At 56.5% G+C, this 60948-nt stretch overlaps 5 protein-coding genes across 7 annotated transcripts in view; 2 read left to right on the forward strand and 3 right to left on the reverse strand.

Annotated features, from left to right (window-relative positions):
- Window positions 1–4598, forward strand: part of RUNDC3A (RUN domain containing 3A) — a gene marked incomplete at its 5' end in the record, with an annotated part of 9239 nt that extends 4641 nt beyond the window's left edge. For both annotated transcript variants that reach the window (XM_080827114.1, XM_080827115.1), the window contains 8 exons: window positions 1–70; window positions 1039–1128; window positions 1228–1308; window positions 1393–1558; window positions 1671–1828; window positions 2602–2739; window positions 2865–2971; window positions 3995–4598. The exon at window positions 1–70 is cut by the window's left edge and continues 16 nt beyond it. In XM_080827114.1, the coding sequence (XP_080683240.1) occupies window positions 1–70; window positions 1039–1128; window positions 1228–1308; window positions 1393–1558; window positions 1671–1828; window positions 2602–2739; window positions 2865–2971; window positions 3995–4137 (953 nt within the window). In that variant the 3' untranslated portion in view covers window positions 4138–4598. The remainder of the gene's footprint in view (window positions 71–1038; window positions 1129–1227; window positions 1309–1392; window positions 1559–1670; window positions 1829–2601; window positions 2740–2864; window positions 2972–3994) is intronic.
- Window positions 4599–5230: 632 nt separating this feature from the next.
- On the reverse strand, window positions 5231–9849 carry SLC25A39 (solute carrier family 25 member 39). Of its 2 annotated transcripts, none has more exons than XM_080826769.1 (12): window positions 9688–9849; window positions 8515–8614; window positions 8321–8380; window positions 8155–8199; window positions 7793–7902; window positions 7364–7431; window positions 7097–7221; window positions 6740–6913; window positions 6313–6422; window positions 6017–6098; window positions 5855–5935; window positions 5231–5761 (listed from the first exon to the last, which is right to left on the reverse strand). In XM_080826769.1, exons 2-12 carry the CDS (start codon window positions 8597–8599, stop codon window positions 5646–5648), a joined length of 1056 nt encoding a protein of 351 aa, XP_080682895.1. In that variant the 5' UTR covers window positions 8600–8614; window positions 9688–9849; the 3' UTR covers window positions 5231–5645. The 2 variants fall into 2 exon arrangements, with proteins under 2 accessions (XP_080682895.1, XP_080682894.1); XM_080826768.1 differs by having other exon boundaries at window positions 7793–7926; window positions 9688–9825.
- A 16711-nt stretch (window positions 9850–26560) lies between these two features.
- GRN (granulin precursor) lies at window positions 26561–33260 on the forward strand. Its single transcript, XM_080827312.1, has 13 exons — window positions 26561–26640; window positions 29189–29333; window positions 29451–29576; window positions 29685–29769; window positions 30246–30358; window positions 30454–30589; window positions 30699–30793; window positions 31020–31143; window positions 31454–31551; window positions 31642–31887; window positions 32150–32383; window positions 32488–32718; window positions 32813–33260. Exons 2-13 carry the CDS (start codon window positions 29196–29198, stop codon window positions 32948–32950), a joined length of 1764 nt encoding a protein of 587 aa, XP_080683438.1. The 5' UTR covers window positions 26561–26640; window positions 29189–29195; the 3' UTR covers window positions 32951–33260.
- Window positions 33261–33891: 631 nt separating this feature from the next.
- FAM171A2 (family with sequence similarity 171 member A2) lies at window positions 33892–43553 on the reverse strand (the record flags this gene model as incomplete). Its single annotated transcript, XM_080827493.1, has 8 exons — window positions 33892–35374; window positions 35897–36023; window positions 36140–36256; window positions 36361–36540; window positions 36630–36788; window positions 39612–39704; window positions 39944–40171; window positions 43436–43553. The coding sequence occupies 8 exons, from the start codon at window positions 43551–43553 to the stop codon at window positions 33892–33894; spliced, it is 2505 nt and encodes an 834-aa protein (XP_080683619.1).
- A 3089-nt stretch (window positions 43554–46642) lies between these two features.
- On the reverse strand, window positions 46643–60742 carry ITGA2B (integrin subunit alpha 2b; the record flags this gene model as incomplete). The annotated part of the gene is given in 31 exon segments (XM_080826662.1): window positions 46643–46894; window positions 47810–47923; window positions 48124–48225; window positions 48465–48578; window positions 49041–49166; window positions 49287–49439; window positions 49543–49639; window positions 49759–49839; window positions 50159–50238; window positions 50478–50570; window positions 50898–51045; window positions 51164–51231; window positions 51640–51765; window positions 51911–52062; window positions 52156–52211; window positions 52298–52402; window positions 52505–52550; window positions 52782–52964; window positions 56049–56260; window positions 56463–56515; window positions 56652–56705; window positions 56856–56899; window positions 57059–57106; window positions 57419–57547; window positions 57641–57686; window positions 57763–57809; window positions 57980–58145; window positions 58255–58392; window positions 58394–58562; window positions 60242–60627; window positions 60737–60742. Coding segments are annotated over 31 exon segments (3399 nt in total). The 3' UTR covers window positions 46643–46837.
- Between the last annotated feature and the right edge of the window lie 206 nt (window positions 60743–60948).

The following is a 60948-nucleotide window of genomic DNA, read 5'->3' on the forward strand; positions in this document are numbered from 1 at the left end:
GAGTGGCACTGATGGAGAAACGAATGTCAGAATATATCACCACAGCTCTGCGGGACACCCGGACCACCAGGTCAGACCCTCTCCAACAGCTCAGACCACAGGTCCCAGTGTGCATGCTCGCAGCCTAAACATACTTGATCCTTAAGTTTCTGGAGCAAACTTCAGTCCCTGAACTACAACTCCCAGCATGCCCCGCTAGCTTCCCTCTCCCAGACTATCCTCTGGCTGAGGAGCTTGTAGTCCCAGACAGTCTTTAGCATCACCACCATTTCTTCCAAGTCACATTCATTCTTCTCTATCACTCCACAGTACTGATCTCATGCACAGCTCTAACCTCGACATGCCTCTAAACAAGCCTCAACTACGCATCATTTTATCTGTTGGCCTCGTTCCATGACCTGTGACACAGAGCCCTACCTACTTCCCAAACAGTGGCAGCAGTCTGTACTTGCCACCCGTGGACTAAAGTCCTGGTGTGCAGAGCCCGAGTCCCTGCACTGTGGGTTTGCAGAGAGATTGGGTCTCAGGGGCAGGGGTCACAGGCAGGATGGGTGTTTGCAACTGAGTACAGTCGGCAGTATGTGTCTCCCCACCCCGCCCCGCAACCCAGTGGTCACATACAACCTGATGGTTTTACTCCGTTCTATCTCTAGTCTGACCTCACATTTCAGAGTTCACATCAACATGTTTTTGAGCATCTTCTGTATGTCCAGCACTAACGATGAGAACTTGTTTCCTGACTGTATGAATCTTAATGATCCCATAATTGGTGGGAAAGGGGTAGTTCAGAGGATGGAGGAGAGTATTCTCGGGGAACACACCTTCTAGTACACAGGAGACACAGTGGGCGCCACTCTGAGGGAGAGCCAAGATCCACATTGAAGGGTGAGCAGGACAGACATACCTCCTTCCTCTAGGAAAGGTTTGTAGTGAGCCAACAGAAGTCCTGAGGGCTGGGGCCTGCCTGGGCGGATGAGGCTGCGGCACCGTCAGTCCCTCGATATCCAACACCCCCCCCCCAACCCTCTACCCCCGCAGACGTTTCTATGACTCAGGAGCCATCATGCTGCGGGAGGAAGCCACCGTCCTCACCGGGATGCTGATCGGACTGAGCGCCATAGACTTCAGGTGGGGTCTCGGGGGCGGGGGCGGAGGGAGTTGAGCCCAGGATGTCCACACTCCCATCCCGTCATGCCCGCCCCCACCCTGTGGTTCTCCTGCCCCCAGCTTCTGTCTCAAAGGCGAAGTGCTGGACGGGAAGACCCCCGTGGTGATCGATTACACACCCTACCTAAAGTTCACCCAGAGGTGAGCCGCGCGTGGGTGCGGGGCTGACGGAGGGCGGGCAGGGGCAGGCAGGGCGGGCCGTGCCCACTGCGCCTTCCCCCCAAGCTACGACTACCTGACGGACGAGGAGGAGCGGCACAGCGCCGAGAGCAGTACGAGCGAGGACAACTCGCCCGAGCACCCGTACCTGCCGCTCGTCACCGACGAGGACAGCTGGTACAGCAAATGGCACAAGATGGAACAGAAGTTCCGCATCGTCTACGCGCAGAAGGTGCGTGCCGCGCGCCGGGGGAGCCGGGGGAGGGGGCCGGCGGGCGGGCGGGCGGGCGGCGTTGGCGGGGACACCCGCGTCCCGCCGCCGGCGCTGAACCCGCGTCCTGCAGGGTTACCTGGAGGAGCTGGTGCGCCTGCGCGAGTCGCAACTGAAGGACCTGGAGGCGGAGAACCGGCGGCTGCAGCTGCAGCTGGAGGAGGCGGCGGCGCAGAACCAGCGCGAGAAGCGGGAGCTGGAAGGCGTGATCCTGGAGCTGCAGGAGCAGCTGTGAGCGCCGCAGCCGCCCAACCCCTGTCCTCCCCGCCCGCCCCCCACCCTCGCCGCGTCCCGGCCACCCCGACCACATCGCACCCGCTTTCTTGATAACAGCAGCCAGCGCCACCCACCGCCAGCATCAAACCACTGATCCCCTCACCTCCACCCCAAGACCCCCTCCCCGGTGAACTAAATTGCCCTCAACATAAGATCCAGCGACCCGACCCCCCCCAAAACCGGCTCCCCACTTCCTCCATCAGCTAGCATGGCTACAGAACGTTACTCAGAAAGACCTCATTTGTTACTCAGAAACTGTGGACATGATCGCATTCCCTCTGTTCAGCACCCCTCTGATCTGCAACCACTAACATCCCCACAGTGTCCCCCACCCCCACCCCGGGCTTCACTGTTACTCATCCTTCTGATAGCTTCTGCCTGAAACTGTTCATCACCGTGTGACCTCCCAGCATGATCCCCAGAGATGCTCCATTACCTTTCAGGATTCCCTATTTTCAACCCACTCCATCACCCTAACTTGAGTCCCACAGCACCCCATCATTCCCTCCAGGTCCCATCATGAGCATGAGCGCACTAGATCCCCATCTCCTTCCTGACCTCAGTACCCTCCACTGACTCCCAGGAACTGCCCTACTGGTCCGCAACATTCTGTCCCCATTTCCACTGCCCAGATTTCATTCATAATTATCCCCCCCCCCAGTTGAGCCCCCCTTTCCCCACTTCTGCACCCTCTCCTAGTCAGGCCTGACCCCTCCTCCCCATCCCAGGACAGGTCTGATCCCCGGTGACCACGTTCCCCTGGCCCAGGGTTCCAAAGACCTCACCACGCCCCTGGTTAACCAATGGCCATCCCTGGGAACGCTCAGTGGGGCAGAGGGCACCAACAACCCCAAGCTGTACCGGAGGTAAGCCTCAGCGGGGCTCAGCTTGGGCCTCAGTGCTGGTCCTTACTGGGGAAGTGGGGCTGGTAGGGGGGCTGGGGGCGGGCTGCAGGCCTCTGCCTGCACATCAGCCCTCTGCTCTGCTCCAGACACAGTTTCATGAGCACGGAGCCACTGTCAGCTGAAGCCAGCCTGAGCTCGGACTCCCAGCGCCTGGGAGAGGGCAAACGGGACGAGGAGCCCTGGGGCCCCATCGGTGAGCCCCCCAATCCAGCACCCAACATTCTTCCAAAAAGGGCTGAGGCCAGGCCTTGGGGCCTGTGGTGACCCTGGCCAAGTCCCTCCTTCACTGAGCCCTTCCAGGGAGCTTAGCATCGCATTTAAGAGCTTGCTTTGGGGTGTCGGGCAGACCCTGCTGCAAACTCCAGGCAGCGCCTCTTCCAGTCGTTCGAGCTTGGTCCCTGGTCCGGCACTCCATCTTGCGGAGCCCTGCTCAGCAGTAACACGGGGGTGCTGGTTAATCCCCAGTGTAGCATTGGTGGGGGCTCCATGGCTCACAGGTTCTCGGGGAATTCTTCGCCTAACTGATTTGCTCTTATCTCACGTGCTCTGTGAACCGCTTGCCTGACCCTTGTTTCCCCCTTTTCTTTGGCTGCCAGGAAGCTCAGAGCCAAATTAGTGGCTCCCTTCAAGCGAATGTCCGGGACTTCAACGCATGCATTTTGTGTTGCCCTCCCCTGGCTTCACCTTGGTTCCCTACCCTAGTTTTCCGGGGGCCTGGACTCCTGCCTTTTCTTTCCCAACACCACACTGTTCTGGATGACTTTAGATCTTCTCTGAGACAAGGCAGGCTGTGGACGTGGAACCCCGCCACACTGTGTTTGTGATTGTCTGTGTGTCTGTCTCCCCCACCAGACTGTGAGCTCCGTGAGGGCAGGGACCGTGTCTCGTCCGTTCTCTGTATCCCCAGTGCTTGGAACGGAACAAGTGCTCACCGCGTGTTTAATAAACAGACAGAGAGGATGAACCTCAGGGGGAGACAGAGACATAAACTGACGATTACAATACAGTGTCCCAGCACCGGGCATGGCATGGCCAGCTGCTTACCCCGGTTTACTCGAAAATGCCAAATGCTCCAGAAATGAGGAAAATCTCCAGGGGGAGTTGGGGGGGTGCTGACCTGAGGGCTACCCTTCCCTCACCTTCGCCTGCACCCCCCTTCCCCAGCTCACACACAGGCAGACCGGTTGGCTCGGCCTCACCCGCCCTCTCTCCTCAGGGAAGGACCCCACGCCCTCCATGCTGGGCCTCTGCGGCTCCCTGGCCTCCATCCCCAGCTGCAAGTCCCTGGCGAGCTTCAAATCCAACGAGTGCCTGGTGAGCGACAGTCCAGAGGGCAGCCCGGCACTGAGCCCCAGCTGAGGAGCGGCGTGGGCAGTGCCGGCCCCACTTGCCAGGGGCACAGGCAGAGTCCCCCAATCCAGGCCACTTTTCCAGAGAACTCTGGCCACCCAGCCATGGGTCTCTTGCCAAAGGCACCCTTTGCTTCTTGCCCGTTTTAACTTTCTGCCCAAGGGAGCAGGAGCTGCAAAGGGAAGCTGCCCGGGCCAGGACGCAGGGGCGCCACAGGCCACAGGGTGCCCTGGGGAAAGCTTGTACCATTCTTCTGGTGACCCTGGCACCTGGCTGGCTTCCTACCGGACTCTTCTTCGCTCATCCCCACTGCCCTCCTCAGGAGCTGATGGCCCAGCCTCAGCAGCACCCCCACCCCCCACCCCCTGCCTCTCCAGTCCGACCCTGTGTATGCCCGAGTCACTCCGTCCTCGGCCCCAGGGCAGGGGCTCCGAGGGGATCCGGCAAATAAAAACCAGAAGACTGAGGGCAACTTTGTCTGTGGGGGGCTGGGACTGGGAGCTGTCCTAAGGTGGCACAATTCAGTAGCGCCCGTGCTGGGTCCATAACCGGGGTGACGCTAGACCAGACACCACGGGTGTGTGCCCCACGGGAGCAAACCGGTCAGAACAATTGAGGAAGTGGAGTGCTTTTGTCCTGTCTGTCCAGGGAAAGACCACGACATGTCCGTGTCGGTGCCTCATTCAACCTGACACTCTTAGTGACCTGATTAGCCCCCAGCAGGGAAGACATTGAACAGCCCAAGGGCAGGACAGAGGCCAGCCCTGGCAGTGCCCTGTTCTCTGAGACTTTCCTCATCCTGAGGGTTCAGCTTTGGCCCGAAGTTGCACCCCCAGTGAAGCATCCTCCCTCTGTCGTCACTTGGAGGATATCCGTGGGGAGAGGTCTTGCCACCTCCTCCGTGGCTCTAACACTACCCGTCACCCCCTCAACTCTGGGTCCTCACCCTGACCCAGCTCTAAGTTGGCAGGGTGTCCTCTCTATGGATACCACCTGGGTTGTCAGAGCCAACCTCCAGGTCCCTTCCAGGCCTCCTCTGTGCAAGCCACTCACCAAGTCCTCCTCCCCTCCCCGCCCCTCCCCACACTGCAGTCACAGGCGCTAGAGAGAAGTTCATCGTCTTTAGATTCAAGGAATTCACAGGGACGGGGGCAGACTACACAAGGCCCAGGGTTTGGTGGCTCCCAGGAGCAGACCCCGCTACAGCAAACACACAGGGAAACGGTGGCGAGGGAGGGGAGAGTTAGCAGATTTGGTCTTGAACTTGGGGTAGGGATGGTGGCGGTGGAAAAGTGATTATCCTTGGGGCTTGGGAATGAGAAACAGCAGGAAGAAAGCTGTTTTTGGGAAGGGGCCTGGGCAGGCCTCACGGGGCAAGCCCCTACCCCTAGGACTCATAGTTGAGGGGGATGGGAAATGAGGCCCCTCCCCTCAGTGCTGAGGACAAGGCACTTGGCTCAGTCTCCTTCGGCAACCCCAGCCATGGAAGAGATGGGGTCCTTGTCCCCTGGCTCCTTCTAAGAGCCCAGAGGCTGTTCTCTGTTGAGCCTCTGGAAGAAGCCTTTGCCAAACTCGTAGGTGCTGATCATGATGGCACAGGAGGGAGCGGCCTTGATGATCCTCGGGAGAAAGCCTGCAATGGGAGTGGGGGTTAGGGTCACAGGTCAGGACCCCAGGGGGCCCCAACCCTTCCTGAGCTTCGACACATACACACACACACACTCACCTGCAAAAAGGCCCCTGGTGCCCGACTCAGCCCGGATCCTCCGCAGCAGCAGCCACGTGGAGTCGGCGCGTGGGGGCGTCACTGCAAATGTGAGGCACGGCCAGGTCAGGACCCCGCCTGGGCCCCCCACTCGCGCGGCCCCGCACCAGCCAGAACCTTCACCTCTCACAGCCTCCACCGCTCCCAGCGCAACCTGGCGCTGAGTCTTCACCACGTCGAAGGGTAGAGTCAGGATGGCCGCCACCTGGTGGGGTGGGGAGAGGGCTGGTCTCCGGTCCCAGGACCCCCTCCCTCGTGTCCAGCCGAGCTCGGCGAGCCTTAGCTAGGGCTTCACTAGGCAGGGCGAGCTTGCTCCTCCACAGGGAGCTACCCGAGCCCGTCTCCCTGGAGCGCCTCCCACAACCCTTGGGCCTCCCAAGGCCACATGCACTGGCCTCGTCCAAGCCCAATCAACTCACCGTCCCTGAGATGCCGCCAGCCACAAAGCTGATGCCCACGGATGGCTGGTCTTTTGGTCTGAGCCCACTCAACCAGCTCTTCACCAACTCATAGTTGAACCAGTACAGGGCTTGGGGATGTAGTGGAACACTCATTAGAATCAGGAAGGGCAGGAGGGTGGCCCCAAACCTCTCATTTTTCACCCCTACACAATGCAACGACCCCTTCCTCTGGAGAATGAGGACTGTCTGTGGCAGGCCAGTTTCTGTGACAGATCCTCCGTGAGAATTTTCTCCTGGAAACCTGGGTGACTACCCCACCCACTGAACCCATTTCACAGAAGAGATATTCAAGGTGCAGAAAAGCAACTTCAAAGTCACTGCACTGTAGACCTCCTGTATATCATCCAGAAGCTCCCTTACCCCACCCCCCACACCCGACTCCTACCTGAAAAGGGCACATCCCGAAGGGCAGTGGGGCCCCAGCCTAGCCACAGCGAACGCCAGCCGCCCTGGGCCATGGCAGCCCGGACACAGGATGCCAGCTCCCGGTAGGACACATGCTGAGCCTGCAGCTTTGTCCGCACCAGCTCCAAGGGGCTGATCACAGTCACGGTGCCCACTGCGAGGGAACAGGAGGGAGGGGTCGGCTCACATTGCCAGATAGCCACCGCCTCTCCCGGGATCTAGGGGCCCAAGAGATCCCTCCACCCCTAAGCTGCCAGACCCTAGAGCTGGAAGCCAGGACCGGGCTCCGGCAGAGCTGGGGGTCAGAGAGAGATCAAGGGCCCCGGGCTGTGCTCACAGCGGGCTAGTGCGCCAGCCACCATGGGGGCGTAGAGATCAGAAGTCAGGGCTCGACCACAAAGGAAGGTCTTGAGTTGATCATACGCGGTGAAGTAGATGGCAGTGGCCGGCACAGTCATAACCCTGGGAGCGTGAACAGACGTTAGCTGGGACTCCCAAAGGCTCCCAACCTCCGAGGCACCCCTGCCCCAGCCACCATGACAGGAGAGTAAAGGATCAGAGCAGGAGAGCCGAGAAAAGCAATGTGCGGGACTGGGAGACTCACAAGGTGGCTGGGAGGCCGCTCCACAGGGTCCTGGTGCCCTCGTGTCTCACGATCTTCACAAAGGCGTCCTGGCCACACAGACACCAGCCCACAAGGAGGGAGGAGGAATGTGAATGAGCCCTGTGATGGCGCCCACCTGGACTTGGCCCCAGCCTGATGCCCTCACCTCCGCCCGCAGCCCTGGGTCCTGCTGGGAGGCAAGAGCCCCTCAGGCTAGCACATGTGCAATCACCCGTTTAGCTCCCAACAGACTCCTGCTCACCCTTCAAACCGCAGAGAGGCACCACCTCCGCCAGGGAGCCCTTCCCAAGCCAACCTGGCTACTGCTACTTGCTTTTCACCACCCACTCCTCGTTAGGTCTCCCACCCAACCGATGTGAATCCCTCCCGAGCACCCAGATTCCAGGCGGGGGCCCAGCCGCTCCTCACCACGGTGCCAGTGAAGCGGGTGGGGTCCTGAAACCAGGTGGCACAGCGGGCGCCGTTCGGGCACAGGTAGAGGGGCTCCAAGACCCCATTGCAGTATAGGAGGCACTTCCCTGTGGATCGGAGAGAGGAGGGCACTGGGGAAGGGAAGAGGGTATTAGGAGGACACTGCCCTGGAACCCCGAAGGGAGGAGGGTGAGTCCCATCCCTTGGAGGCCCGGGTGGACATTCTTGTCCAGGACACAAGGCTTGCTAGTAGGACCTGGAAGTGTGTGGCAGGGCTGTGGGCACTCAGGTCCCCTGGGGAGATTGGGCCACTCTATCCCTTGGACCTTCACAAGCTCCCTGTGGTTCGGGGAACTCACATTTCGCGTAGGGGACGCTCCAGAGTCTGGAGGAAGGCATCAGCTCTAAAACACAAGGCAGTCCCTTAAGTCAGGAGGGCCCCCCCCAATCTGTCCCGGGGACCCCATCTATGGAAGATCTTGGTTTTGCCCAGGCCCCTTCTGGGCTCCATGGCTAGGCACTCACCGCTGGCCATCGAGGGGCGCTGAGACTGCAGGCGAACTTTCACCACGTCCAGGGGCGTCACTGGAGAAGGAGGGCAGGTCTGAAGGCTCCTTTCAGGACCCCACCCTTGACCCCTACCCCAGGACCAAGTCGCCTTCCAATCTCTGGCCTGCCCCAGTCCCCAGCTGCCCCCTCCCCACCTCCCCAGATCTTACTGAAAAGGGAAGTGACCACAGCCCCAGTGCCCGAGGCCACCATTTGTTGGAGGGGGCTAATGCCCCCAGGGTCCTGGTCAGCCATCTTGTAGCTTCAATTCTGAAAAACAAACAAGTCCATTGGAACCGCCACTCACAAAACAAAAACCAGTGGGAAGGGGAGACAGGAGGCAGGGGCACTTTGGTATCTGACCCAGCCCTTTACCTGAATTCACTCACTAAATATGAACTCAGACATTTCTCTCAATTACCTTTTATTTTTATTTTTAAAGACTTTATTTATTTGAAAGAAAGAGACAGCACCAGCGGGGAGGAAAGTGAGAACCAGGATCAGGGAGCCCAACCGGGGCGGGATTCCAGGACCCTGGAATCATGACCTGAGCGGAAGGCAGAAGTTTAACAGACTTAGCCACCCAGGCCCCCTCACAATTACCTTTTAAAGCAATTTAGTCAGCTCTACTTTACAAGTGGAGAACCAGAGATTCAGAGAGGTGAAACGACCTGAACAAGGTCACTCTGGGAGCAGATAGGAATGAAGCTTGGGTAGTTACTCATTGGTTAAGAAACAATAACGGTCCACTGTCATTCCCCCTTGTGAGTAACACGGAATTACTGTGCCCCCTCATTGGGAAAGACGCCCCGTCTGGCCCTGAGAACCCAAAGATCGATCAAACGCCTGAGCCATCCCTCTAAGCCCCCTACTCCCGAGGCGGGCACTTCTGTGCCCCGTCACCGGGAGTGGAAGGTGGGGCCGAGCGATGGGGGAAACGTGTAAACAAATCTGATGGCCGCGAAAAGACCGTCCGCTCTCGGAACTGAAGGCTGGGTTCCCGGCCCTCCCTCCCGCACCCTCCCGAGGCCGGAAGGGCCAGTCCCTCAGGCCTGGATGGGAAGGGCAATCTCTCTCTGCTCTCTCTCCCCAAGACAGAGGCCGGAGGTTTGGCCAAGAGAGCGGGAAGAAGGTGTGCGAAGACAGGATCTCCCCTTGCTCCTCGGAGCAACCCCGGCCCCGCGCGCAGCGGACGCCCGACGAGACGACCAGATCTGCCTGACGTCTCGAGAGTCCGGGACCCCAGCCCAACCCCGGGTCAGGTTCCCCGGGACCTCCGGAGGCCCATCTCCGCCACCCCCCGGCCGCTGCCAGGCCCTCAACCCCGGTCCAGCTCCGCCCACCTGACTCCAGGCAAGTGCTCGCGCTGCACGGCGCCCGGGGCCCAGCGGGCCCATGGCGGCTCCGCGGCCGGTGTGCGGTCCGCGCGCGCTTGCCCCGCACCAAGGCCGTCTCTGAAAGCACCCAAGCCGGCCCCGCCCCCCCGGACCGCGCCGCGAGGCTCCGCCCTCCATCGGCCGACCAGCTACTTGCCCGGAGTTCCATCGACCCCGCCCACCAGCAGCCGCTCCCGGACCCGCCGCGCCCCCCTGCCCGCGCTGCAGCTGCGCCGCGGGTACCCGGCCGGGCCAGCGCTCCAAGCAAGGTCGTGGGTCTCCACTTTGCGCGTGACCGGCGGCAGCACCGCAGTTAACTGTGTATTCTCACAAATCCCATCCCACCAGTGCCCTGGCCGAGCGTTGCCCCGGGAGTCCCGGCGCTCCCCTTATCTTGCCGGGCCAGCGTGGGTAACGCGCTCTCCGCCTCTTCCTCAATGTCCTCATCTGCGAGGAGGCAGGGATTTGAATCAGTTCTTCCAAGGCCACGGGCATATCAGATAGTGATGACAAATATTTACCCGCCAGGCTCCCTGCTGAGGCTTTACAACATAATAGCGACCTACCAAACAGGAATTAGCATTATCCCCATTTTACAGGTAATCCACTGAGGCGCAGCTCCAAAACCAGTTGGCAGACCGCTGGGTCCCCTGCGCCCGTGGGAGCTGGGACTAGACGAGCTGCGACTCGGGCCAGCCAGGCTGGGACAGGGAAAAGGTTGGCCCGGGAGCCAGGAAGCCAGGAAGCCCGGGGTCAGCCGGACTCAACTTAGTCTCAGTCCCACCACCGTGTGACCTTGGGCAAGTGACACCACCACTCTGGGCCTCGGGTTCCTCCTTCGCACAGTGAGAGGACTGAGTACGGAAGAAGGGGTCTGACATTTTTTCCGTTGGTTACTCTCACAACATTACTTCTAAGCCCCCAAACTTTTAGAAGTATATTATTATTTGGTTCCTTTTTACAGAAGATTAAACTGAGGCTCGAAGTTTAAGTGCCTGGAATTCGAACCTTCCAGGTACTTTACCCTGCACCAGGCTGCCTCCCTGGGAGACAGGTGGGCTTAAATCCTGCGCCGACGTCTCTGATCGCGCTTCTCAGGGAGACAAATCTGTCTCCCACGCAAGCTCCGCACCTGAAAGCCCGCCACCTGCCTCGCCTTTAAAACTTTTTGCGCCGTCCTAATTATTTGTCCGAACACAGAAAAACGAACACGGGGTGCGAGCCTGCGCCTTTAAGAAGGCAGACCGTGACTTTGACGTCACCAGGTTCTCGGGCTTAAGCCGCCCAACCATTCAGCGCCCGCGAGGTTTGCACGTGGATTCTAAGGGACCAACCATCAGCTTTCCCTGAAACTGGCTTTTTCCGGCTCCGAGAGGCTTGGCAGCCCAATTTCGGGGGCGGGAGAGTGCAAACAGTAACCGGTGAAGGGGCCGCTGGTCGAAAGGGCAGGACAGAAGGTGCCCTTTGCATTCCCTTTCCCCCATCCAGTGGAGGTCTGAATTACACAAAATCATTTTATCAACTGTATGTTAAGGCCATAACCCAGTTTCTATTTCGGTCTTTCACAGCCTCAAAGTTATGGCTTACCTGAACGGTTCCCAGCCCACAGCCACTCTCCCCATTTTACAGAGGGTCACGGGCATAGTGATTCCTAGTGCATAAGGGAACCAAGACTTCTCCCACGCAATCTCCGTTTTATCAATGAGAAAATGGAGGCCTAAGAGATCAATCGCACCAAGGTCACTGAAATGAAAGAGCCAGAATTCAAACCCAGAATTGCCTGGGTCCGGAGGAGCTGCCACCCACCCCATGCTCAGCATGGGTTCTCTGCTCCCTGCGGTGACCTGCTCGCCTGTGAAGGTTTTATCTAGTCGGGCCTCAGGCTTCAAGAACTCCAGGAATACAGCCCATAGGATGACAGCCCTTGTCTGCCTCAAGGTCAGAGCCGCTGGAAGGCAGAAACCTGGCTGTTTCCTGCAGGAGCTGAGCGACCTTTAGCAAATGTCTTACCGCCTTGAAGCCTGAGTTTCCCCCTTTATAAAATGAGCTGATGGGGATAATAATGCACCCACCTCGCAGGAATTGTTTGAGAATTCAATTAGTTAGTAGCTGTAATGTGTTTGGACCCTTGTCTATCACGTGGCAAACACTCAATGACTATTATTATTATTATTGCTGTCATCATTATTATTGATTTCCCCCAACCCCAACACCAACACCAACACCACCGCTTGAACTGTATCACAGAAAGTTCTGGAAAGACCCTTTAGAGAACCAGGTTCTGGTCCTACCTCTGACTCCAAAACAGGCACAGAGAGTAATAATTCCCTTCACCCCTTCCTGCCCTGTAAAGTAGTGGTCAGGAACCAGGTCTGGTGATCTCTGAGCCTCAGTTTCCCTCTACAGCATAATAAGGGGCTTGCTTTCCATTTCTGGTTTTCTTCTTCTGATAGGATGCCTTTGAGATTTGTTGCTACACCTCAGTTTCCTTATCTGCAAATAATCCCGCCTAACTTACAAACTCCTAACTAAACTCTGGTCTGTGAAAGCCCTGTCAAGAGTCGACAAATGGTTCTGTGGCCCCGTCAGGACCCCAGAGATGATCATATCACAGTCCCTGCCTTCTGCCACAGAGGAATGCCTTGAGGCATCACTGGTGTGACCAAAGCCCATCATAGCAGCCATCTGGGCAGGCAGGAGAGGTGATCCGTGGGCAATGAGGCACTGCTGGAGCAGGTGGCTCTCTCTCCCAAGGATGTTCATGGTGGCTGCAGGTGGGAGCAGGAGCCTTGAGATGCCCAAGCCTGGAGACCTGAGGAGGAAACAGCCACTGTCTTGGCTTACTTGGCCATGGTTCACACTGACCACGCACCCAGTGGTCCTCCAGAGGCAGCATGTGGCCCCCTGTGGCCATCACTGGCCTCCTCATCAGATGGAAACACAGAAACGCCTTTCAATCGTCAAAGGGGAGAAAACAGTACCAGCCCCAGGAGCTGTTGTGGGGACGGATGGACAAGTCCTTGCCTGGCACTGAGGGAGGGACAGAAACGGAACATAATTTATTGTTAGTCTGAATTCTTCCCCAGCAAACCCAGCGGCAGGACAGTGTCCTCCCCAACCCCACTCCCAGCTTGCACTCGCCCCCCCCCCAGGGCCTAGAAAGACATGTGTGAGGCTCGAGTAGGGCTTAGGTTCTTCTCATGGACCCCACCTGGAGCTGCCTTCCTGGAGGCCAGCCCCACAGCAGCAGGCCCACCGAGCTGCAGAGGAGAAATCCAAACTCCCGGCCTAGAGCTAAATGCCAAGTCAGATTTTTTTTTTTTTAGATATTTATTTATTTATTTGTCAGAGAGAGAGGGAGTGCACAAGGAGGCAGAGTGGCAGGCAGAGGCGGAGAGAGAAGCAGGCTCCCTGCCGAGCAAGGAGCCCAATACAGGACTTATCCCAGGACCCTGGGATCATGACCTCAGCAGAAGGCAGCGGCTGAACCGACTGAGCCACCCAGGTCTCCCTCAAGTCAGATTTTTTTTTTTTTAAAGATTTTATTTATTTATTTGACAGATCACAAGTAGGCAGAGAGAGAAGGGAGGAAGCAGGCTCCCTGCTGAGCAGAGAGCCCGATGCGGGGCTCGATCCCAGGACCCTGGGATCATGACCTGAGCCGAAGGCAGAGGCTTTAACCCACTGAGCCACCCAGGCACCCCTCAAGTCAGATTTTTGATGGGAACTTGCGGGCAGGGAGGCGTGGGTGAGTTATAGAAAACTTTATTGGGCCAACTGGAGAAAATGTAATAAGGCCTGTACAGTAGAACTTACGTCATCAAGGTTAAATTTCTTGAGTGTGATAACCAGACTGTGGTTTTGCCGGAAAATATCCTTGTTCTTAGGAAATGCACACTAAGGTGTTTAGGGTTGAGTGGCTGCAACTTAGTCTCAAACAGTTTGGCAAAATAGAGAGAGATAAAGCCAGTGTAGCAAAATGTGAACAATGCGTGAATCAAGATGAAGGGTATATGGGTGCTCATTGTACCATTCTTGCAATTTGTCTGAAGTTTTTAGTTTTCAAAACAAAAAGTTGTGAAAAAAAGAAAAAGTTGGTGGGGAAAGAAATTTCTCCCTCTGAAATACTTAAAGAATCAGAAAGCAACAAAGCTGTCTTTTTTTTTTTTTTTTTTTTTTTTAAGGTTAAAAAGATACCCATAATAGCTAGGATCAAACCGCTTGGGAAAGGACATCTCTACTCACCAACCCTCCCCCCACCGCCCCACCTCCCCACCCCAGGCCTCCCCGGGGTTGGGGAGTTTCTGAACACCGAAGGCTTCATTGAGGGGACCCTGGATGTGGTCTCAGGAGGCTGCCCCCAAGAGAGGAAGGGTCCTGACTAAGACCTTCCAGAATTGTCTCCCTCCACCCCCACCCCCAACCTGACTCCCAGAGCTCTGGGCCCGGCTCGTTCCTGCTCTGCTCGGGGAATGTAGATTCGTCTACTTCCGTGGAAGGCGGATTTGGCTGTAACTGTGAAAATTCCACATGCCCAAACCCTGTGAGCCAGCCAGGCCACTTCTAAGAATTCCTCTGCTGACGGGCTTCCACAGGTGTGAAATGACACCCCAACTCTGCAGTCCTTGTAGCCTTGTTTGTAACAGCGGAATGCCACCCAGAGGGACCTGAGTGACAGTACGTCTACACAACAATCACCACCCAGTCTGGAAAGAGATGCAGAGTTCCACATTATGATATAAAACAGTCTCAAAAGACAGAGTTAAATTAAAAAGCAGGAAGCTGGTGCCAGCTCCTTGTTTTCGACCAGAGCGCTACCGCCCCCTAGAGGACGTCTTGTAAATGTAGGAGGCCAGTCTGTAGTTGTCACAAGACCGGGGTCCCTGGCATTTGACAGATGGCAGGCCAGGGATGCTAAATGTCCTTTAAAGTATAGGACACCCTGACACAACAAAAAATTGTCCCGCACACCACTCAGTTTTCCTTTGTCTTTCTAGCCAGCCACATACATTAGAAACACGTTCATAATTATCTGACCCGGAGGCTAGCTCTCTATCCCACCCACAGCTTTTTTAAAAAAGTTGTTTTAAAATATATTTTATTGGGGCGCCTAGGTGGCTCAGTGGGTTAAAGCCTCTGCCTTCGGCTCAGGTCATGATCCCAGGGTCCTGGGATTGAGCCCCGCATCGGGCTCTCTGCTCAGGAGGGAGCCTGCTTCCTCGTCTCTCTCTGCCTGCCTCTCTGCCTACTTGTGATCTCTGTCTGTCAAATAAATAAATAAAAATCTTTTTTAAAAAATAAAATAAAATATATTTTATTTCTCAGAAATAAAACTACCATGCAATCCTACAGAAGATTTGACTTTGTCTCCATTCAAACTTCATCAAAGATAATTCACTGTTTCGGAAAATCTTTTCTCAGTGGCCTCCTGGCCCATGTGAGCTGAACTGCTAACAGGACACTCCAGCACTGAGCCGAGATGGGGACATTCACGGTTCTCCAGTGCCAGTGAGTCGTGGGCACTTGCAAGCTCCTATTCTCTCGTGGGGTCAAGCCTGAGCTTTCACATACAGAAATGCACATTATTTTATTATAAATTCCTTTCTTTTTACTTTTCCTCTATAGCCCACTCTGAATTGTCTATAAATGTCTAAAAACACTGTGCATAGGAAAATTACATTATCTTTGAATTTCTTTTCTGAAGATTTGTTAGAATACAACACATATGTGACCAAAAGCAGACTTTGGATCAGATTCGACTGAGAACCTCAAAAAGGACCATGAGTTCACTAGGCACGGCCCAGTGCCTTGTAGTAACATGGCCTTCTGGGAGGGGCTTCTGCTTCTCAGACCCACCAGTGCTATCTGGAGAATGTTGGCCACAGGACCAGCGAGGCCCCGTCAGAGCTGAGCGCCAGTCACTGGGGGCCAAAAGGAGGAGGAGCTGGTCCAGCGGGGCCTGGACCAAAGGGCTGGCTGGCGTGCATCTCCCTTTTTTTTTTTTTTTACTGAGTCTTTCTCTCTCTCTCTCTTTTTTTCTTTTTAGCAATTTTTGAGTGTTTTGTGCCAAATAGTGTTGTAGGCACTAGGAGACAGCAGAGAACGAGTCACATAAGGTCCCTGCTGCAAGAGACACAAACAAATGAGTACATAAGACAGTGGCGGACAGGGAGAACATCCCTGCGAGCAAGACAACAGGTCACATGACAGAGGGGGCCTGAACTTGGCCCAGAGACCAACCGGGAGAACTAGGGGGTCAGGAGAACCCATTGGGAGGAGCTGAGGGAGGCTGGAGCGGGTTGGGATGAAAGGAAGTGCCCAGATGGGGGCCAGGGATGTCCTAGTAACTTCCAGGGGAAGAATATTGTGATGGGCACAAACACAGGCTCCGGGTCCAACTGGATTCAATTTCTGGCTTCACCCCTTCCCAGCTACGTGGTCTTAGATATTTGCTGAACCTCTCTGGGTCTGTCTTCCTTCACTGTAAGGCAGGGATCATAACTGTAGCTACCTGGGGTGGTTACGTTAAAGATTAAAGGGGAATCTCGTACAAAACCTGGCACAATGGAAACTTTTGAGAAAACATTAACAGGACCCAGTTCTTAATTTTTTTAAAAGATTTTATCTATTTATTTGAGGGGCGCCTGGGTGGCTCAGTGGGTTCAGCCTCTGCCTTTGGCTCAGGTCATGATCTCAGGGTCCTGGGATTGAGTCCTGCATCGGGCTCTCTGCTCAGCGGGGAGCCTGCTTCCCCCTCTCTCTCTCTGCCTGCCTCTCTGCCTACTTGTGATCTCTCTCTGTGTCAAATAAATAAATTAAAAATCTTAAAAAAAACCAAGATTTTATCTATTTATTTGAGAGACAGAGAGAGCGAGCGAGAGCAAGCAAGTGCACAGCCAGAGGGAGGGGTGAAGGGAGACGGAGAAGCCGACTCTCCTCTAACCCAGGACCTGAGATCAAGAACTAAACTGAAGGCAGACGCTTAACCAACTCAGCCACCCGGGCGCCCCAGGACCCACCTCTTTAAAACACTGAAATCAAGTACACCACCGACCATCCTGGCATTAAAGATTAAGTCAAAGTCCCCGGAAGCGTGCATGCGTACAGATTTCTCTGCTAACTTGTTGGAGGACTTTGTCTCATTTCCGAGCCTCTGTTTCTTCTTCTTCTTCTTCTTCTTTTTTAAGATTTTATTTATTTATTTGACAGGCAGAGATCACAAGTAGGCAAAGAGGCAGGCAGAGAGAGCGAGGAGGAAGCAGGCTCCCTGCTGAGCAGAGAGCCCGATGCGGGGCTCGATCCCAGGGTCCTGGGATCATGACCCGAGCCAAAGGCAGAGGCTTTACCCCACTGAGCCACCCTGTTTCTTCTTCTTTATGGGAAAAGTTTTCAATTAGCAATAATCGCGCCTCGGATAAACCTCATTGGCTACGATACTGCCACTGCACAAAGCTTCTTCTTCTTTATGATAGAATAACATTCCTGCGGGGCGCCTGGGTGGCTCAGTGGGTTAAAGCCTCTGCCTTCGGCTCAGGTCGTGATCCCAGGGTCCTGGGATCGAGCCCCGCATCTGGCTCTCAGCTCCGCAGGGAGCCTGCTTCCTCCCCTCTCTCTCTGCCTGCTTCTCTGCCTACTTGTGATCTCTCTCTCTCTGTCAAATAAATAAATAAATAAAATCTTTAAAAAAAAAAAAAAAAGAATAACATTCCTGGTCCTGCTTCCCTCTTGGGACTCCTGAGTGGTGAAGACAAATGAGAGGTGTAAAAGGGACTTATGACCTGGAAAGGGTGATGGGGGGAGCAGTTCCGTCCACTCCTCCCACCTTCCCTGCCACTGCCTCCTCTGCTTCCCCTCAGCTCTTGGAGGAGGTGACTGTGACTTCACCTCTCTGAGCTGTCTGGGGAGAGCCATTTTCTCACCTAGGCCCTGGCCTGGCACTTCAGGGATAGATCATCAGATGAACAAGAGGAACCCCTTTGATGTCCTAAAAAGGCTTCCTCCCAGTTCTAATGTGCTAGTTTACAAGGCCTCTTGGCATCCATCATTCCGTTTGAACCTTGCATACCTGTGGAGAGGGCACACGGAGGTTACTGTGTACCCATTTTACAGATGAGGAAACTGAATCTTGGAGGAGTCAAGTGACCTGTCCCAGCACCTTGAAGTGGGTATTTCTTGGCCCCTGTGGGGTCTGCCTGGAGAAGGGACAGGGGTGCTCAGTAGTCTGGAAGGGCTGGGAGGGCAGACTGAGCTGAGCTGGTGTCAGCTTCTAGTGGAGCCTGGTGCTTTGGGCAAAAGCTCTGGGATCTGAATGACTTGGACTCAGCCCTAACTCCCCGGCTTTGGAGCCGAGCAGTCCTGGACAAGGCCTCATAACTACCACTACCCTGCAGTGTGGTTACAAGAACTCAGTGAGCTGGCACAGGGTAGGCATTCAAAATACTGTCCTAATTTTTCTTGTCTCCATTCTGCTCCCAGGTCTCTAAGCTCATTATCCTCCCAGCTCTAATGGTCGATGAGTCAACAACCCAAGCTGTCCTCCCCTTTCCACCACCCAACCTGTCCACTTGCTGCCCTTGACAAGAGCTGGGCTCCAACTCCTGAACTCCATCAGCCATGCACCAGCCACTCGGCAGGGCTGTCCCTGGGGGTGTCTTAAGTTCAGAAGAAGGCACAGGGTGGGAAGGGTACTCCAGGTACCTGCAGGGAGGCAGGACAATGGCCAGACCACTGGCAGGGCCCAGCTCTTCTCACACCTCCCAGCTCAGGGACCACTGCCTTCCAGGGCTAGAGCAGGGTGTCCTTACCTGTGGGCCCGGGACCTGTCCCCTAGAGGAGCTTGGGAGGGGTTTGGAGCACCTGAGCCCCTGTCTTGGTTTGGCTGGATTCCTTTTTTCCTCCCTCCAGCAAGGCCAGATTTTGTATCACGGATTTTATAAATTAGAACAGGAAAATGAATTCCTTGGTCCTGAATAAATGCAGTTTGGTTGTAAAAATTCTTTTTTTTTCCTTTTTTAAAAAACATTTTATTTATATATTTATTTGAGAGAAAGAGAGAGCATGAGGGGGTTGTGTATGTGGAGGGAACCCAAGGGAGAGGGAGAGCAGACTCCCTGCTGAGCTGGAGGGAGCAATGAGGGGCTCGATCCCAGGACGCCAAGATCACCATCATCTGAGCTGAAGACAGCCACTTAACCAACTGAGCCCCCCGGATGCCCCAAAGTTCTTTCAAACATAGGTGTGATGGAGAAGGAAGCGAGGGTTTATTAAGGAACGACTGTATGTGTGTGTGTGTGTGTGTGTGTGTGTGTGTGTGTGTGTGACTTTCCACAGATCCATCAGCACATTGGGTCCTCCCGAACTCCCCAGGGGGTGATTACAGTCGCTCTATCACATTTAGGGTCCAAGAAATAAGCCCAAGTCACCCAGCAGGTCAGAGGCAGAGCTGGAATTAAAGTCAGCAGGCAATGAGAAGGTCCCTTGGCTGCTCAGATCCCAGCCCATTGTCCAGGTTTCCAGGAAAGACCTGGCTCCTATACCCTGCCACCTGCCACCTGCCGGTCCCAAAGGCTGCTCTGGCTTCCTGGAGACTTGCTGGCATGAGTCCTTGCCCTCACCCGGAAGTTCATCTCCAGATCACCCCACCGGTCTCAGAATGGGAGAAGCTGTTACTTTAACCCAGGAACGTGCCCCCTTCTTCTGCAGGAAGCAGAGCGCCCGGATGGGAGGAGTCAATCAGCACAAGGATCAGGACCCCGGGCATGTGGCCCCAGGGGGACAGAGCTCTGGCAGGCGGACCCGCAGGATGGGATGGGGGGCAGCCCCAGCGAGGATCCAGAGGTTTTTGGGAGGAGATCGTGAGATGGGCTTGAGGGGCAGGGGGACAGTCTCCCAAACTAGAGTTGGGGGCTGCATTGGGAGGGCCCGAGGACAAGAATCACCACAATGAGGCAGCTCCCTGGGTCGGGCTCTGTGCCCAGGGCGCTAAAGGCATTCATTCCCTCCATGGAGGGAACTGCCTCAATCTCAAAGTCCATAATGTACAGACAGACCAGGCTGCTGCGGCATCGGGTCACGCAGCCCAGCTCCTAAGAGGAAGAGGAACTAGAGAATAGTTTCCTCCCTGAGAACCAGGTTCCTCATTCCATAGAGGGAGGCTTGAGCAAGGTGAGGGGTTCTCGGACCTCAGCACTTTGGGGCTGCAAAAGCTCCCCAGGTGATTCCAACGGATAGCTGGGGATGAAAGCAAGCATGGGCTAGCAATCCCCAAAGACCCCTCCAGCCAGGGCCTGGGCAGAGCCAAGGAATCCTCTTCCTCCACCTGCCTTCCCCTCGTCAGTCTCCTCCCCTCCTCCTCCCTCCATCGTGCAGGCGCCGCACAGCTGGTTTTTAGGGTACTACCCAGCCTCCTTCTCCCCAGCACTAGGGGGGTCGCCGCTGCTCACTGTAGACTCAGAATTTCCCAGCAGACAGGGAGCAGGGCAGCGCTCACTCACTGCTCAGGTGAACACACCCAGCCCAGAGGCAAAGGGAGAATTCCCAAACCCACACTGATGTAGAAATGCAAGTTTCACAGAAAAAACTTACAGGATTTGAAAGTGGATCTCTGGGGTAGGAAAACAGAGAGGACAAGAGAGCTGCTTTGTGTTATAATTTGAATAGCATTTACTTGTTACTTTTGGTTAAAAATAATGATTGATTTGGAGCTCCCGACTGGCTAAGTCGGCAGAGCATGCGACTCTGGACCTCAGGGTTGTGAGTTTGAGCCCCACATTGGGCATAGAGATTACTTGGGGGGGAAAAAAAAGCAGTAATTGATTAAAACACAACAACAACAAGGAAAGTGGTGTGCCCACCAGCACTGGGCAAGTTCGCAGCCTATGGTGGGACAGGAACCGAGATCTCCTGATTTCATCCAGTACTTCTGTTGCCAAATATCCTCCCACAGCCTCTGGCCAGGTCACTGGCCCAGTCCCAAATACCTTCCCCCACACCACGCAGACAGCTTGGAGGACCTAGCAGAGCCCTGCAGGCTCACCAGTCAGGTGCCCGATGATGAGGGCAGGCGCTAACAATTGCTCACCCAAGGTGACTCAGGCCGGAAGGGGAAGGAGTAGGTGTGAGCCAGGAGAGGCTGTTTCTGTGCCCTCACTCCAACCTCAGTCTTTAGGGCTGCCAGATTTAGCAAATAAAAATGCAAGGTGCTCAGTTAAATGTGAATTTCAGATACATAATGAATGCTTTTTAAATGTAAGTATGTCTCACATATTGCACGAGACACACTTACACTAAAAAAATTCATTTCCAGTCTGAAATTCACATTTAACTGGACATCCCATGTTTTGTCTGGCAACTCAGGATCTTGGGAGGAAAGGCCCCAGGCCTGGGGTCCCTGTGACTCTTCCAGAACAGTAACTCTGAATGAAGAAAACCCTGAGGGACAATTGGAAGAATCAAGGAGAGACTAGGAAAGGTGGGAGGAAGGAGAGAAGGAAGCTGCCCAAGCTTCGCCCAGACCACCACTTCGGAAAGTAGCCTTGGGGCTAACCTGGAGGAACCCCTTGGCCAGGGAGACACATCCAGGGTCTTCTCCATGCCAGGTTTCTCAGTGAAACCTCCTGTTATTACTTCTGGTGCCACTGAGGTCAGGCAGCTGGGGGTGTAGGAGGAATAGAAACAGACCACATTGGGGCACCCGGTGGCTCAGTCAGTTAAGTGTCTGCCCTCTGCTCAGGTCATGATCTCGGGGTTCTGGGATGGAGCCTTGAGTCCAGCTCCCTGCTCAGTGGGGTGGGGGGGGCTGCTTCTCCTTCTCCCTCTGCCCCTTCTCCTCACCTTGTTCTCTGTCTCTCTCTCTTTCAAATAAATAAATAAAATATTTATTAAAAAAAGAAGCAGACCCTATTTATAGCAGAACATATTTATAACTTCTTTTTTAAGAGATTTTATTTATTTGACAAACAGGGATCAGAAGTAGGCAGAGAGGCAGGCGGGGGGGGGGGAGCAGGCTCCCCGCTGAGCAGAGAGCCCGATGCGGGGCTCGATCCCAGGACCCTGAGATCACGACCTGAGCCGAAGGCAGAGGCTTTAACCCACTGAGCCACCTAGACACCCCTATTTATAATTTCTTAAGCAAGAGGAGGGGGAAAGGCAGAAACCATAAAGGAAAAAATTGATTACTAGATTTCAGATGGCACAACAACGACACAACTTCTGACCACAAAAGAAACTGTAAATGATGCTGAAAGACAAAATGACCCATGGGGAGAAAATATTTGCAATATAGATAATATCCAGAATATACAAAGAGTTCCCACAGTTCAACACGAAAAAGACAAACACTAAAGAAAAATAACCAAGAATAATGTAATGGTTAATTTTATATGTCAACTTGGTGGATGTTTTTGGGTGAGATTAACATTTGAATGGAGAATTTTAGCCAAAGCAAATTGCCCTCCATAAGGTGGGTAGGCCTCATCCAGTCCACCAAAGACCTGAATAGAACACAAAAAACCTGGCCTTTCCAAACAAGGAGACATTCTCCAGTGACTGTCTTTGGACTTCCTCTGCACCTTTGTCTCTACTGAGTCTCCAGCCTGCTGGCCCACACTTCAGCTGTTGGACTTGTCAGCTTCCATAATCACATGAGTCAATTACTTTCAATAGATGTCTTTCTACATACACAGCAATTGGTTCTGTCTCTCTGGAGAACCCCAATACAAACAAGAACAGGCAAGTCACAGAAGAAACACATACGCAGAATAAGCATCTGAAAAAAAAGCTCAGCTTCCTTAGAATCAAGGAAATACGCATAAAACAACCACAGACTTTCTTTTGTCATTAGATTGGCAAAATCTCTTTTGTTATTTATTTATTTACTTACTTACTTAAAGTTTATTTAATTAAATAATCTCTACACCCAACGTGGGGCTCAAACTCACCACCCTGAAATCAAGAGCTGCACGCATTCTTCTGACTGAGCCAGCCAGGTGGCCCTGGTAAGACGTCTTTTGAACGGGCGTATTCAGGATGCCCGAGTGGCTCAGTGGATTAGGCATCTAACTGCTGATTTTGGCTCATGATCTCAGGTTTATGAGATCGAACCCCACATCAGGCTCCACCCTCAGTGAGGAGTCTGCTTGAGATTCTCTCTCCCTTTCCCTCTGCCCCTCCCCCTGCTTGAGCACTCTTGCTGTCTCTTTTAAATAAATAAATATCTTTAAAAAATAAATTGGCTTATTCAATGTTGATGAGTGTATGGGAAATAAGTTCCTCCAAATACTGTGGCTGGGAGTGTAAATTGGAAAATTTTTAAAGCAGTTTGGCATTGGCATTTCAAAATACTTTTTTTAAAAATTTATTTATTTATTTAAAATTTTATTTGGCACACACAGAGAGAGAGAAAGGTCACAAGCAGGCAGAGAGGCAGGCAGAGAGAAAGGGGGAAGCAGGCTCCCTGCCAAGCAAAGAGCCCGATGCAGGGCTTGATCCCAGGACCCTGAGATCATGACCTGAACCGAAGGCAGAGGCTTAACCCACTGAGCCTCCCAGGTGCCCCTTGGCATTAGCATTTCAAATGTGCATACTCTTCCCAACAATATTACTTGTAGGGGTTTAACCCCCACATGTGCACTCAGAGACATGTTCACACATATTTATTTCATAATTATTTGTAACTGCAAAGAAAATGGAAACACACAAAAATCCATTAAATGAGACTGGTTAAGTAAACTATGTAACATCTATAGCGTAGAATACTTGGCAAATGTCAAACTGATAAATAAATGTAAAGACATCCTATGTTCATGGATGGGAAGATTTAAACTGTTATGCTGGCAACACACCCCAAATTGACCTATAGATTCAGTGCATTCCCTACCAAAATTTCAGCTGTCACCTTTGGAGAAACTGATCCTAAAATTCATATAGAAATTTGAGGGACCCAAAATAGCCAAAACAATTTTGAAAAAAGAAATTGAAGGACCCCCCTTCTTCCAGTTGCAAAACTTTCAACAAAACTATAGTAACCAAGACAATGTCATACTGGCATAAGGACAGACATATGGATCAATGGGATAGAATTGAGAGTCCAGAAATAAACCCTCACATTTACAGTCAATTGATTTCATCAAAATTTAAAAACACAAGGCCTGCCCAAAGGGAGCTGGGAGGGCTCAGGGAATGGGGCAAATGGGGATGGGGATGAACCCTTTGATGTCATATTTCTTTGTGACTCTGAAGTTTGCTTCTTTTTAGTCCTATTTTAAAAAATGATACAAACTCCTTAAAAGCAAAAGGCAGAGGGAGAGAGTTTCCCAAATTGGAGAGTTTGAGGACACTGGAGTGTTTCTTCAGGAATGTGAGAAATGTTCTGCAGTCCTCGGGAAACTGTACCCTCTCCACTAAAATGGAATTTTACTGCATCCATTTGACAAGGAAATACATTTTGCTTAATAAATACATTTAATATTTATTTGCCATAGTAATCAGAGTAACTGCATATGATTCAGATTTTTCTAAAGCTTGGGCTCACACGTAGACTATTACCTTGTCCCTTGAGAGTGAAGACTACAAGGCCCATGGATTCATCCAGGACTCTTTGCCCCTACGCTATGTCCCCAGGATGTTGCACTTCTAGGTCCTTCAGTCTGCCTTTTGCATTTTTTTCCTGTTAAATACTTTTAATCCTTGCTAAACTCAAAGTGACTTCTTCTAGAAACTTCAATGCACACAACCCCTGATCTTTCTTTAACCTATTGTTGCTTGGAAATCAGATGACATTAATTAAAAATAGCTGAAATACGTGAGGCCCCTGACTGGCTCAGTTAGTAGAGCACACAACTCTTGATCTCAGGGTCGTGAGTTCAAGCCCCATGTTGGGTGTAGAGTTCTGTGTATGTATGTGTGTATATATACACACATTTGAAATAAGAGAAAAGAAGCTGTGTGAAGGGAACATTGAGCTCTTTCACAGAGACAGTTTATGACTCTTTAGACAGGGTTTCTCAACCTCAGGACAACTCATATGTTGTCGTGGGGGCTCCCTTTGCGTTGTGAGATGTAGCAGCCTCCCTGGCCTGTGCCCGCTGGAGGCCGGTAGCACCTCGCCCTAGTTGTGACAACCCAGGCTATCCCTGCTCACTGCCGAATGTCCCTGGTGGGCAAATCACTCCTTTAAGGATACTTTCTGTGATACTTGTTTTAGTCACTCCAGTTTTATCTCCTGCATTTATTTTATTTATTTATTATTTGGTTCTGTGTAGTTGTGATGAATGGACTCATTTACTGATTACCCTAACATTTCATGATAAGTGTGTGTGCACATGCTCTGGTAACGGAGGCATAGGCTGGACCCCCTTGTGTCAGGATACGCAGGAGGGAAACTGCACAAATGTCCCCCAGCAGGAGCCTCACGCATTCTCCATACCCTCTCTAGCCCGAGGCTGAGCGCCGCTGCCAAACACAGAGTGCCGTCACCTCTGAATTAGGCTGTTTGTCCCCTCCCCCAGGTTCCCCCTCAGCTCCAGCTCTTTATTGAGCCCGCAATACTCTCCAGCCACTCAGTATAACCAAACACTGCCTGTCCTCCCAGGCCTGGCACCAGGCTTTCTCTGGGGCTCTCCTCCCTCCTGGTGCATCTATCATTTTGGCCAGAGCCAGGCACTTTGGCACCGAGCAGCCTGGCTCTTGTTCCTGGCCAATCTGGTCTGTGCCCCACGTTTCTCTCCTCACCGGTCATGTCTATTCCTGGAAGGCAGGGCTGACTCAAAGGAGGAAGCCACTTCCACTATACACCTACCCCCCAGCACAGCCTTGTGTCAGGCACCCAACAGCTCCTTAAGCCCACTATGTTGAACATGGCATTTAATCCCTGCCCAAGGCTGCTCTTCCCATCTGGTTTCCGAATACTCTTCCCAACACCCCCTTTCCGGGCACTTCTCCAACCCTTCTCCACCTGTCAGTTAATATCTTCCCAGATTCAGCTCAAAAAGGACCTTAAGGGGCGCCTGGGTGGCTCAGTCGGTTGAGCATCTCCCTTTGGCTCAGGTCATGATCTCGAGGTCCTGGGATCAAGCCCCGAGTGGGGTTCCCTGCTCAGCGGGGAGTCTGCTTCTCCCTCTGTCTCTCCCCTCCTGCCCCTCATGCTCCTTCTCAAATAAATAAAATCTTGAAGAAAAAAGGTGCCCTTAAGGTGGCATTATTTTCCGCCCTGCCCAGAGCGAACCTATCACTTCTGACCTACACACACACACACACACACACACACACACACACGTCCGTAACACCTGGCACACGACCTTGCACCTTAAATTAGATTTAATGTGAGCCTGTCTCATCTCTCCACCCACTCACACCCCGCTATGAGCACCCTGAGGAACGCGCCCGAGAGCTATCCTTGCCCTCACAACCCTCCCTCAACCCCTACGGGGCCTGGCTGCCCAGCCTGTATTCTGAGTTTGTTGAACAGAGTAGAAACAGGATGCATGAATGTCCCTAATCCAGAAGCAGACAACTCGTGAACGCCCTGGAACGCGCCCTGTGAGGGGCAGCTGCCTTGTCCGCCACGGTCCTTGGACAGGCGATGCCCCATCTCGGGCAAACTCTATCCGGCGCCCGCAGCCGGGCTGAGCCGGGCCAGGACGTCACATGATTCTCCAATCACATGATCCCGTAAAAAAAAAAAAAAAAGAGGGGGGAGGGTGGGAAGAGAGACGAAGGGAGGGAGGAAAGAGAATTGAGTAAGAAAAAAAGCACAGCTTTCCAGGCTGGCCCCGCCTCTACGTCGACCAGTAGCCAGTAGGAGCGCGACAGCCCGGACACCTGGCCAATGGAAACTGAGGTAGGCGGGCCATCGCGCTGCCAGGCCCTAGTCCGTGAGCTTCCCCGGCCGCGGCTACCTAGCGAGCGCGGAGCCGGTCGCAGGTAAGGAGGGCGGCCGCGCAGACCTCTCGCTTCCTCCAGGGGTCCGGCGGGGCGGACGAGAGGGCTTGAGGTTCTTCCGGAGTTTCAGCCGGGAGGCAAGAGAAGGCTGGCTTAGGGAAGCTCCTTTGGGGGTTTCCGATGGCACTGGAGGCAGTTTTACGGGGTGGGGTGGGGGGAGTAAGCAGTGATTGCAGTGACCCCCAATAGAAGGCGGCTGTCTCCCTCTCCAGGGTCCCCGAAAGCTGCAACCCCTTCCCCCAAAGCAGGGACCACTCCATTCTCTAGCCGGCTTCGCGCCGGCCCAGGTGCTGCTGCGGGTGGTGGTGGTGGGTGGTCCCCGGGATGCCTGGGAGCGAGAGAGGCGTCCGCCCGGGTCCCGGAGCTCAGACGGCTGCGAGTGCGCTGGAGACCCTGCCCTCCTCCAAGGCAGCAGGGGCTTGGAAGTAGTGACCGAACGCCTGGGTTGTGTCTGGCTCTCCCTTACTTCCTCTCGTGGGGGGTGGGACCAGCCAACTTCCGCCTCTCCTGCCACTTTTCCTGCTCACTCGCAGTTGAGTTCGTTCACCTTTTGGGAATCTCTCTCCTGACACTCGAAGTTGGGGGCTGCCACCTAGTGGGAGATGGCAGAGCTGGGGGCCTGAGGCTTCTGTTCCTCTCTCTATTGTGGCATTGTGGGTTGAGAGTGAGAGAGGCCGCCGCTCAGAACCCTACTGAGAGGAATTGGGTCCCTTCTTCCTTGGTCCCAAGTGGGTGTGCGTCTGTACTTCGCTATTCACTAGAAGCACACGCTATACTCCCTAACCTTAGGAAACCAATGATATGACACCAATAATAGGAAAGTATGCATAAATGTTACTAGGGTGCCCTGTGGACCCAGATTTGTGCAGATAGGCACCCCTTCTGGGCCAACCCAGGACGGTGGGACAGCCTCTGGAGGGTTGAGGTTTGACTCCCAAGAAGCAGGTGGGACCAGCCTTGCCTGGGAGCTGTGGGTGTAGAGGGGAGGGTGAAAGGGGCCAAGGTCCAGGACCAGCCAGTCGGGGGCCTCCTGGTAATGGTCTTTGAGCTGAGAATGGGGCACTGAAGAGAGCCAGGTGAGGGAGAGAAGGATGCTAGTGACTGGGTGGGTGTAAGTCCTCACCACACCTAGTGTCAGTGTCCACACAGAGACTCATGGGGGAACTGAGCCCCAGAGACAGCAGTTTCTGAGGCTCTCACCATCAGTGGTGGTGATTTGAGGACTAGCACCCAAGTGCAGTATCCCGGCAGCCCCTGAGCTTCTCGTTTCTGTCCTCCCTTGTCCACCTGCTCAGAAAATGCTTCTGTCTCCCACCTCTGCTTGGACCCCAGGCCTCTGCTCTCCCCAGGGTCTGGGGTCCGCTCCCGGGCACTGTCCATGGTGCCACTTTGTCACATGAACCCAGGTCCAGTATGCTTTGGAGCTCTCAAAGCCTGTCATCTCCATGACTGGGTATATGACATGTGATGTTATTTCTCTGAGCCTCAGTTTCCTCCTTTGAAAAGTAAATGTATTACAACTACTTTGGATGATTGTTGCAAGGAAGGAAGAAAATTGTATTGTAGTTGGGCCAGGAGAAGCTCCACAAACATTACTAGGCAGGGTAACATCTACCTGGGCCCTTCCCATTGAACTAGTGAGTCTGTGTGAGTTGGAGAAGAGTCATTTAGGAAGTGAGAGACTACTCCCCACAGAGCTTCATAATCGGTTCCTTCTGCTGCTGCGGCGGGGTGGGCTTATATGGTTCTCTCCCCGCACTGCTGAGTTTCAGCTTCCGGATAGGGGGAGAAGCAGAGCTTGGGCAGGGGTTGGGGTGGTATGTCTGGGGAATCTGAAAGGGTCTGGTGGTATTGGGGGGCCCTGAGAACACAGGTGTCTCAAAGGCTGTCCCAGCCTGTGTACCCCTTCCCTGGGTGGTTTGGGGACGGTTGGGGGGCAGGTGTGGCTGGCCTCTGGGGATGGCAGCCCAGATTCCACTGGCTACCACACTTCCCTTTTCACAACTTTCTCAACCCCATGATTTCCCATGTCATCATGTGACACCCCTTCCCCCCAACAGGCCTTGGCAGGTGTGAACACAGCATCAGCTGGGGAGGGAAGTGCAACCCTGTGTTTTCTTCAAGGGGGACTCCCCCTTTGCTCCCCACCCCAGTCCTGCCACGGCTCCTGAGGCTTCACCCACTCCCTGGAGGTGACCCATATCCCTACAGACCAGAACCACAAAACCCGCAAATTCTCCTTTCGCACACCTGCATCTTTACACACTCACCCATAGAGACTGAGGCATTTGGCCACATTTTGGGGACGCGGACTGACACCGTCCTTGTGTCCGTGCTCATCACTGCCCACGCGTGGGTGCACAAGTGAACACACACACAGGAAACTGAATCTTGGACCCCACATCTCTCTTCCTGCCTGGATCAGGAGGTTCGGGTGATATCTGGCCTGCACGTGGGGGAGTGACTGGCCCCCGGATCCAGGCTCGCATGGGCTTCAGCTCATCGCCAAATGCCTCTTGGTATTTTGCAGGCAGACCATGTGGACCGTGGTGAGCTGGGTGGCCTTAGTGGCAGGGCTGGTGGCTGGAACACAGTGCCCGGATGGTCAGTTCTGCCCTGGGGCCTGCTGCCTGGACCCAGGAGGAGCGAGCTACAGTTGCTGCCATCCTGTTCCGGTGAGCGCCCTGCAGCCCAGGCAAGAGCTGGCTGGGATCTCCTGAAGGGGCATCTTGGCACGGCCAGAGGAGGGGGCCGGGCTTGGGTCCTTCATTTTGTCCTCTCTCACTTTCCAGGGCCAGTGGCCCACAGTGCTGAGCAGGCAACTGGGGAGCCCCTGCCAGGTAGATGCCCACTGCTCTCCTGGCTACTCCTGCCTCCTCACCGTTTCTGGGACCTCCAGCTGCTGCCCGTTCCCAGAGGTGAGGGTGCCATGGGCTCAACGGAGGGGCTCAGGTCTGTGTTTGGACTCTCCCCCGTCTCACCCCAGGTAAAAGCTGAGCCAGCATGGGTGTCTCTGTGTCCCACAGGCCGTGTCATGCGCTGATGGCCACCACTGCTGCCCTCGGGGCTACCACTGCAGCGCCGACGGGCGGTCCTGCTTCCAGAGATCAGGTGTGGTAAGGGTGGAGGTGGAGGGCAGGCAGATGGGCCGCTGGTGGAGGCTGGTCAGCTCAGGAATCCAGCCAGCTGGGTGACCTGGTTCCTGCCCTTGTGCCCTCATTCCTGTGGCATCTGTACTAAGCAACCCCTTTGCTCGGGACAGAGGAAGAGCGCGAGGCTAGGAAGGAGCAGGAGAGAGAATGCCAGACTCCAGGCCCCAGGCCAAGCTTTTGGAGGGTGGAGAGAGGCCAATCTGGGCTGGTTCAAGGGCAGCCTAGTCGGTGGAGACCCCTGCCTTGTGCCGTACTGCTGAGGCAAGGACTGGCTGGTGGGGAGAGTGGGTTAGGGGTGCCTGGGAGAACGCCAAGCCCTAGTGCTGGACCACCAGCCCCCCGTCAGCTGGGCCTGCAGGCCGTGGTGTCAGCAGGTAATGGGGGCGATGGCCTTCAGTAACTGGTTGATGGAATCCTGGGTGGTCCTATCCACAGATACCAACCCCTTGGGTGCCATCCAGTGCCCTGACAGCCGGTTTGAATGCCCCAACTCCTCCACTTGCTGCACTATGCGAGATGGCTCCTGGGGGTGCTGCCCCATGCCCCAGGTACCGGTCTGGGAAGATAGGGGGTGGGGGGAGCAGTCAGGGCAGAGCAGCGGGCTGGAGGGGGCAAAGACAGAGTCAGAAGCTTCTCTCGGCAGGCTTCTTGCTGCGAAGACAAGGTGCACTGCTGTCCCCATGGAACATCCTGCGACCTGGCTCATGCCCGCTGCCTCACGGCCACAGGCTCCCACCCTCTAGCAAAGAAGATCCCCGCACAGAGGAGTAATGGGGCAGGTAAGGAGGTGGGAGAGCGTCTAGGGTGCAGGTTGGAAAGGAGGTAAGGCCTCTTGAAGCTCCCAGCCTGGGGAAGAGTTCCTCACCGCCCACCTCTCTCCGCTTGCAGTGATCTTATGCCCCGATGGGCAGTCCCAGTGTCCTGATGGTTCTACCTGCTGCCAGCTGCCTAATGGGAAGTATGGCTGCTGCCCGATGCCTAATGTGAGTGAGGGGCTGCGTGCCTACAGCCACCTGGCAGGGACACCTACCTCCAAAGGACTCCCCGGGGTGGGGCAGGCTGGCAGGCCAGTTAGACCCTGGCTGCTGAGGACTCATGCCGCCCCCTAGTGGGGGATTGGGGTAGTGTCCACTGTCACCGGGCTGCTCTCTGAGCTCAGAGGAGACTGAAGTTCAGGAGACCCTCCCCCACCGCCCTCCCTCCCTGCAGGCCATCTGTTGCTCGGACCACCTGCACTGTTGCCCCCAGGACACTGTGTGCGACCTAGTCCAGAGTAAGTGCCTCTCCAAGGAGAACACTACGGACCTTCTCACCAAGCTGCCCGCAAATGCAGGTACCAGACGCAGGCTGCTGACCCCATCGCAGCGGCTCCGTGCAGGAACTCTCCACCGAATTGTTCCAGGAACACAGGCGGGGGTGGGGGGTGGGGGACTGAGGGCCGCATGGAGGGGACAGGGCATGTACAACCCCTTTTCCTCCACACTCGTCATTACCTTCTTGTCACTGCTTGTTGGGGGGTGGGTAGTGCTCAGTATATACTGTCCGTCCTTAGCATTGGTTCTGGCTGTGGGGCCGGCCAAGGGTGGGGTTTCTCAAGGCTCCCCGGAGCCACTGCTGACCTGTCCCCTGTGCCTTTCTCACAGTGCAGGAGGTGAAATGTGACATGGAGGTGAGCTGCCCAGACGGCTACACCTGCTGCCGCCTGCAGTCGGGGGCCTGGGGCTGCTGCCCTTTTGCCCAGGTACGCAGGAGTGCTGGGTGGGCTGGGCTGAGCAGGAAGCGGCAGCCAGCAAGGCCCCTGTGCCCACTGTCCCCTGTCCACCCACCCTAGGCTGTGTGCTGTGAAGACCACGTACACTGCTGCCCGGCTGGGTTTAAATGTGACACAGCGAAGGGCACCTGTGAACAGAAGGCCCGCCGGATGCCGTGGGTGGTGCGGACCCCAGCCCGCCTTCGCCTGCCAATCCCCCAGGCCGTGGAGAACGATGTCCCCTGTGATAACATCACCAGCTGTCCCTCCTCCAGTACCTGCTGTCGACTGGCCTCTGGGGAGTGGGGCTGCTGTCCTGCCCCAGAGGTGTGTGGGAGGGGGGATAGTATGGAGCCGGGTGGGGGGTGGGGGGGAAACGACGGTGTCTTGGCCTGGGCAGGTGGTCAGACTCCTGTTGCTTTGCTCTTCAGTCCTCTGCCTGGCCTGCAGCTGGCCCACCGGCTCGGTCAGGTTCATTTCCAGCTGGAGGAGCTGTGAGCAGGAGAGGGCGTCGGGGTAGGCAAGGGCTCAGCTTCTGTCCCACAGAGCAGCTTCCCAGGCCATCGTGTGCTGCCCCCCGCCCCCCCAGGCTGTCTGCTGCTCAGACCACAAGCATTGCTGCCCGCATGGCTACACGTGCTTGGCCGAGGGCCAGTGTCAGAAGGGAAGCAAGACGGTGACTGGATTGGAGAAGATGCCTGCCCGCCCGGCCTCCCTGTCTCACCGCAGAGACATGGGCTGTGACCAGCACACCAGCTGCCCCGTGGGGCAGACCTGCTGCCCCAGCCTGAGTGGGGGCTGGGCCTGCTGCCAGTTGCCTCACGTGAGTGCCCACCTGCCTGCCCTGGACAGGGGAACCGAGTCCTCCGTGGGGGCTGGGAGGTGGGTGGCGGAGGAGAGACGTGAAGGCCACCCTGTCCCTCGCAGGCTGTGTGCTGTGAGGACCGCCAGCACTGCTGCCCGGCGGGGTACACATGCAACGTGAAGGCCCGATCCTGCGAGAAGGAGGCGGACTCGGCTCACCTGGCTGCCCGCCTGGCCCGTGGCCCTCGCGTGGCTGTGGGAAACGTGGAGTGTGGGGCAGGGCACTTTTGCCATGATAACCAGACCTGCTGCCGAGACAGCCGAGGGGGCTGGGCCTGCTGTCCCTATCGCCAGGTGAGTGCCACCCCCTGGCCGGGGACTGGCTATCCGTGGGAGCCAGGTCCCACGGATTCCGACTCTGACTCCTTGCCCTCCCCCTGGCTGTCAGGGTGTCTGCTGTGCAGATCAGCGTCACTGCTGCCCGGCGGGTTTCCGTTGTGGGGCCAAGGGCAGCAAGTGTCTTCGGAGGGAGAGCCTGCGCTGGGACATGCCACTGAGGGACCCAGCCCCGAGACAGCTGCTGTGAGGCGACACTAAGGACTGAAGACAGTCTGCAGCCCTCCGGACCCTGCTCAGAGGGTCCCCACTGCTCAGGCCTCCCCAGCACCTCTCCCCCACCAAATTCTCCTGGAGTCCCCCATTCTGATGCCCCACCCCCATCATGGGAGGCGGGGCCTCAATCTAAGGCCTTCCCTGTCTCAAGGGGGGCTATGGCGAAAGCCGTGTAACAAGCTGCCATCCCCTCCCCCAATTTCCGTGGACCCTGTGGCCAGGTGCTCTTCCCTATCCACAGGCGTGCGTGTGTGTATGTGCTGCAGTAAAGTTTGTACACTTTCTTAACAGTGTCTGATTTGACCACCCTGCCCGCCCCACTCTGAGCAAGGGCCCCCAACCCCACAGAAAGATACACACGCAGTTCATCTCACCAGTTTTATATTTGCTGTTACCCACAGCAATCCCATCACATCCCCTAATCCCCAGAGCCGCCCCAGCTACCAGCCCTGTGACATCCTAGCCCAAAGGTGGGCTAGTCAGCAGGCAGCACCCCCTCCCCTCCCGGAGGGTCCCCAGAGAAGGCCCCTTCCCAGCCCTAACACGAGCAGCTGAGGCCCGGTCGCCCCTCCTGCTTTCCCACAATAGATCTTTCTATGTACAGCCACGTTTTTACAGGCACTGCTTCCCCACCCCCCAGCCCTCCTTCCCCAGCAACTCCCAATGGGGGTCTGGACCCCTCCCACCTCCCTCTCAGAGGCCAACATGGGTCCCTCCCGAGACATTACCCAGCACATACCACTGGACAGCTCCGCAGTCCCCTGGGCCCCTCTCCAGGCGGGGGGGGGAGGGGTGGTCTGGGAGGCTAAGAGCGAGGACCCCCACCGCTCCCATGGGCGCGTACCCTGGGGGCGGGCCCGGGCGGAGGGGGTGGGGGCCGACGTGGGGGAGGCGGTGCCAGGCCGGGCGGGGGCGCTACTTGACGTTGAACACCATGAGCGGCCGCTCCTCCCGCCGCTGCCACGGGCTCTTCTTGTCGCCTGCCTCGTCGCCCACCTCCGCCCCCAGCTCGTCCTCCGGGCTGGTGAGCGAGTCGCGCCGCAGCTCGCTCGCGCTGCTGCGGGAACTGTCCCCGCGGCTGCGGCCCCGACCCCGGGGTACCGTGGCCGCCCGGCCCTCGGGCGCCGCCACTTCGTCCAGCAGCGGCGTCAGCGAGTTGTCCTCGGGCGAGCAGAGGCCCGTGCGGCTCTCGCTGCTGCTCGGCTCCGTGTCCTCGCTGAGCGCCAGGCGCGGGGGCGCGGGCGGCGGGGGCGGGGCGGCCGGGGGCGCGCGCTCCCGCTCCTCGCGCAGGGGCCGCCGGCGCGCGGGCCGCGCCTCGTGCACGTCGACGCCTGAGTCCAGGCTGGCGTCTGTGCTTCGGCCGCCCCCGCCCGCTTGCAGGTCGATGTAGGAGTGGCGCACCTGCGAGTTGGAGCGCCCGTCCAGGGACACGAACCAGGCGCGCGGGTGAGGCTTCACGCCCAGTTCGAGCAGCTTCTTCTCGGTCAGCGCCTGCAGCTCCCCGTTGAGTTGCGCCATGGTGGACTCGTTGAACAGCACCGGGATGGTGACCGAGCCGCTGACCGGCGCCGAGCGCCCGCCCCCCCAGCCCTCGCCGCCGCCGCCGCCGCCGCTGCCACCACCACCGCCGCCGCCCTCGCCGCCCGCGCCCGAGTGGCCCTGCAGCAGCGGGCGCTGGGGGTCGGCCGGGGGGAAAGGGCGCGCGGGGCCGGGGCCCGTGCCCTCCGGCGGGGCTGGCTCGTCGCCCGCCCCCGCGGCTCCCGCCTCGCCGCCGAGGCGCACGTAGTGCGCGGGGATCACCAGGGTGGGCATGACGTTGCGGTAGACACTGTCCTTGAGATGGTCGATGGAGCCGCAGAAGATGAGCTGCCCGGCCTGGCTGAGCGACGGCGGCCGCGCCAGCTGGTCCACCGACTGCGACAGCAGGAAGTCGGGGGGCTTGCTCTCGGCCGCCCCCTTGTGGCCCAGGTAGTGCTCGAAGGGCGGCGGCGGCGGCGAGGGCGGCTCCTGCAGGAAGGCCGGGGTCGCCGAGGCTCCCCGCCGGTACTCCTCCAGGCCTGGCTCCAGCCCGCCGGGACCCTCGACGGAGCGGGCGCCCTTGAGCCCCGCGCCCTCGCCCCGGGAGCCCCCAGGCTCGGCTGCCGGACGGCTGGCAGAGCGCGGCTTGGCGCGGAAGAAGTCGTCCCGGGAGGCGGCCAAGTCTCGGGAGCTGGAGAAGGCGGAGTGCAGGGGGCCTGGGGGCGGGGCCTCAGGGTCCCCCGACGGGGTGGGCTCCAGGGGTCCCCCACATATGAGGTGGAGCTGGGACATCGAGGTGGCCTGGTCTCGTTTGTTACCGTCAGAGGGCCCGGACAGCTGCAGCTTGCGGTGCTGTTGCCTCGGCTTCAGGCAGCGCCTCCTGGAAGGTGTTTGGGGTGGGGGGAGCGACCCAGGACCTCAGGAAAGGGTAGGGAGGCCTGAGCAGCTCCCTCACTCCGCAGTGGCAAGATGAGGGATGGGCAGTGTTGGAGGGATGGGAAGAATGGCTGGGACCCGGGGAGAAATGTTGGGGCAGCTGGAAAGGCCTTGGGAGAGGTTTGTGGAAAGAGCCTTGAGTGTCTGTGGGAGGGCCAGCCCCCCTGAAGGGAGCTGCACTCCTTCGCATGCAGGAGGTCCTGTGAGAGCCTGGGAGGAGCATGTCCAGCCAGGGGTCCCCTGGAGGGGCCTGGCCTGTAGGTCCTGCCTCCTCTCCCCCTACTTCAGCCCTCAATCTCTCAGGTGCCTTGTCAGTGCCTTGAAGACTGGAATTGTACTTTATGCCTCTTTGGGCCTAGCACCCAGCCCCACCCCAGGCGGAGGGTAGGCCTCAGTGTGCAGGGGATGAGCAGAGGCTGGGGGAGGGTTGGTGGGGTGGGGGGGGGCGCAGGGGTGAGGCACTCACCGGCAGTAGTAGATGAGCAGACACAGCAGAATGAGCACCAGCAGGGCCAGGGCTGCCAGGATGGTGAGCAGGAAGATGGTGTGGTAGGTGCCAATGTCCTGGATGCCCGATGTGATGGTGACCAGTCCTGTGCCAGACAAGGGGTTAGCTCTCTGGGTGTGGCTGCCCATCCTTCAGGAGTCCACACTCCCAGCCTCCCTTTCCCCCACGGCTCCTGGTCCCAGCCATCCCCCTGTCTCTCACCAGCGGTGGGGGAAGCCATGGCAGCTGCCCAGTACCCCAGCTGGGGGGAGACGAAGGTCCAGTAGAGCTGCCGGCCTTCCTTCCGGATCACACCAGTGCCGTTGCGTACCCACAGCCCTGGGAAAGGCAGGAGTTTCATGAAACCCAATGCCCCCCGCCCCAATCTAAGTCCCACTTGCTTTTCCCAAACTCCGGCAGCCGCAGCCCCTTGAGGCACTCACCACTCTTGGGGTCAAACCTCCAGGCTGGAATGCTGGTGCCTGCAGTCAGGGCGCGAGGCTCGGAGGGCACAGGCAGGGACAGGTGAATGGGGCCCGAGAGCGGCACTTCTGTTCCATTGCCCGTCAGCAGATGCACACTTACAGCAGCCAGTGGCATCAGCTCTAGCCAGGAACCATTGCCTGGGGGAAAGGAGACACAGAGGCTGAGGGCTAAATCCTGGGGGTGGGATGGGGGGAAACGTCCCTTCCGTGCTGGACACCCAGCCTACCTGAACTGGAGGCCTCAGTGCCCAGGAAGGTAGGGAAAGCACGCATTTCCTGCTGGGTGCTGGCAGGTGTGAGGGAGGCCCAGAGCTGGCTGTAGGTGGAGCTGACAGGCAGGCGGGCAGCCCGGCGCTGGAACTGCACCCAGGGCTGGGAGCGGGCACCTGGACGGAGAAGGGGGCTGCTGTGGCTTGCCCAGGGACCAGAGCAGAAAGCAAGTATTTGAGAAGGGGGTCACTGGGTCAGGCCACTTGGGAAGGTCAGGGAGCTTGGTGACTCGGGGAGAGAACTGCATTCATAGAATGTTAACATGGAAAAAGGACTTGGACCTGAAATCTAGTCCTGGCTGTGTGACCCTGAGCAAGTTACTTGCTCTCTCTGAAACACCATTTCCTCAGTAGTCTATAAAATGATGAGGTTCGGATTCTCAAACAATGACTGTTGCCAGCTGTGTGGCGGGCACTGTGTTAGGTGCTGGAGATACAAAGGTGAATAAGACATAGTCCTCGGTTCCCTGCCTTCAAGTTCACAGTCTTGTGCAGGGCTGTCCCTTCTAGTACCCATCGGAACTTTCTGCTGTGTTGCATGGAAATGTTCTCTCTCTGTGCTGCCCATTACAGTACCCACTAGACACCCATGGCTATTAAGCACTTGAAAGGTGGCTAGTGTGACTCAGACACTGGATTTATTTTTAATTTTTCAAAATTTAATGAATTTGGGGGCGCCTGAGTGGCTCAGTCATTAAGCGTCTGCCTTCGGCTCAGGTCATGATCCCAGGATGCTGGGATCAAGCCCCATGTCAGGTTCCTTGTTCAGCAGGGAACCTGCTTCTCCCTCCCTCACGCGTCCTGCTCGTCTCTTTCTCGCTCTGTCAAATAAAATCTTTTAAAAAATTAATGTAACTTTTAATTTATTTAAATAGCCACATGTTGCTAGTGGGTACTGTATTGTACAGCTTAGGTTTTGTGTGTGTGTGTGTGTGTGTGTGTGTGTGTGTGTGTGTATCTGTCTTGGGGTGGAGGGGGCGTATAAACAGAATTCTAATACAATATGGTCGTAGCTAACATGTATTAAGCTTTAAGATACGCTGGACACCATCTAAGTCTTCCTGCGTTAACCCCTGTAATTAGTACAAAGCCCCTGAAGTAGGTGCTTTCATTATTGACTTGTTGTATACACGAAGAAACGGAGGCCAGAGTTGAGCGACTTGCCCAAGGTCACAGTCCTGGAGCCCGACGGAAACCCAGGAAGTGTGGTGCTGGCCCACCTTCTCAGCACCTTTTCATCCTACCTTGCTATTAAAATGGTGGGGCGCCAAGTGCGCTTGGCCCACCCAGCTGGGGTAGGCCCGATGGAGTCTTTTTTTTTTTTTTAAGATTATTTATTTATTTGACAGAGCGAGAGATCACAAGTAGGCAGAGAGACAGGCAGAGAGAGAAAGGGAAGCAGGCTCCCCACCGAGCAGAGAGACCGATGTAGGGCTTGATCCCAAGACCCTGGGATCACCACCTAAGCCAAAGTCAGAGGCTTTAACCCACTGAGCCGCCCAGGCGCCCCCCAATGGAGTGTTGCAGGATGAGGATAAGTAAGACTCCTGCAGGAAGGAAGGTACAAAGGGACCTCCAAGAGAACGGAGGAGAGAAAGGCCCAAAGGCACGGGGCAGCGGGCCGGTCCACGGACACGGGTGACTGAGTGGCATGCAGACCCCACAGGGTGTGGTCAGCTTTGTGAAGGACTCAAGGCTTTACTCTGAAAGCCATGGGCGCCATGGGACGGTCATAAGCCAAGGGCCACAACAGGATCATTTGGCCCTTTATTTTATTATTTACTTACTATTACTTTTGAAAGTAGGCTCCATGCCCCAAAATGGGGCTTGAACTCACGAGATCAAGAGTTGCACACTCTACGGACTGAGCCAGCCCCACACCCCTCACTTGGCATTGTAGAAACCTCCAAAGACAGTTTAGAAGCCTCTGGTTCAGGACCAGGGAGATGAAGATAGGCAAACGAGCACCTTGGAGACAAGGGCTCAAGCTAAGAATATAAATTGGGGAGGCAGGTTCTCTCTCTCCCAAGCCCACCATGACTCCCTAGTACTAGCCAGATCAACCAGTCTGTACCAGGCACCCCTCCTGCAGAGCCAGTCAGGCGCCCCCCTGCACCCTGGCTGTCCCCTTCTCCCCCTACATCTTGATTCCTCTCCAGTGAAGGCGTCTGTGCCCTCCTTTAACTCTTGAGCCCACAAGGTCCCATAGCTCCGTTCCCCAAATTCTCTTGCCCTGCTACACTCACAGGTCAGGCTTGTCTCAGTGCTGAAGCCAGCTGCTCTCTACTCCACTGTTCCGCCTGCCTTGTAATTAGTTCAGGGTTGGTAGCGATGTGTTTGTCTGTCTTCCTACTTGTCCGTGAACTCCACAAGACAGGGAGTGGGTCTGTTCTTCCTTTCCATTGTTCCCCAGCACCAGACACAATGCCTGGCGCAGTTAAGGATTGGTTTGGTGAGACTGAAGCCGTGAGCAGATACTGTGGTGTTGGTCCAGGCCTTGCACTTGAGAATTGCTCAGTTCCTATGGAATGACCCTCCCGTGGCCTTCTAACATTGCCAGGCACCCAGTAGGTGCACAAGTAGTATGTGTAGATCCACTGACGAAACAGGTGGCAGGGAACAGGAATGCTAATGGTAGGAGTAGAAGGAGAATAGAAACCACGAGAAGCCCCAATAACAAAAACATTTATTGACCACCTTCCGTGCTGTTTTTTCATACTTGATATTTAATCCTTACTTCAATTTGATGATATAGCTCCAATTGATGATATTATAGATAATATCCATATCTTACAGATGAACAAACTAAGGCTCAGAGAGGTTAGGTGACTTGCTCAAGGGCACCCAGCACTAATACGTAGAAGAGTGGAGCTCTCTGTACCCAGGCCAGAGGGAAGGAAGAGGAGCAGGCATGAGTTGGGGGGAAAAGAGGAGCCTTACCAGGAGAGCCCAAAAGGATGTGCACCAGGTCCTCATACAGGATGAGGGTGGCCGGCCGCTCGGGGAGCAGGTAGAGGCTGACTGACGCATACACTGTGGGAGGGGTGGCCCATCAGCTCCAGAAAAAGCCCTCCCACCCCCCCCAACCCCAGGGCCGGGCACTCCCTCCATCTGAATCCCAGTGACTTCATCCTCCTTCAGCCCCCTCTGCGTACCCCAGCCCAGGCAGCAGCTGCTGGAAAGCCTGCCCCCTCCACCCCCAAGGACTATTTTGGGAAGGGGCTGATGGGGTCAGCTGCTGCCCGCCCCCCTCCGCCTGCCCCTGCACTCACAGGGCAGCTTGTCAACACGCCAGGGCACAGAGTTGGTGAGGAAGCCAGGGCGGGCAGCAGTGACCAGCACCCAGGTGCCCAAGCGGTAACTGAGGGGCAGTATGGCCACGCCCTCGGAGTCCGTGGTGCCAGCGGCCAGCAGCATCCGGTTCCCAAACACATCCACGGAGGCCCGGGCCAAGGGCACCAGCTCCCCGCTCACATATACCTGCACCTTGATCAGGATCTCTGTGGACAAGATGGGGTGAGGAGTGTGAGGAGGGAGGGGGGGTGGGGAAGAGAACTGGGGGGAGTCCCGAGGTCGGAGGAGGAGGAGGCTGTGGGTTGGGAGTGGCTTTGGGGCCCAGGCTAGACAAGGCTCTGGAAGAGTCAGCATTGCTAGCGCCCTCTTTTGAACCCCACATCAGCCTATGAGACAGGTGGTGCTACTACCATATTTCAAGTCTCACTCACACACTTTCCCACATTTTACATTTCTGAACTCAGAATATGCTTCTCACTGAGGATATCTTCATCAGGATTGGCAGTATTCTTTTTTTCTTTTCTTCCTGGCACATGAAATGATGGTGCATCTTACAGTCAATGATGCATTAGACCCCATAAAATATGTTCTGAAGCCCATTTTGCAGATAAAGCAGCTGAGGCTCAGAGTTTAGGTACTCGCATTGCCGCTGGGGCGGGGGGAGCTGGGATCCAGACCTGGGAGTCTGCCCGACTGAGCCACCCGGGTGCCCCTAGACCCAAATTCTTAAGCACTGGACCCCATGGGGCTGGTGTCAGGGAGGGGAGAGGGAAGAGGGCAGAGAAAGGAGGAATAAGCAGAGGACCAAGGGTCTACAGATGGAGAGGAGAGAGGTCAGAATTCAGCCAATGAGAAGGGTTGCAAGGGGGGCTGGGTCAGAGTTTTGGTTCTGAAGAAAAAGCTGAGAAGGGGACACTGGGGAGCTGGTCATCCTCTTCCCAGAATCCTTTGCACAAGCCTGTTTCCTTTCAGATTTAGGGACTCATCCCAACCCCTAAGCCCGAACAAGTACCTCCTGACCCCTCCCCCTCACAGGGACTGCCTGCCCCCTCCCAGCTGGTCAGCTACAAGTCAGTCACCATGGCAACGCCCTCATTCCTCCCAGGAGATGGGCAGAGAGCTGGGGCCCCGCGAAGGGGAAGGAGATCTGGGGGGGCCGACCCAGGCCCAAGGGAAACTGGCGTGGAGAGGCCTGGGAAGGGAAGTCCAGCTGTCTCTGTTCCCGGCCCCAGGAGAGCTTGGCCAGGATAGGCGTGCAGGTGTCCTAAGCTCAGATGGGGTGACCAGGCAGGGACCAGGCCTAGAGTTGTTCTCATGGGTTTCCCCAGGCAGCCTCTCTGATCCACAGCACTATCTACTTCTTCCCACTCAGCATGGCCCCTCCCTCAAGAACCTGCCTCACCCCTACCTTGCGCTAATGATGGAAGTAGGTGTCCATGCCTAGAAAGGTACAGAGGCCTCAGTGCAGGGCCCAGAGGCAGGCGGGGACACAAACCTAGGGGAGTCCAGGCAGCAGGGCATGGGGTGGTCACGGCATGGGGCGGGGGGCCTCATGCGTGGAGCCTGACACTCAATGGAGACAGGTGTCTCCTCTCAAGCTTCCAGCCCCAAGGCCAGCGCCACGCCTGGCCCTGGCATCCCATCCAGCTGTTCGCCTGAACCCACCTCCCACACCCCTCCCAGGCCAAAGCCCAACTTGGCAGGGTGGGTGCACACACTTGATTCTTTCCTACTCTCTGGTTTTCCCAGGAGCTGGCAATCTTCCTGCCCCTCCTCCCCCACTACCCAGGAGGAATTCTGAGAAGCTAGAGAGGCCTGGCTACTCCCCACCCCTACCCCGGCGAGGAGCAGCTGGATGGAGCAGCTGGAAAGAGGGGACCCAGGAGTCTGGAATACGGTCATTTGAAGGAATGCTTGGGGTTCAAGGGCCAGAGCCTCAAAAGAGGGGAGGGGGCCCAAGGAACAACACGGGGTGGGCAGGTAGGCCCGAAGGACATGTCAGTGGGAAGGAGTAGGCAGGTGCCCAGCAGATTCTTTTTCCCTTCCCCTCGACCTGGGCTCTCAGCCAGGGGCCTGGGAGAGCCCTGTCTCCTGGCTCCATTTCAGCTAATTCTCTGGACCCCCTCCCCTGGAGAACGGGACTTGAAGGAAAAGCTTTTTGAGAAACCAGGGCCCTTTTCTACCCATCAAAGCCTCCTCTCCTCCAGCAGAGAGCAGGGGAGACTGAGGCCGGAGGTGAGCCTTCCCCATTTCTCAAGCCTGACATTCCATACTGTATCCGCCTCTCCAGGCTTCAGCTCTGCCTCATTCCAGGAGGAAATCCGACCCCCTCCCTTCATCCGGACCCCACTTCCCTCAACCAGACACCCCCCCCCCCACCCTGCTTTTCCTGTCAGCTCCTTGGTGGAGAGGAGTGGAGAGCACGGTTTCAGGCAGGGATGGGGCCCAGAGGCGACAGAGGGAACGGTAGCTGGGGTGGTGGGCGCAGGGCTGGAGTGGGCGGAGGCCCCCGCGAGAACCCAGGAGTCAGAGTCTAGCTCTCCCACCCTCTCCCGCTGCAAGAGCCTCCCCCGCCCCCACCTCACACACCCACCTGGGCCCGTGAGGCGCCCGGGGGCTCTACTTCACGGCTACCGAAAGGTTAGATGAGGAGGGGGTGACCGGGGATGGGCTGGGGATAGGAGCGGCCGGAGGTCTGCTGGATGGGGACCCAGGCACCTGCCCTCCCAGCCGGCACAGCCCACAGCCAGCGAGCCAGCTCAGCATGGCTCCGCCACCACAGCCCTGCCATGCGCTTTGGCTGGGAATCACCACGTACCCCTTTTTCCAGAACCCCCCAAACTGCAGCCCCTCCTCCCTCAAGGGCCGACAGCGTTTCTTTGGTACACCCCCAATTCTGAACCCGGGGGGCCGGCCGGGGGCTGTCAAGCTCCAGGGCGAAGAACCCCATTCGAGCAGTCAATCCGCCCACCGCCTCACCCACTCCCCCTCCCCCCTCCCCCCTTCCAGCCCCGCTCAAGGCGCCCAGCCCCCGTGCGGGTCCAAGGTGGCAGCCGGTGCTGGCGCCCCCACCCAGCCCGGGTCGGGAGCGAGGAACCCGCAGGGGGCTGCGGAGCGGGCGCCCGCCCCAGCCCGCCCCTGGGCGGGTGTCTTCGGTAGACAATGGCTCAGGCAGCAGCGCCTCGCGGACCCGGAGAGAGAAAAACAAGGCGAGAGGGGGCGGCGGCGCGGAGCCCGGGGACCCCCGCTCTCCCCATTGTGTCTCCCCAAGACCCCCGCCCCGGCAGTCGCCCTCTCCCTCCCTCCTCTCCCCCGTAAGCGCCGACCCGAAGTCGCCGGGCTCCCCCCACCCAAACCCAGGGAACAGAGTACCCCCAATTCACGAGCGCCGCGAAGAGGGGGCTGGCGGGCGGGGGCCCGATCGAGGGGGCGCAGGCCCGCGATCGCTGCCCCTCCTGGCCGAGACTCACCCTGCGGGCTGGGGGGCTCCGGCGGCGACTTGCCGGGAGCCCGGGAGGCGCCGCCGAGCAGCAGCCCCAGCAGCGGCAGCAGCCGCGCGAGGACGCTGGGGCCACTCGGCGGCGGCATCGCGGGGCTCGGCCGGGCCCTAGCGGCCCATGGCTCCCGCCCGGCCCCGCTCGGCCGGCCCCGCTCAGCCCCAGCTCTGCGCCGCGCCGCGCCGCTCGGGCTCCCGCTCTGGCTGCGGCGGCAGCTCGGCGCGATTGTCTCCGCCCGGAGCCGCCGCCAGCGCCCCCTGCAGGCGGCGCCCCACCCCGCGGACCTCCGGGCGCCGCCCCCTCACCGCCTCGCTCCGCGCACCGCGCGCGGGCCCTGCCCGCCCTCCGCCCACCCTGCAGACCCCACCCCGCGCGCCCAGACCCGAGCTGCCAGGGAGTGCGACGGGCAGGGTCTAGTCACCCGGGTTCTTGGAGGTCCGGAGCCCTCGAAATTTGGTGGAAAATTTGGGAGGGAGGAGAGGCTACTGCTTACAACACACTCAAAGAGGTAGTACGGTCAGGAGCATCTCCAGAAAGTGTAGAAACTGCCCCGTTCTATCCGCACAAACACCTACGTAGTGGAAATCGGTCAGTCCCAGACTACCTTCTGCCTCTTGAGCCGTGAGCAAGTTACTTCGCCTTCTGGTCCTCGGCCTTCCTTTCAAGTGACAATTGTAATAATCTCTACCTCGTGGGGCTGTTGTAAGAACGGTTAAATGTGATGATGATATAAAGGATTTGTCATATGCCTGACAGGAGCAGGGGCGCAATCAATGGTGTTCCTGTCCGCCCAGGTTGACATGGAGGCTCACCTCTGCTCGGGTAATGAGATCACTGTTCGACGGTCATAATGTTTGGGAATTTCTTCTAGGGATGCAAGCGGCCTTTTCCTTTTCCGGAGACTCACCCGTCAGTCCCACTGGTTCTGGCTCATAAGCGACAGTCTTTTCCTTCTTCCTCCGCCACTGAACCCCACATTTTGAACCCCACATTTGAAGCCTGACCTAGGCCCAGCCAAGCTCACTTTCTCTCCAGTTTCTGGTTGTCATCCTCATTCAGCTTCTGGGCTGCCAAATCCTCATCTCATTTGATATTACGCTCTTGCTCTTCCCTGGCTTTCACCTGCTTCTCACGATGTGGTGCCCCAAAGGGGACTGGATACCTAGAGCAAGGACCTTGCCCCCCAGAAGACAGCAGGCTTCTCTCTTGGTTGGGTCCCCTGGTTGGCTCTTCTGACTTAAGGGGACCTTGTTGTAAGTTTGTGATACCAGATTCTTTTTCTCTTCCTCTCCCTTTTTCCTTCCCTCCCTCCCTTTCTTTCTATTTCCCTTCCTTCCTCCCTCCCTCTCTTTCTTGTCTTTCCCTCTCCCCTTCCCTCCCTCTTTCTTTCTTTCTCATAAATTTCCATCTAACCAGATTTCCCAGCCCTCTTCTTATGTAACCAAATTTTCACAATCTCAGCACAGGATTTAGCACTCATCCCTGGTGAATTTCATCTTGTTGGTTTCAACCCAACTTCACAATCTGTCCAGGCTGCCTTGAATCGGCTGCAGTCACCCATTGTGTTGGAGTTCCCTGACAGCCAGCAGCCATCTGTAGGGTGGGAGAGCGGCTTCCCTGCCTCCATGGAGGGGACACAGGACAGTGCTAGGCAGCTCAGGGCTGGGATAGAGCTTTGGAACAACCTCATAGGGATCTCCTTCAGCTTTATCAAAATTGTTCAGTTTTAAATCCAGCTCATGTTTCTGTCTTGTCTATAAGGGCAAATGCCAAATGCTTTGTGGGATCAAGATCGACTGTCTGGCGCTATCCAGTCGCGATGGTGGGGTGGAGAGGGAGTCTGGCTGGTGTGTAAGGATCACAGCAGCTTAATCTTTTCCTAGGAAAAGTCACCCAACTAAAAACCTGTTCTGGAACTTGCCATGCATGGATGTCAAATTGTTTTCCTTGCAAAATTTACCTTTTATCCCTTTGGGTAAAATCAAATACCAGCCGCACTTGTGAGGTAAGTCTGTTCCTCAATGGCCTCCCCCACAACACCTGGCATCTAGTCCCAAGTCCTACCCATGGCCAAAAGGTGCTGCCCTCCTGCCCCCACCCCTGACCTCATCTGGACCGTGCCGGCCTCCGGTCCATGGGTCTCCTCGTTTTCACTTCAACACCTCAAGCCTGCTCCCACCTCAGCGCCTTCTCAGCTGTTGCTCTTTCCATCCAGATCATGCTCTTATTCCTGAGCGGCCGCGAGGCTCATTCATCCCTCTCTCTGCTCCCCTCATCAGAGAGGCCTTCCCTGACCGCTCTACCTAAAATGGCAGCCCTCTCCCACGTAGTTCCACCGGAATCTCCTTCCCTTGATTCTTACTCCCAGTACTGACCACCACTGACCGCACATTTACGTGCTCATTTATTCTTTACCCCTGGTTGAATGTGAGTCTCACAAGGGGCCAGAACTTGGCTCTCTTCCCTGTTCCGTCTCAGCGCTGGGAGAGTCCCGGGCACATGGGACTCCAGGTGGACCCCTCCTTCCCGTCTATCCTGGGACTCCAGTCTTGGTGGGCAGAGGAGGGAAAGTTGTATTCTGCTCCTAGCACCCCTGCCTGGGGCCCTCTTTCCTAACTGAACAGCCTTCTCCTTGATGGGGAGGAAGGGTAGCTGGACAGCAAAGCCTGCTCTCCTCTCCCTTCCTCAGGCCGAGGGCTGAGTGAGCTTCCCTCTGCCCCCTCCTCACTCTGAAGCTGGCTTTAAAGGCGTTTTGTTTGTTTGTTTTTTAATGGGAGTGGGGAGTGCAGGTTATGTTCCCAAATCCCAGGTCTGCCTGAGAATTCTCTCTCCAAAATCATGAAAAAAAAAAAAAACTGTTTAAAGCTGTCCACCAGAAAAAGCAAGCAAGCAAGCTGTCCACCAGGGACCAGCCTGCCTTCTCTGATGCTCCTAACCTCCATTGCACCCATCCACCCTCGGATACCCCATCCCCCTCCAGTCTCTCTTGGAGGCTCTGCCACCCTTTCTCCTCTGTTTTGCCCCCACTCTTTGCTCCCAGAAACTCCCAAAGACAGTAATGGGCAACTTTGGTCTGTAATGGGCAACTCTCTGCTCACACTTCTGCCAGACCCAACTCTCTCTCCAAGCATCACCTGTCCCCCGTCCCCTTCTCTTCACTGACTCAAGAGGAGACAGCATGCTGGGGATTGGGGCTCTTTATTTGGCAGCAGGGAAAGGAGTGGCCAGCTCTCACCAGAGGGGGAGAATACTAGGAGGCCTCCATGGGACAGCTCCAAGCCACGGGTGAGCAGAGCTGGCGGGCGCACCTTGAAGAAGGGGCAGAGCAGACACAGCTCCCAGCCTTCCTCATAGGACAGGGCATGGGCCGCCCCCTCACTCGTCCTCCTCATCTTCTTCCAGTGGCGGCCGGTTGCGCTTGAAGAAGCCAACCTGGGGGTGCACAGGGGCCGGAGACAGGATGTAAAGATCATCAGTGGGCCCCCGAGCAGCAGTTGTAGAAGCAGGCTAGAAAGCAGCCAGTCACAAGGTCCTCTCCCCAGACCAGCACACTCAGATCCCCCTGCTTGTACAAATGGAGGCCTTCCCCATTCAGAGATAACACATGTCACAAGTTACTTGTTTTTAACTTGTTTCCCCCTGAATTTTTTAAAAAGATTACTTATTTGAGAGAGAGAGAGAGAGAGAAAGCATGAGCAGGGAGAAAGGTCAGAGGGAGAGGGAGAAGCAGACTCCCTGCTGAGCAGGGAGCCCCATGCAGGGGTCAGTCCTAGGACCCCAAGATCATGACCTGAGCTGAAGGCAGACGCTTAACCGACTGAGCCACCCAGGCGCCCGCCCTTCCCCTGAATTTTTCTTAAATATTGGCCATTAGGTCTCTATGTGACTCAAGCTCACAGTGACACGTATTTGATGACTATAAGTCTAATGCATGATTTTCCCTAAAAGCACCACGACTTCCCACGGCTTGAGCACTTAAGGGAGTTTGAGAACGGCCCTCCTGGCACAGAGGGACTGACCCCGCAGGGCCTCCCCAGAGGGTCTGCATCAGACTGAAGGAAGGAGTCCGGAGGTGAGCCCTGTCCTCCTCAGCAGCCAGGGAATTCCTGAAGGCAGGGCTCCCTTCCTGGGACTCTTCCTCTCAGCGGGAAACAGGCTGCAAGACCTTAGGGATTTTAGGTGCCCCTCTCCCAGGGGTCTGTGGCCTGGAAGAGGTTCTCTGGAGAATGGCACTTACTAGTGGAGATGCGGACAGACCCTGGGTCACCATCTCTCTGCCTCCCTGTGAGGTCGGGCAGGGTCAAGCCTGTGCCCACCCAGGGACCCCAAAGTCCCTTCATGCCTCACCTTCCACATAGCCAGGACCAGGAGCGTGAGCAACACCAGGCCGCCGAGCACCCCTACCAGCACCCACCAGATGGGAATGTCCCGCTCCAAGGCGCGAAGCAGGTGCGTCTGCACCTGAAGGCAAACCCACATGTTTTCTCAGTCACCTTGACACCTGCCTCTCCCAAAGACTCAGCCTGTGGGCTGAGGACCCCCAACCGAGCCACCCACCTGTTCCACCCCTTAGACGGGGTGGGGAGGGGGGGATGCCCCGCCCCCAACCTGTGGGGCACGGAAGCTTGGGAATACAGTGGGTCCCGCAGGCTTGTACTCACCAGAGCGTCCCCACTGGGCAGGCTGAGGGCGGGCACAGCGTAGGGAAGGGAGGAGACATTGAACCAAGCTTGCGACTGCAGCACGAACTGATCCAGGGGCCTCTGAACGGGGTGCGGTGAAAGCCATTTACATGGGCCTCTTGGTCGCAGGAGTCCTGGTCCTGGCCTAATCCCGTCCCCTCAAAAGTAAGCCTTGCGCTCACTCCCTCTTCACCCCTTACCGGCCCCATCTCGCCCAGAGCCAGCGTGGTCCCTGCCCCCATAAAGCCCCACCCCGGCACACACACCCCCATAAAGCCCCGCCCCTGGCATTCTCTCCGCCCCCCCCGCCCCGCCCCCACCTGCTGGAGGCTGGACAGCTGCAGGAAGGCCAGCACCCTGACCATGGCCCGCTGGCCTCGTGCCATCTCCCGCAGCTCACACTGCACCACCGTATGCGGCCCCGAGTCACAGCTCTAAGGGGATGCATCATTAGTTCCCAGCCCTTCGGACACCTCAGCCCTCACCACCCCAAGGACCCAATCGTAGAAAGGGGCAGGGAGGACAGGGAGCTCGGGCCACCCTCCCAGGAAGGGCTTCAGCATCAAGCTTCGGCCGTTATCTCTAAATGGGGCTGCTCACAGGGTTCAAGAGATGCAGGGGAAGGGCGGGAAGAAGGGGGTCATCATACAGCATTCCACACCCAGAATTTTTGTAACTCTGCTTTGGCATGTCTTCATTTTCTTTAACGTACTGGGAATCTTTAAAGATTCAAGGACCTGCAGCCGACCCCAGACACAAGCCCAGCCCCACCCTTCATATTCACCCGCAGTCCACCCGAGCCCTGCATCACACCGTGGGCCCCTCGCCCTGCCTCCCAGAGCCTCTGCCCCTGTGCCCCAGGGAGGCCCCAGCTGGAGACCATGGAGCCTGCTCACCAGGAGAATTGGATCCTGAGGCCTGGCGGGTTGGTCGGACCCTGGCAGGGACGCCTGTCTTCGCTCCCGCTTGTGACGCCCAGGGGAGGTAGGGGAAGGGCTGGGGGTAGGCAGCCTCCAGTTCAGCTGGGGAGGCAAGAAGCAGTTGGTCTGAGCTCCACTCATCCCGCCCCCCAACTCCCGGAGGGGCTCTGTTTGATGGGGTGGTGCCCCACCCACAAGTCTTTCTTTCACTCAGGCTCTCACCTTGTAGGGGTTAGGAGTGGGCTGGGGGGAGCACTGAAGCCCCCCCTGGGGCTGTATGTCCAGGATGTAGAGCAGGTCAGAAGGCTGGGACTGGCCAGGGAGGCAGAGGCTGAGCCGGAGGCCACTTACAGTGCCAGGGCCGTTGTTGTGGAGCTGGAGGGTGGTGGTGGTCGGATGTCAGGTGGCTCAGCGCCCAGGTGGCGCAGCTCCTGGGCCCCTCCCCACCCCAGCCTGGGTCCTGGAAGGCCCTCCATACCTCGTAGGTGTGCTCCACTTTGGGGCCCCAGATATTGGAGCTGTTTTCCCTGTTGTCTTCTTCGGCTATCACCACCAGGGAGGCTGGAAAGGAGTTCCTGCGGGCCCGAATCCCTCCGGGTGAGCTTGATCAACTGAGTCACCTGTAGGGGGTCCCCCAAGGCCCTCTGAAGCGAGGGTTCTGCCCACCATCTCTCTGGTCTGTCCCTGGTCTCACCCTCGCAGCTCCACATGGGCCTCTGCCCGGACCGGGACATCCAGCAGTACAGCCTCGCTATTCGGATTCTGGCTGTTCTTGCTGGAGGGAAAGGGATAAGGAGAAGCAGGTCAGGGACACCAGCCCAGTGGACGTCACAACTCTCTGGGGCAGGGCCAGAATTTCAGGCATTTCGGGAAGTGCTAACAGCACAATCAGCACGCCACAATGAAGTTAGACCTGGGGAAGACCTTCTAGGGCTCCAAGACTCAGAAACAAGTCTCTGGGGAAGAAAGGGAACGGGGAAGTCTGCAGAGTGGACGTTCCAGAAGACCCTTTTGGAAGGAGGGCCTCTGACGGTGTCTGCATCAGGATCAACCAGGGGAAGGGTGGTGGGTAGGAATGTTCCCCAGTCCAGTACCTTCTGATCTGCAGCCAGAATGACACATGCTCGCCGGCCTCTTCCAGGTTCTCCACACTCACCAACATTGTGATTCCTATCTGAGAGATGGGGAGGGCCAAAGTCACGGCCCAGATGCCCACTCTGGGCAGTCTTGTCCCATTATCTCAGAAACCCACTGAGAGAGGGAAAGCCACTAGGCCACTAGGCCAAGAACACAGGGAGTGTGAGGACCAGGATTCCCGCCCAGAGTTATAGGACTCCAAGCCCAGCCCCTAAAACTCGGCTGTGTCTGAGCCCCTGGTGGCACAGACCCAGCCCCCACGCCTTGGGGCCTCACCCGGGCATTCCTCTTCATGGGGTTGCCCAGCTCACACAACACCATCTTGGTCTCATTCTCCTTCTTCTGGTTACATATGAGTCTCTCAAAGCCCTTCAGGGAGGGAGTTTCAAGAAAGAAGATGGTTGGGGTATCTTATGTATATGTAAGCGCTCTCGGAAAGTCCAGAGGGGGCTTGTGTGCCGGGGTGGAGAGGTGGAGAGTTCCTGCTAACACCTAGTTCCTGAGCCATTTTCGGTTTGGGTTTTAGAACAGCCCTCGGATTTTATGATATTAGCAAATACTCCTTTTCCCAATTAAAAAAAAAAATAAGTTTTTCCAACAATGCCTAAGAGAACTGGGGGCTTTCAGCTGCGAAAGGAAAGGCAAGGCTCTTGTACCTCGCAGGTCCCTGGGAATGCCCCCGAGGTGGGGCCTCACCTTGATGTCACTGATGGCCCGCATGTAGTGGGCACCTGCGGGCAGGTGCACGGCCAGCTGGGCTTCATAGGCCCCCTCGCCCTCATTGGCTGCAACCATCCGCAGCTCCAGCACGTTATTGGCTCCGATGAGGAGTGGGGACCCCATCCTATGGGGAGAAAGGAGTAAAGCAGAGGAGGCCTGGCCCGGGGCCAAGGGTCTGGGTGGGGGGAGGGGGGGCGGCCTCAGGTGGTGAAGGGGAATCCTGGGGCCCACGGCCTCCTCACACGCTGGCGGAGAGCTGGAGCTGGGGTACACACACGTCATCTTCCCCGCAGTCCAGGATGATGCGGGTCTAGAAGAGGCACAGCGAGGGGTGCGGGTGAGTTGGGGACATGTGAAGTTTGGGGGTCACATCAGGGCTAAGGGAATTAGAAGGTCCGAGGATGAAAAGGAGTTTGGAGCTGACACCATGGCTTCGGGATCTACATCAGGGTTTGGGACAATGTCAGGACAGTGACATTGGGGTTTACGGGTTTGTCGGAGTTGACAGGTGGCGTCAACCACATGTGGGGCTTGGAACAGGGTTTAAGGAATTTTGAGACTTGGGGGTTTTCATTCAGGTTTAGAGAAGACATTGGAGATGAGTGGTCACATCAAGGTTTTGGGGTTCCCATTAGGAATTGGACACTAACCCTAACCCTGATTTTCTGGCAGGGGTCCTGCCCTTCCATTGCCCGTCTCCCCCCCTCCCCCGGCCGACCTGCTCCTGGACATGGGTGTCTCCATGAAGCACGACAGCAGGGGCTACTCCATCCTTCCTGGGCTGCAAGGACACATTGAAGCTGAGCACGATGGGGCTCAGCTTGTCCCGGAAGTCGGCCTCATCCTAGGGAGGGGAAAAGAGTCAGAGCAGGCACCCTGCCAGACATGTCCCATTAACCTCCCCCGTACTCCTAGCCCCAGGCCCACAACCCAGGGCTGGAGGAACAGGCTTGCACACCCAGCCCTTCCCATCCCCCGCCTGGGTGTACTCGGAGGAAGGCCATGATGGTGTGACAGATGGGGCTCTGTCTCCCGCCCAGGTCCAGACGCAGCATGGTGTCCACCAGTAGAGAATTCAGCAGAAGCACCCGCCGGCCCTGGCGGGGCTTCTGCCGGTCCAGCTGCAGCTCAGCGTTCACGGCTGGCAAGGCGAGAGGGGAGGGTCAGGGTCTCCCAGGCCAGTCTCCAGCAGAGCCCAGACACCCCTCCCTTCTGTTCCCATGACGACACTCACGCAGCTGCTGAGGAATGTTGTGCCCAGTGGCTCCTACACACATCTGTATGTTAAAGCTGCAAAGATAGGATTTGGGCTCAGGAGCTACGGCCCCTTAAGGTCCCAGACCTCACCCGGCCCATCCATGCCCTCTGCCTCCTACCAGGTAACGCGCTTCTGGGTCTGGGGCAGGACACAATTCTTCACAGCAGGATTCAGTGAATCTTGTACCAACAGCTGGACACTGGCCATCACCACTGGCTGAGCTCTGGCAGAAGGGGGGGGAGGCTTGCTATTGTGGACCCTCCTGGCCCAGAAGCCTTTGATAGTGTGGACCCTCCCCCACGATCCCCCTGGAGCCAGCGCTCACCTGTACACAGCCACCTTGTTGGCCCCATAAGCTCCCACCAGTAGGTCTACAGATGGTGGAGGGATCAGAATCACCAGTTAGAGGAGGATCGGGGTCCTCGGGGTTTCCCACACCATTTCCCCCACTGGAGTTTTGAACTGCCCCCCACCCCCAGCCTCCCAGCCTCCCAGACGGGTCAGAACACTCAGTGAGGCCTAGGGCCCTGACTGTGTCTTTCAGCATCTCTGGCTAATACCCAAGAGCCCTTCTGGGCTAGCTGGAGGCATTCCAGGGGCACCTGGGTATCCATTGTCATCGATGTCTGTGGCACCTCGCAGGGAGAAGCCGAAGCCAGAGCCTGCTGGGAAGGGGCTGTCCAGGATCTGGGAGGGGCGTGAGCTTAGCCCCTCACTCCCACCCAGGAACACCAGCACTTGGCCCCGACCACTGGGACCTCCATAGGGGGCGGCCACTGCAACATCTGGAAGGAGCATCAGAAGGGCAATGGCTGTTTGCTACCATTTTCTGTTTTGTTATCCAGGTGGCCCCAAGCTCCCTCTCCCACAGACTCCAGGAGACCAGCAGAGGGATGCAAAATTCAGTGTCAAGGAGGCAGCTGCCCTTCCCTCCAGGAGTTTACAACTCAGAACAAAAGAGACCCACCAAGTAGGATGATTATAAAAACAGTAGCAGCCCCTGGTATCTATTGAGGAAAACATATTGACATGATTTCATTTAATCCTGAAAATTGGGCACTATTATTCCCATTTTAGATGAAAAAACTGAGTCCCAGAAGATTAAATAACCAAGACCTATTAAGTAGTGGCCCCCTTTTCCCTTAGGGAACTTCATCCATTTCCCTCCCTCCCTTCCTTCCAGACTTTATTTATTTATTTAGAGAGAGAATGCACGTGTGTGCTAGCAGGAGAGGTAGAGGGAGAGAGAGAATCCCAAGCAGGCTCCACGCCCAGCACAGAGCCCAACTTGGGGCTCTAACCTGTGACCCTGAGGTCATGACCTGAGCCAAAATCAAGAGTCAGATGCTTAACCAACTAAGCCAACTGAAGGCTCCCCCCTTCACCCCATTTCAATTCCACCATGCGAACTCAGAGGCACACTAGGGGCTTGTCATCACTAATAACTTTTAAGATCACTCTTGAGGGGCGCCTGGGTGGCTCAGCAGGTTAAAGCCTCTGCTTTCAGCTCAGGTCATGATCTCAGGGTCACGGGATCGAGTCCCGCATCAGGCTCTCTGCTCCGCGGGCAGACAGCTTCCCTCCCTCCCCCGCCTGCCTCTCTGCCTACTTGTGATCTGTCAAATAAATAAATAAAATCTTAAAAAAAAAAAGGTCACTCTTGAAAATGTATTTGTTAATCATCATAATCTTATTAATTTGTAAGAATTCTTTACATGTGATAGGAATAAGAACTTTTATGTATATGTTGTAACTGTCTTTCCTTTGTCTTCTGACTTTGTTTTCTATAGACCTTTTTTCCTTTAAAAAATCTATTGATTTTTCTGATTGAGTTACATAGAATTCATCCAAATAAGACCACCCTGACCAGTCTCATCCCCAGGCTCTGGGCCTCCCCTCTCTCCTGATCTTTAGCATCTTTTTTTTTTTTTAAGATTTTATTTATTTATTTGACAGACAGATCACAAGTAGGCATAGAGGCAGGCAGAGAGAGAGAGGGGGAAGCAGGCTCTCTGCTCAGCAGATGTGGGGCTTGATCCCAGGACCCTGGGATCATGACCTGAACTGAAGGCAGAGGCTTAACCCACTGAGCCACCCAGGCACCCTAGCATCTTAAAAAAAAAAAATTATTTATGTATTTGACAGAGAGAGACAGTGAGAGAGGGAACACAAGCAGGGGAAGAGGGAGATGCAGATTTCCTGCCAAGCAGGCAGCCCAATGCAGGGCTCGATCCCAGGATTCTGGTATCATGACCTGAGCTGAAGGCAGACACTTCATGCCTGAGCCTCCCAGGCGCCCCTAACCTTTAGCATCTTCATCTCTTCCTTATTTCTGACCATTTGATCACCCCGGTCATATCTTCTAACATCTTACCCCATTCATTGCCAGTCCTCAGCAAGCCTGGCCAGACCTCGGCAGATGGGGCCCCAGGGATTCCTCGCCGCCCATGGAAACTAGGGATCAAGATGCTGCCCAGCTGTCCTGAGGGGGGTCTGCTCAGCCCCCTCTCCCACTCCGCTCAGCACCTATTTCAAACTTTCTTCAAGCTCCCAGTCCCCTACCTCCTTCACAGAGAGAAGCAGTCCCACTGTGGTGGTGTAAACGCAAACCCACTTTCCCCAACTCCTATGCCCCACCACCAGGCTAAACATCCCAGCCCAGCCTCCCCCACCGAGCATCACAGGGACCCTCCTGCAGCTCACTTCCCTCACCACCCTGTTTCCCCACCAGATCATGCCCCCACATTCAACCTACTTCATATGCTTTGAAATAGAATAACCTTCTCCTGAGCCTCCTCTCCTTTCAGGAATCGTTTCTTCCTTTCTTCCTTCCATCCCTCCCTCCTCCTCCTCCCCCTCCTCCTAGTCGGCCCCCTCCCCTCTCCCCCCTCCCTTCTCCCTCCTCCTATTCCTCCTCCTCCCCCCACGCTGCCTCCTCTTCCTCCTCCTTTCTTTTTGTCCTTTCACAAACTGGTTGCAAGAGCTGTCTACACTGGCTGCCTCCAGTTCCTCACTTCCATCCCTGACTTTGCCCCATGGCATTCCGACTTCTGTGCCTACCCAGCCCTGAAACCGCTTCCTCTCATTGTCACCAATGACTTCCTTCTTGCTAAAGCCCACAGAGACTTCTCCAACCCCATCTAATGATGTCTTTCAGCAGCATCTGGAGCCGCTGACCCCCTTCCTCCTGGTCAGAGCACTCTCTTCCTTCAGCTCAGGGCCAAGAGATCTCCTGGTTTCCCTCCTACTTCTCTGGACACTACTGTCTCCTTTCTAGACTCACTTTCTCTAGGAGTCCCCTAAGCGCTCTTGCTTCCCAGGGCTTTGTCCGATGCCTTTTCTTACTTCACAGGTGCTGGGGACCTCATCCACCCTCCCAAAGCCTCTGTCTCTCACTTGGAACTCTCTGGTGCCAGTGGGGAAGGCACACGTGGTTTTTCTCTGCATGTCTGCCTAATGCTCCCAAGTCCTTCGAGGTCAAACATGCCCAGGGCTGACCTGCTGATTTCCGCCCCCTGCCCTCCCCTTCCCAGTCCCGCTACTTGGCCTGAGTTCCAGGCAGTGAAGGCACCACACCCCCTCAACTCCTGGCTCTCTCTTTGCTCCACATCCAGCCACCCATCAAGTCCTAATAGTCCGGGTACTAAATACCCATGAAATCAACCCATCTCTGACTCCACTGCCAAAATCCACAGCCAGGTGGTCACCTTCTCTTGCCTGGATGGATGCAAACAAATCCTAAGTGGTCCCTTTCAATTCTTCTCCCCAAAAGCCTGGTTCCGGGCTCTGGCAGCCCTCTCGTCAAATCCATGATCTTTGTTATGACTGTTAACCATTTCGCAGCAAGTGGGGCTCCTCTCTTCCCTTACCGTTGTAGCCATCCCGGTTGAGGTCGCCCAGGGGTGCGATGGCTGAGCCAAATCGCCCATAGAGCTGAGTGCCGGTCAGCAGGAGGCTGGGGGTGCCCAGCACATGGTGACCTCGAGGCTGCAGGAACAAGTACACGCGCCCCACCTCGGCCAGTTTGTGGTCAGCGCGGCTCTCCATGTACAGTGGCGCGCCCACCAGCAGGTCGTGCCTCCTGCAGGCCAGACAGGCAGCGCAGTGAGGTGGGTTAGGGGGATGCTGTGGGCCTGAGCCAAATCTTGCCCATTCCATTCTCGCCCTCCCGCTCCCCTCGGTGGTTGTCACGTGGGAGTGGGCAAGGAAAGGAGGAGACAGAAAGCAGTCAACCCCTCTGATGACTGGGGACCCAAAACGGGTAGGGATGGGGCACCCCTCACCCGTCTCCGTTTACATCAGTGACGGTCACCGAGTGTCCAAAATACGAAGCCATCTGCAGGAAGAGGAGGCGTACTTAATTCCTGCCCCTAGACCAGCACCCTCTCTTACACATTGCCCCTCCCACCCCTGGAATATTCTAGGGTTCCAATTCCCCAGCTTCGGCCACCCACACCGGGCTGGGCCTCCACCTGCTCTCCATGCAGCTTGTGCAGCGTCTGGTGGTACGAGTTCAAAATTTCCACCTGCGCAGAGAATGCAATGCGCCTCATTCTTGCTCCCCAGGAGAGCCTCCCCTTCCGTTGAGAAAAGGCAGGAGGTTTAGAGGGCTTGTGAGGCTGAGGAGTGGGGTCGGGGGCTTTGGGATGCCCTGTGGCAGGACAGGGGACACTCACCGCTCCCAGGGTCCAGCTCCAGGTGGGGGCACCGAGGACATACTCTGGGGAGAGCCGGACCCCGGTGAATGAAGTCCTTTGAACCTACCCACCCCACCTCCCACCCGCCATTCTGCAACCCAGGGGAGACTTCGGTGCGGGGCTTGTAAGTGCTCCTCCCCGGGTTGGGGTTCCCAACCTTTGCCCCTAAATGGATTTCTTGCCTGTAGTGTTGAGATCCCCGTCGAACTCTCCCACGGCCACCGAGTACCCTGAAGACACAGCACAAATTACTCTTTCTGAGAGGGCGAAGCAGGGAGAGGGCCAAGGGCCAGGAAGAAAGGGTCTCAGGGACCACCCAGGCCAAACCCTGCATTGTGTTGATGGGAAAACTGAGGCCGAGCCCCGCCCTAGGCCGCGCTGCCAATTCAGGGTGGGAAAGGTAAGCAGGGGTATATGGGACTCCCGCGGTGGCGGGGAAGCTGTGGGCGCAGAGGGCGCTCCCGCAGGGGCAGGACCCGGGCGGAGTGCGCGGTGATGCTTAGAGGGCGCGGGGAGGCCTAGAAGGGAGGGGCCGGGATTACCCCGGTAGCCGTCTTCGTACTCCGGCTCGTAGGAGTCCAAGGTGAAGCTCTGAGAGGCCACGTGCCACAAGAGGGTGCCTGGGCGGTAACTCGAGACGATAGTGGCAATGGGAGCCCGCGCCAGGAGACCTAGGGCGCGAGAGACAGCGGCTGTGGGGACCCAGACTCCTGGAGTCTCCCCAGGCCCAGAGAAGGGAGGGAGGTGTACAGATGGTCAGGTACCTAAGAAAAAATAGCCGCCAGGGGCCCCAAGCACCAGCTCTCCAGCCTGAAAGGGAAGCCCTGGAAGTGAGAAGGAACCCTGCTTGGGAGCCGCCCCCACGCCCCTTGGGCTCCCTTCTCGCCTGAGTAACCACGGAGCTGAAGCCCGCTTCGCAGCAGCGCCGGTCGTCTATTAGGGGAGGGAAGGAGGAGGAGTTAGCGAAGGGGCGGAGCCGGGAGTGTGCGCGGGTGTCGGGGCCGGGGCGGGGCCGGGGTGGGGCCGGGGTGGGGCGTAGGAGTTGGGGGCGGAGCTGAGGGGGGCCGTGAGTGGGCGGAGGCCAAATGGAGAGCAGAACTCACTAAAGCCGTTTTTCCGGTAAACCTGGCTCATGGTGTTAGCCCGACAGGGGGAGTACTCCGCGCGGCCGCCGTTCCGGAGCTGAGCCAGGAAGCAGCCACCTACGGGCGTCTTCTCAGCCTCTTCGGTCTTTTCTAGGGCGTTCCAGTGCTGCCAGGGGGCGCAGGCCTGGAGCAGGGCCACAGGAGAGTGGGGAACCGGCGGGAGTCGGGTCCCCCCCACCCCGCACATGTCCCTGCCCCCGACTGCTCTTGGTGCCCCGTGCCGCAGCGCCCACCACAATGTTGTCCTTCCAGCTGACCACCGACGCCCCCAGTCCTTGCCGGGACTTGAAGGTTTGGAAGGTGTAAGAGCCTACGTGTCGGGTCTCATCATCTGGAGGGCACAAGCAGGGTGTGGCGCTGAAGCACGGCTGTCCACGCCCCCTGTAGCCCCTCCTTTTCCCTCCTTGCGCTGGACTCACTGAGGTCGAAGGGCAGCAAGGTGCACTGGCTGCCCTCGGCCTTCCAGGGGCACAGGAACACGCCGCCTGTCTCCTCCTGGCTGGGGCCTAGGGTCCGTGGGGCGCCCACCACGATGGCCACTCTGCGTAGGAAAGCTGGGTGAGCTCGGGGCGAATCCCGAGGTACCACATGCCCTGGCGCCTGCGCTGAGAGCACTACCCAGAAGGGCTGTGTGCCTTGGAGGGCACCGGATCATCTTCCCTCAACCAGATATCACAGACCATGGAGGCCAGCCTGTTGATGTCATGGCCAGGGAAACTGTCTCCCAGTGGGGAAACCACGTGCGTAAAGTAGTTTAGCAAATTAAGGGTAAAGCTGGTACTATAACCATTTAGTTTGGTTTGAATATGAAGAGTTTGTCATCCTTGCTGAAAAAGATCTGCCAAGGTCTGCACACCACCCACACTCCACATCCCACACCCTTGTGCCCCACACCGAAAGTCAGGGGTTTACATGCTCCCTGGAATTTAAGACTGTTACCAGATACCTTCCTGAGAGCTAGGTTTAACGGTGATTAGGGAAGCTACTGAGCACCTCTAAAGTGGGGTACTGATAAAACTGAGGACCTTAGTAGATGTAAGTTCAAGTCATAGTTCTACCATATATAAATTGGGGACAATAATGCCATGTTTTCTTTTCTTTCTTTCTGTTTGTTTGGTTTGTTTTGTTTTGTTTTTGAGCTCACAGGATGTTTAAGTAATGCCTATGAGGTCAATATCTGCAGAAAGAAAGGGAACGGAATGCCTGGGTGGTTCAGTCAGTTGTGTCTGCCTTCGGCTCAGGTCAGGATCCCAGGGTCCTGGGATCGAGTCCCATATCCAGCTCCTTGTTCAGCAGGGAGCCTGGTTTTCCCTCTGCCTGCAGCTCCCCCTGCTTGTGTGCTCTCTCTCTCTCCCTCTCTCTGACAAATAAATAAAATCTTAAAAAAAAAAAAAAAAAAAAGAAAGAGAAAGGAACAGGCGTGGGCAGAGAAAGGAGTATGATGCAGATTCAGGCCCAATGACAGGTGTGGCTCAACATCCTAGGAGCTCTGGAGCTAGAAGGACCTTTCAGAACCATCCCAAGTTGAGGTGAGAACATCAGACCCTTCCACCTCTCTCCTCCCTCCACACTCCTCATTGATCAGCCACTGGTTGTAGGCCACCTTGGAAAGGGGACTTTGGAGGAGGTGACTCTTCAGCAGAGGAAATCCCCCAAGCATCAGGTACTTGAAGACTGTCTGCCATCCCCAAGGGTGGGCATCCCAGCAGCTACCACGATAAGTCACTCATGCAGGGTAGTTACTATAAAGAGAAGGAACCAGGACTCTCTTCTTGGAAGTCCGATTTTGCAGCTGACTAATTCCAGCCATGAATGCTCCATGGTTTCTTTTCAAATATTTGTAATTTTGATGGGAACGAGGGCATGGAGTAGAAAAGCAAGGTGGGAGTGGGGCAATTCATTTTAAGACACGTGCTCCTCTCTATATTTTGAGGATACCAAGGTGGCATAGGTCATACAATTGAGGCTTGAGGGGAAAATAAGCCATCAACTTTTATCTTCCCTTTGTTCTGGCTGTAGCGTTGGTGCCCACCTCTGCATGTGTGCCCCTCCCTGACACTCTAACCTGAACTAGTTCCTGCCAGTATTCCTAAAAGGAGCTCACTCTGAAATAGAGCCTAAAAGTCTCTTTGCTCAACCTCTAGGTAACAAATGGGGAGCTTGAGGCTCCCAGAAGTGGTGATGGTCTCTCCCAACACCCAGACTTCACCCCAGGCTCACCTCCCATGGTTGTCCTTGTAGAAGTCCAGTGAAAACCCAAAGTGGCTGCCATTGGGGCCTGTGTACAAGGTGAGTTGCCTTGGGTCCAGGTTCAAGGCCCAGGCCGGAGGGATGGCCCTAGGTCCCAAGAGCAGCTGCACCCACTCCAGAAGCCAGAGGGCATGAAGTGGACACACAGTTCTGGCCATCTTCCTTCTCCCACAACCTCCTCGGCAGGAATGGACTAGCTCCTTCCTCTTCCTTTCGGTCTCCACCACAGGAAGGCTTTTCTTATCAAACTGGAACCCACTTGCTGAGCAGTAGGCAGAGGAAGGGGCTACAGGCCCTGGAACCATATGGTTTCTTGGATTGCCGGGAAGGGGGTGAGGCCACCTGGGGGGTGGATGCTAATGGCTGAAAGGCCTGACTCCTCCCTTTTCCTGAGAGTAGTTTATCACCGAGTCCTGTTGGTTCTGCCTCGTAACTATGTCTCTTGAATCTTCACATTTCCACTACCACCATGCCAGTCGAAGCCACCATTCCTTTCTGCTTGGGGTGGCGTAACCATGAACTGGTCCATACACCTCCACTCCAGCCACTTTACAGCTCTTTGTCCCGCCTCACAGCTGCCTGCAGTGCTGTGGCCCACGGTGACTTGGTCAGCAGTGGAGGAAGGAGGAAGCCGTTGTCCCCTGATAAGACTTGAGGCTGCTGTATCCTTTTGGATA

The sequence above is a fragment of the Martes martes genome (assembly GCF_963455335.1).
Source record: "Martes martes genome assembly, chromosome: 16".
Taxonomy (NCBI): Eukaryota; Metazoa; Chordata; class Mammalia; order Carnivora; family Mustelidae; genus Martes; species Martes martes.

Excerpts from the sequence above, each read along its gene's own strand:
- SLC25A39 (XM_080826768.1), bottom strand. The coding sequence starts at position 8,599 with ATGGCTGACCAGGACCCTGGGGGCATTAGCCCCCTCCAACAAATGGTG. Across the intron at positions 8,381-8,514 it reads TGTGGTCACTTCCCTTTTCA|TGACGCCCCTGGACGTGGTG; the intron begins GTAAGATCTGGG and ends CTCCTTCTCCAG. Across the intron at positions 8,200-8,320 it reads GCGCCCCTCGATGGCCAGCG|AGCTGATGCCTTCCTCCAGA; the intron begins GTGAGTGCCTAG and ends CTTGTGTTTTAG.
- GRN (XM_080827312.1), top strand. The coding sequence starts at position 29,196 with ATGTGGACCGTGGTGAGCTGGGTGGCCTTAGTGGCAGGGCTGGTGGCT. Across the intron at positions 30,590-30,698 it reads ACAGAGGAGTAATGGGGCAG|TGATCTTATGCCCCGATGGG; the intron begins GTAAGGAGGTGG and ends CTCCGCTTGCAG. Across the intron at positions 32,719-32,812 it reads CCTGCTGTCCCTATCGCCAG|GGTGTCTGCTGTGCAGATCA; the intron begins GTGAGTGCCACC and ends CCTGGCTGTCAG.